Genomic DNA, 60,948 nt, shown 5'->3' on the forward strand with positions numbered 1-60,948 from the left:
GAGATGCGGGAGAGTTGAGCCAATTTTTGCTTTTGAGCCCATATTTCCGATTGTATGGTTGCTGGTCCAAATGTTGTGTGTTTATGTTGAAGTAGAACCAATTGGCTTCCAATCACTCTGATTAAATGTTAGTCAATATCAAACGTATTTTCAGAATTTAACTTTAAAAAAGTTTTGCTAAATGGCTCAACTCTCCTGCACCTACAGGAGAGTTGATCATAGGGTTAAGGAGAGTTGAACCGGATAAGGAGAGTTGATCCATGTAATGTAGAAGTTCAAAGTTAGAGTAGCAATGTTCTGCAAAAGCCTCATAAACCTTGAATATCACTGACCACTTTCCTGTAGCTGCTAAATTTACTTTAGACAATCACTCCAAGTCTGCTGAAGACACTCACATCCGGATACGTAGTATGAAGAATTTTAATGAAAACCAGTTTGTAAATGATGTTGCAAAATCGATTGATAACAGCATGACATTCAATATGACACCACAAGAAAAAGTAATAACCTTGGAACAGATTATTAATGATGAAACCAACAAGCATATGCCCTATACTAAACTTAGCAAAAAAGAGAGCCGGTTATATTTGAGGCCATGGTTGTCAAGGGGTATTCTATCCTCCATAAAAACGAGGAATAAAATGTACAAGCAACTATATAAATCTAACTTTAAGAGTAATGATTTATACACCAAGTACAAGAAATATAGAAATCTGCTTACTCATGTGAAAGAAAAATCGAAGTCTAATTATTATAAAACTTCAATAAACAAAGAAAGAAACAACTCTAGCAAAACATGGCAAATAATAAATGAAATTACTGGCCGTACAAACAAAAAACACAATAAACAATATGCAACCAACTTCTCATTAAGTAATGGTCATAAAGTTACAACCGACCCGGTGCAAATAAGTAATACATTTAACACATATTTTACTCAAGTGGGACCTTCACTTGCAGCCAAAGTTCCAAAAACCACTTCTAATCCATTGTCCCTGATGAGAGGCAGACTTCTCAATTCCCTGCACTTAGAAAATACTGATGAAATGGAAATTTTAAGCATTGTCAACAGCTTAGATAACAAAAAAGCAACTGGTCCAGATGGCATCACTATCAAAACAATAAAAAGATTGAAGTATGTCATAAGCCCAATCTTAGCTTCTATAATAAATGAATCTATGACAATTGGTAAATTCCCTGATAGCTATAAAATTGCAAGAGTGATACCCCTTCATAAAGGAGGACCAAAAAATAAAGTTGATCAATACAGGCCTATTTCCATCTTAACATGTTTCTCTAAAATCTTTGAAAAAATCATTCATAAAAGGTTAGTAAATTTTTTTGAAAAATTCAATGTTTTGTCCCAACAACAGTTTGGTTTCAGAGGTGGACATTCAACCACATTAGCTGCTACGGATATCTATGAACAACTACTACAAAATTGTGATGATGGTTTTGTTACATGTAGTATCTTTATTGATCTTGCTAAAGCATTTGACACTGTTGACCATGAAATCCTTTTAAAGAAACTAGATTATTATGGCATCAGAGGAAATGCTTATAATTTATTAAAGTCTTACTTAAATCACCGTTACCAGTTTGTGCAGTTTGGTACTACAAATTCTAAATATGAAGAAATCAAATGTGGTGTACCCCAAGGCTCAGTTCTTGGTCCACTGTTGTTCATTATCTACATTAATGACCTTAATCACGCTTCTGAATTTGAGACTCGTTTGTTTGCTGATGATACACTACTATGTATTAAGGATAAAAGCCCTACTAGATTGCAAGAAAAAGTGAATTCTAACCTCCTAATGATTCAAAACTGGATGCATACAAACAAGTTAACAATTAATGTAAGCAAAACCAAATACATGTTGTTTGGGTCAAAGTTTGTCCGAGAAAATTCAAATCTAGAAATAACTTTTCAAAATACCAGATTGCAACGCACAAACACCTACAAATACTTAGGAATAACATTTGATGAGTCGTTATCATGGAAACAGCACATCAATATAATCTCAACAAAACTTTCTCAAAGCTGTGGTGCTCTATATCGATTAAGAAAGTACGTAAATTCCCAGACATTAAGAGCAGTTTACTATGCTCTAGTTCACTCCCATCTAATGTATGGTATTATCTGTTGGGGTCGTGCGTCTAAAACGGAACTGTATCCTTTAAATCTAGTACACAATCGCATCATTCGCTGTTTAAACTTCACCAAGATTAAGGACAGAATTCCCACCAAATCTCTTTTCAATAAAAGCAACTTGCTACAAATCGAAGACATGTTTTTAATAGAAGTATGCAAGTTTGTTTATAAAAGCAATAAAGGACATCTACCAGCAATTTTTTTTTGAGTACTTTCGTCCTAGTAAGGAAACTCATAACTATAATACCAGAGGTGCTAAGAAAGATATGCTTTTCAAACCAAGAATGCGTACAAAGCTTGGTCAACGCTCAATTAAATTTCTTGGAACAAACACTTGGAACAAATTACCGGAACAGCTAAGAAAACTGCAAACAATTAGTATGTTTTCTAAAAAATTAAAACTGCACTTAATGTCTGAGTATAAGTAACTGATAGCCTATAGTACCATCAAACTGCTTCTACTTATTCTCACCGTATCTCGCTAATTACTGTATATTTGCTTTTGTCTTACCAGTATGCTGTGTTGTATGTATATTGTATATGCCATTTTGTATTTTTGCATCATTTCTAGTAGTTCTGTTTTTTTGTTGTTTTTTTTTTGTTGTTTTTTTTTGTTTTTTTGTATATTGCACTGTTAAATTTCGTATGTGTATTGTTTTTTTATGTTGTATATAATATATATATCTATCAATCAAATCAATCAATCATTATTTGCGTTCAACTTCGACACCGTTCCATTTTAAATAAGCCATGACACTACCACACGGGTGTGGCAGACTCGATGACCAGTTTGGTCCTTCTGTCACTCCCATCGTCATCAGCAAACAACCTAGCTCATATTGTAATCTTGTATTGTTTTGTTTTTTCGCATGTGCTGATGATGCAAAATAAAAGAACTTCTTCTTATAAAAAAAAAAAAAAAAAAAGAGTCATAATTTGTGCTTTCGACAAACAATCAGTGCAGTTAAGAATGACTTTTTCTGTTAAACAGTAAACTATCTGTAAGCCTAAAGTACTGTATATTTATGCACCACAGAATTTTATGAGTGCAGACCTTTTTAAAAGAAAACATCAAGCTTGTAAGCAGTATGCCATAAAATACACCCGGATTTCTACTCGTAGTAGCTCTGAAGAAGATCTCCAGCGTGCTGCTGAAGAAAATGAACGTGGCACCTGGATTCGATCAGCTGCAAACGAATTTGGGGTCAACAACAGGTCCAATTTAGAGCGATACATTAAGAAACGCAAAGAAAAACGTCATGACAATTTTGGATACAAGAAATGTAAAACAGCTAATATGATATTTACAATGGAAATGGAAACCGAGCTAGCCAATCACGTGAAAGACTTGGCCTCTACCTATTATGGCTGGTCAAAAGACAAATGTCGCATGCTTGCCTACAAATTTGCTGTGAGAAGTAACGTTGTTATTCCCGATAGCTGGAAAGAGAACAAGAAAGCAGGACAAAGCTTCTGGTTGGGATTCAAAGATTGCCAAAAGTTGTCGATACATAGCCTACTCCTGAAGCGACATGATTAGCAAGGGCAACAGCATTTAATAGATACACTGTTGGTACCTTCTTCGATAAACTTGCGACTGAATGGATTGCTATCATTTCCAGCCACAAGACATATAGACTACGGTACTGTATTTAGGAAAAACAAGTTTTACTCAATGTGTCCGCCATTTGCGTCGATAACAAGTCGGAGACGCTTCGAAAAGGACCTGCAAAAGTCACAAATAAATCTTTGAGGTATTTAGGTCCATTCTTTTTTCAGATTAGCCTTCAGCGCTTGCAAACTTTGATGGTTGTGTTTAGTCGAAACCTTGTTCTCCAGGTAAGACCAGATGCCAAAGTCCAGGAGGTTCAGGTCTGGGGATGAAGGAGGCCATTCTTCTTTGGAAATGAAGAACAGCACATTATAGCTGAAAGCCAGTTTTGCGTTCTCTTTGCTCCATGTGAAGGGACAGAATCTTGTTGGAATGACCAGTTAAGTTTTTTTGAAGTGTTTCTTTTCCCAAGGCAACAATGAACCTTCAAGAATATCATTTCAGTAGTTTTCTTGGTTCAATTTCACTCCTTGGTCCACAAAAATCAATGGACTCCTTCCTGCTGATTCGTTGGCTGCGGCCTACACCATCACTGCTTTTGCCGCCCCTTGTCTCCGAGTGACTACTTGGGGTTCCATGTAACCATTTCTTGACCAAACACGATCATTTTGACTGTTAAAATGATGCTAGACATCAAATTTCTTCTCATCGCTAAACACAATGTTTGGCAGCGTGCCTCCTTCAATGCGTGAGAGCAGAATTCTGGCTCTGGAAAGACGTTTCTCAATAGTATTGACATTTAGCAACTGTTTCTTCATGTATTTAAATGGGCTCATCTTCAAATCCTTCTTGAGAACTGTGAACATGGTTCCATAGGCCACGTTCGCCTTCTTTGCCAGTTTTTGAATTGAATCTCTTGTAACGTTAATTATTTATTGATGACCATTGTAATAGATAAGCCGTTAGGTTAGCTATTCAATTACAGTATAACAAATAACTCAGCAAAGATAGCTTGGGCTCTTTTGTAGAACTCACCACAATGCCTGAAATATTTGCATGATTGGCTAGACTGTTTTAACAAATAGGTTGAACCAAAAGTCCAGTTGCTTTGATATTTTTGCTTCAATAATTAACTGTTGCAAGCAAGTAGGCCTATAGACCTATCGTTTTTAAGCATAAAACAACAATTTAAACGCTAGAATTGTAAATTTGAAAAAAAAAAATTCATTAAATAAAAGGGAGAGTTGAGCCATGTGGTTCAACTCTCCTTGACGTGGTGGTTCAACTCTCCTAATCGTAGCCATTTTGAATTTAGCGTGGATTTCTTCAAAACGCTTTTAAGAAGCTGCATGGTAATTGTTGCATACAATCACCTTTTCCAAAGGTACCCTGCACTATATTTGTAATTTAAGTATCTTTTATAGATCTAGAGTTATTTAAGCAAATGCTGAAATTTGTCAAATCTACTTTTTGATACATTTTTTGCATTTTCAAAGATAACTTTCCGTGGCTATATCGTGAAGCCTTCTTGATAACAGTGAAGTTGTAACATTCTTTTTTCATACCACTAGTGACAGTAGAGTGCAATTATGTTAAACAGAATTTCTGCTAGAGGTGGTGGTTCAACTCTCCCTGTGCCTCAACTCTCCTGCATCTCCCCTACTTATCAAACCAGTAACATTACTTAATCCATGCTGCTTCAAATCCTACAGCCTGAAAGGATTGGACAGTTTACCATGCCATGTGCATCAAACTTCCACCTTTGAACAAAACTAGTTTTGATACCAAAAATATTGATATTATATTACAATATAATCATAGTCAATGTTTTTTCAGAAGATCATTACAAAGATAATCTTACTTCACAATGAAGCTGCTAGGCCTACTCAAATCACAAGCACTGAAGAAAAATGACTCCCAGATAATAGCTTCAAACTCAATCGTTGCCACAAAATACAGACCACATTACCAAAACATGACACAAAAATAGCATTGTTTACATTGCCTGATATATTAACGTCATGAATTGGATGACAAAACAACATAACATGTGTTTTTATATTTGATTGTTGTTGCTCTAATACTGTGTCATAGATAGTAAATAGCTGAGCATATCAACCCTGGGACTGGCAAAGACAAACAGCAGTTTATACAAAACAAATCAATACAGAAAACAGTTAAAATATAGCTCACAAAAACATGAAATTAAATCCAGGAAAATTCACAAGTTGTTTTCATTTAATATACTTTTTCACTTTGTACATAACTACAGTTAGTGGCCGGGATCAATGCTCACAAAAGTGGTGGTGTATACAGTATGTGGCCTCACAACTGTTGTTTATTAAAGTTTATAACAAATGCTTATTCTGTTTGACCACATCTAAAAATGATAAGCTATCTTTGTAGTATTTAAGTCAAGTTTTGCGAGCATAGCATAGGCCTAACTCATGGTAAAATTGACTTATCCAATAATTGGATATTTTTGCCCAAATATTTTTACAAACAACTACATTAGTGGGATATAGAGAAAAAACAAAAACTTCATAAGTTCACCAGAACCCAGCAAGGTTTCAAAATTCTACCAATGAAGGAATGTAGGCTAGTGTGATATTCTAATGAATATCTGTAATAAGCTTATCTCAGCTTGTCGAAGCATTATTTTGCATCTTTTTCGGCAAATACTGAATCGAAACTTATTCTGTCCAAATTTTAATACCAAATATAAAAGTTTTCAAATTGTCGATACTCTGTTTTACATTCAAAGCAAAATGTTTTTTATACCAAATGCAACACTATAAAGTTACTAAACTAGTAGAATATTGAAAACTTATGGTAAAAATTGATTTGTCCAAATAACTAGACATTTTTGCCCAAATGATTTTTATAATCAACTACATTAGTAGGATATTGAGAAAAACAAAAAACCTTGTAAAGTTACCAGTACACAGTAGCCTAGGCTTTTAAATCTTACCCATGAAGAAATGCAGCTTACAGCCTTACATGTTAGTGAATATCAGTAATAAGCTTACCTCTGTTTCCCAACTGTATTTTTACAGAGTGTTCTATTTTGCAGTTGTGGAATCGAAACTTATTCTGCCCAGATTGCAATACCACATGCAACAGTTTTCAAAGTCGGTGATAATACATTTACATTCATTGGATAATATTAATGTATCTCATAAATTTCAACAATTATGTAAAGTTTTTTAACTGGTGAGGCATCGAAACATTGTGATAAAATTGATTTGCCCAAATAACTTGACATTTTTTCCCAAATTTGCGACATTTTTTTTCAGCGGGGGAGCAACCGCCCCCACCCCCCTGCCCGCCCACCTCCTATGGCTATGATTTGCAAGTAGCTAGAAGTGATTAAGCTACCACAAAAAATATATATATTCGGAATTAAAGAGTGGGTGAAGAAAAATATTTCGTGTTTTTGAAAAAAAAATCGTTGTTAGGGAAATCACTATACCTGGAAGGGGGCCCGGTACTTTACCATCTGACGGCTGAAGTGGCTGTTTTAACCTCTGATGGCAATTCCTTTAGATCTGATTATATTAAGATCTTGATAATGTTTGAAGTTGCGGGGAATATTTTAAATCCGGGCCCCCTAAATATTCCGGGCCCGGATCCAAAAGTACCACCTAGACCCCCCTGTCAACGCCCCTGGTTGCAGTCGGCAGCAGTGGCCGAGTGGTTAGCGCGTTGGGCTCGCAGTCGAGAGCCTGCATGTTCGACTCCAGCCACTCGCACTTGCTGTTGTTTCTTTGGGCAAGAAACTTTACGATAATTGCCTCTACCCAGTGATCGATTTCGAGTAATGGGTACCGTAGTACTAAATTTAAGTCATAAGTTGAGTAGACAACCGGAAACAGACATTGCCGTCGGCTGCAGCGTGGGTCAGGTGTACGTCGGAAGGCGTAAACCGATGCATAGCGCTTAAGTCCGCTTTCCCGCAATGCAGGATAAAGATATGAAAAACAAAACAAACAAATGGTTGGAAATTGCAAAAAAGTCACATAACAATGAAATCCTGTTGAAAATATGAGCAAGAAAACTGAAGATGTAAAAAAAGAGGACATTTGAGCATTTTTGGGTGTTCTCGGAGGACAATTTATTTTTCTTCAAAAAAGAGGACAAATCCTCTTAAAGAGGACATACGGTAGCCCTACTTATATTGATGCACCTGGTTTATAGGCTACCTGTGTTACTGTCACATGGTAAAAACATGGGCGCTGTCCGGCTATAAAACTACTGTCGGTAGGCTACCAGTCACCACCCCTTCGTGGGCCGACCTTATTGCGCTTGCGGAAAGCTAAGCTTGTCTCCCTGGCCCGTTCCGCCATTCTAAATTTTGAGGTCGGGTCACATAAAATTTTTGATCCTCTTTTACTTCCACAGGCACCTATACTCCCCAGCATAGTGGCCCCCCACGACCTAAGCTTTGGGCTGTCCTTCCGGGTGCATTGCTACTCCAAAATTACACCGCTCCCCGCCATAGTGTTTTTCTCGCCGTGTCAATTATTTTGTACTCGTGCGTTGTTGATCAAAATAAAACAGTTCATCACCGTTCTGCATTTGTGATATGATCAGTGGGCTATATGAAATTCGGAGCATTTTACTATAAAACTACATTTTAGGTGCTTCAATGTTACGCCTAGTTTTCGTGATGAAGTGCCATATGTCTCACAACCATACTGGAGAATAGACCACATTGACACTTATGAAGTAGCACCTTCAGAGGAAATGAAGCTTGCAATCTAATAGAATATCAATATATATATAAACGTCTAATACAGTAGAATTCGCCTATTGTGACTTTGGCTATAGTGACACTTCGCCTATAGTGACACCTGTTGCAAAGTCCCGTTTGCATACGCAACAGTTGAGTAGAATTCGGCTATAGTGACACTTCGCTTATGGTGACACTTTTTTCGCGGTCCCTTCAGGTGTCACTATAGGAGAATTCTACTGTATATAAACAATCTAATATAAACGTCTTTAGCTTGGCTTATTTTTTTTCGTTGGGTATGACTTTCTGTGGTCTGGTATCCGCTGGTATGAAAGAACTAAGATACCGGTAGTTGAAAGAAGACACTTGTTCAATTGTGCTTTTTTTCTGGTAAAGTGGGGTTCAGTGAGTAAAGGCAGAACATTATAACTGTAAGCAAGCAAAGTGTACCAGTGAGTAAAGGCAGAACATTATAGTATGTGGTCACAGCGGTAAACCATAATATCTTCGTGGAAAAGTTATAACATAAAATTCTCGGATTCTTTCGTTTATATGCGATGACACCGAGAAAAAAATACTCTTCTGAAAACGTCTTTCAAGAATTGTATTTCAGCAAAGAATAGCCACAGGCTGTCGAAAATGAAATGCAACGCGATACACCACTAAAACTTGTCACCACAATACAAATTACTTGAATAAAAGAAGAAAATTTCGTCTAGTTGGTAAGCACAAACAAAACAGTTAAATATTCGACCAACTTTCCAACGACGATTCTAAAATGACGAAACTGACTTGAGATATTTCAAATGCACGTAACCAGCTTCTGTGACGTGACAGTGATAAACATTGTGAAGCAATTCTCAACAGGTGTTCAAAGAAATTGTGCAATGTTTTACAAGTCTTACGAAGTATGTTGCAATCTCGGCTCATTTTTTTTAGCAATTTCCAAGACGTAAAACACCAGGTTCAGTAGACCATAACGGTTTTATGTGACGTTTGATTTTAAGAACGATTGTTCGTAACAGTCTATGATATTTTCCCCAAAAAACTCATCTTTCATGTGCTCTTCTGCTACATCTAGGTAAATCTGAAATTGTGTTCACAGACTCTGTAAAATACCTGGGTGTATTAATTTTATTGAGAGTTCTCTCTCAGATGAAAATGATGTTTTAAGGCAGGTACGCTCTCAGTAGGCTACTGTGCTGCAAACAAGGCCAATGAGAGGGGGGTACAAAGGAAAAAAGCCCGGGTGTTTTTGGGTTTTTTAAAAACTATTTGAAAAATATTTGATAAAAACTATTTGACTTTGTTCACCTCTGTTAGGCATGTGGTGAATGCAAAAGTTAATAAAGAAAGGTTACTGGTCAGATGATTAATTTTATTATGTTTTAACAAGATGTTACGTTTGAGCCTTGGTAGAGAACATGGCTTGTACCAGATACATGTAACAATCAGTAACGGTAATAGATTTAACATTTTTTATTAAACACACAAAAAAAACATGTAAAAAAAAACTACTAAATCCAACGTTTTTGACACAACGTAGTGTCCTCATCAGGAATAATTATAGGCTACATTTAAGAGAAACAAATAAATGAATTTAAAAATTTTACATTAAAGCTGTACAAGCGACACCTCTCAACAGCACCATCAACAACAATACTGACACACGAACTCAATGCAGGATACACAAATTGGCGAGGGACAGACCACATGATATGCACAACACAAATCACTAAATATCCGTAGTAATTTTATTGCAGCCTGATAGGCCTACTATTATTGCGCACAGATGTCTAATTCTGCAGTAAAATGTTGTATGGTGTAAAATACGCCTAAGCAAACATCACGCGTTTTACCTAAGACAAAAGGGGCCCGCACTGAGAGGGGGCCCGGAATGACTCTTCGTACCCCTAGTGAAAATTTCTCTCAGAGGCCCTGGCTGCAAACAATGCAAAATCTCATTTTGCTAAATGCTCACCCGCTGTAAAAAGCATTGTATTTCGCTCTTATAGTATGCCCTTTTACGCATCCCAGTTGTGGAACAAGTTTGGATCTTCCAGTATAAAACGATTACGTGTTGCTTACAATGATTCTTTTAGAATATTGCACAGCTTGCCTCGTTATGTCAGTGCCCGTGAATATCAAGTAATGAATATTATAACAACGTTTGATGCTTTATTGAGGAAAAACTTGTTTTCGTTTATCAACCGTTGCATTCACTCCTCAAATCGCTTTATATCAGACCTGATGTAATCTGATTGTTTTTATCGTTCTGAATACCGGTACTTTCAATTCTTCTAACTTGTAACACTGCCGTACCAATACCATTGTATGTAAGCTTGTAGCCTAACAGTAGATAGCCTATTTGGTGAGATTTTAAACTGACGACATCCAAAATGGCTCTCTGTGACCTTTGTGCATTTGCAGTTTGTGTATTATTTCGTTGTTTTGTTTTGGGTATGGACAGCTTTGTTTGACGCAAATAAATGATGGGTCTAATAATTTTAACCAACCGATTTTTGCCACAGGGCTATCAATGTGGTGCCCACTGCTCGAGCCATGCCTGCCCTTCCCTAGGTACGCAACTGCTTGGTTGACAGCGCGAAAATAACATATTTATAAAGTATAATCTTAATTTTTTTTGTAATATTACGATTCAATACAAGAGCCACAAAATTTATGTTGTAGAGGCGCATGCAGCTCGCGAGCCGCAGTTTGCCCACCGTTGGACTCTAGACCAGGGGTGGGCAACCTTTTAAACACAAGGGCCAGTTAGGAAAGTGTAATGCTTACAGGAGGGCCGCACATCAAATAAACACTAATTCATATTTTCGAAATTGTGTAAATCGAGATGAAAATTCCTCATGCAATACTGCCACTCTTATAGTATAACCATCCAGGCTCGCATTACTGCCATCAATGACACCTTTTAAAATGGGAAAATGGTAAATTTTGTGTTCACGCAAGCTAAAAGAAATAGCTGGAAGGGGCGCACAAAAAATGGAAAAGAACCGCATCCGGCCCTCTGGCCGCACTTTGCCCACCCCTGGTCCAAGCTCTATCTTTTTAATATTCATTAGAGTAGTTGTGAGGTTATCATGTTTAGGTTAAATGCTCTGTAAAACAAATTAATCTACTTGAATATCAGATTTATAGATTTACACAAAACGTGACCTTTGTTTGTTTGTCTTATCTTTATCCTGCATTGCGGAAAAGCGGACTTGAGCGCTATGCATCGGTGTACGCCTTCCGACGTACACCTGACCCACGCTGCAGCCGACGGCAATGTCTGTTTCCGGTTATCTACTCTACTTAATATTAATGACTTAAATTTGACTTAAATATTAATGACTAACCCATTACTCGAAATCGATCACTGGGTAGAGGCAATTATCGTAAAGTTTCTTGCCCGGAGAAACAACAGCAAGTGCGGGTGGCTGGAGTCAAACATGCAGGCTCTCGACTGCGAGCCCAACGCACTAACCACTCGGCCACTGCTGCCGACTACAGAATTGCACTACTGCCGACTTCACTCGGCTACAGAATTGCTTTGAAGAAGCACCAAACGGTAAATCTTTTGTAGACTAATCGCCTACACATTGTTTTATTTTGCTATGTTGTATAACGCAATGACAGATCTTAAAGCCATATTATTACTTTTTAACTTCTTGCAAAGGCCTTAGGATAGGGGTTAAGGTATAGGGCTATAGGCTGTGCAAAAAATCATTAAATAAAATTTAACACGGCCTTGCATGCACTGCCAGATGATGGGAATTGTAGGCCTCAAGCTTCAAATCACTTGCTAGGCCTATTAGGTGCGTAAAAACGTTTAAGACCTATTTTGGCTCGCAATGGAGAAATTACGCTTATATCAACTAACCCTCAAAAACCATATGGCCGCTGTTATATGAATAGCCACAGGTTTGTTAATCGGTTCGAGTTCATTCCGCTTCGTGGTTCCAATGTCAGTTCAACTCTTATGCTAGACAAGGTACTGCTCTCTTGAATAAACAGTACATGATTGACAGTTATCTCTTTTTTTGTTTAATGGATTTGAACAAGCAGTTAGTTTTCACAGGAAATGGCTTTAGGCTACGGCTACTTGATAACACATAGTAGACTGTGTATCACGTGGGCTAAAATATGATGAAGTAGTAGGGAGGTTATCTACAGTGGTTTCACAAGATTTTGATTTATGATTATTTTTGATTTATTTATGTTATTTGATTTATTTATGTTATTTATTTATGTTTATATACTGTGTTGTGATTTTTCACCGAAAATATTTTGTTTGCCAGAATTAATGAAACGGAATTTGTTTTTAGGGATATGACGTTTTTGACATAAGTTCATTTTAACAAAAATTGTTGTATAAAGTCTTATTATTCGCCCAACAAATATATCAATGCAAAAAGGAAATAGTCTACTGAATTAAATTCAAGCAAGCAGCAGTTATGGTTGTAGGATAGAAATAGTCAGTCTAATATTCAGTTCCATAAAGACATACTTGACAGCAACATAATCGGATTGAATAACATTATTTAAAAAACAATAATGAAACAATAGCACACTCACCAGTATAAATATAAATGTTCTTTTCACAATGTAGATACTAACGACATGTATAAGCCTGAATAGTCATTCGTCATAGCACATGACTAGGAAACTGTGTTCCGAAAGCTGGTGCAAACCGGTAGCCTATTACCGCAGCAAACTCGCAGCATCCGGCTAAAACAGTTGGTTAGTAGGCTATCTATATTGTGAAGTAAGCAATCATCATGCTGTTAAAAGCGAAACTCATTCTGTTGCCTAAATGGTTTTCTTGACCAGGCACAGTGTAGATAAACCAAAAACGTTGGAATACGTTTTCGAATTTTTGTTTTAGGCAATTGGTTTCGTAGTCATTTGCATAATGTTATTCAACCTAATTACACTGTTGGCAACCATTTGTTTGTGGTTCAAGCAAACAGGTCAGCAATTAAAAACTAGCTGCGACACAAATTATTATTATCAATGTAGATATATCATGATAAAATGAAGTATTTGCTGTGGAACCCAGTGTAAACATTAAAGTTAAAGGAGCTCGCCACCAAAGAAAAGTAGGCTAAGTGATATGAAAAATTTCAGGCCTTTACAGAAGAAAATTTCATCAAAAAGATAGCCTCTCAGTGTATCGCGCTAAAGCTGGAAACCAAATCGAGTTATTCAGTGCGGTATGTTTGAAGTAGAATTTTCACACATAAATGTTTGGAGATTACTCGCGAAAGTGCACGGTTGCAGTAGCGTAGCCAGAAATTTTGGAAGGTTTGACGTTTTGAAAAGTTTGACAATTAAATTTTGACGGCAGGCGGACGAAGCCCGACGGCGTGCCCTCCAGAATATTTTGAAAAATTACTTTAAATTTGGTGCATTCTGAGAGCATTTTCGACAAAAATGTGGGTATGAATATTCTTGTAAATGGTGCTGTCCGGTGGCATAGCAAATGGATAAGGTCATGTTTTCTTCGGCATTTTTCGGAAATAAAGCTAAGCCTATATGTTTTTGTTGCTAATTTCTGGCGGAGATATTTGAATGTTTGGTATTGGAAAAACTCGCTTTTTTAATGCAGTTTCGTTTAAAATTAGGAAAACTTTGCTTTAGAGACATAGGTTGATTGCTTTTTTTGCAAGATTAATATAGTTTTATTTTATCAATTTTCTCCTTGGTTGATCCAAAAATCGATCTTATTCCGGTAAGTCACCAACTTTTATGCTAACTTCATAGACATCATGCATCTTGATGAGTGTCAGACAAAAAGCTTTGAGACAATGAAGTTACTTTATTTCTGATATAGTCAAGTTTTGTATAACGAATCACTGGAATCAACTATATAAAACGTCAGTGCAATTTTTCACAGCTGTGGATACTGCGGTGTTACCATGGACTGCACGAGTTAGCTGCAGACTATGGATACTGAACAGTTATAGAGCGGTCACACCCTGCTGTATGAAATCATTCGAATTATAAAGTATATGGCACACAAGTTCTTACTCGTTGTAAAAGATAAAGCACCAGAATTGCTTTAACATGTCGAATTAGTAGAATCATGCTTACAGCAAACAGCTGTGAAAAATTGATCAACACAAGCAATAAGAATGCAAAAAATCATTGATAGGCCTACTGATGAAATTAAGGGGAAAAAGAAAGTCGACGAAGCTTTTCACACATTCTGTTAATGACATCCTCAACAGTTGGGACCAATGTTCTATATAGATTAAGCAAAGCCAAGCCATTTAATCGGTTTTCAGAGGTTGAATTTCTTGAATAAGTTTTAAGTTTTCAAAGTGCAGAAAAATATCTTTCATTAGTGCAAGTTGTAATTGGAAGAGTAGACAGAATGCGGAGTAAAATATTAATTTTAATAATGTCTTTTCAGACATTACTTTTAAAGAAATAAAAAAGAGTTAAAAGGCATGTAAATTTCACTGTGTGTGGAGCTACATGTAGCCTACTTGAGAGGTTACAGTAACTGTTATTTTTTATCTACTTGTTAAAATATTAATGTTTGGAAACGTTGACTGCGGGCAAAATGGCAAGGCACTCACAGCACTTGTTGGTAAGCTGGTTTGGCAATAATTGGAAACACATCAATAGCCTACCACATACGCAGTTCGGATATAAAAGCAAGGGCGTGTATATACGGCAGATCTGCATAGTAAAATTCAAAGAGTGATTGAGTTTTCTCAATTTGTACTAGTGACGGACTTTGAGACGGATCATCAGGCAGCAGACATGAAAATCCACTGATTATGTTTCGATGTGTGAGAAATCTTGTTTTGTTTTTATCTGAGAAATAAATGAATCGAGAAAAGGAATGAATCTCGATATGCGATAGTAACTCTCCACTGATTCGGCTTGCACATTATTACGGTGTTTTTGAATCGTTGTAGTGCGAGGTGCTGAAGATCGATACCAAGTTTGTTAGCGATCTGAGAAGCGCGTGCAAATATCAAGTTAAATGCTGCTTCTGACTCCTCGCGTAATTTTTGCATTTCTTCCAAAAGACTTTGCACGGTTATAATAGCTCGACTTAGATCTATTTCACTTGACTGAAGAATCTTACACAAATTAATGCTATAAGAAAAAATGTTTTTCAAGCAAGCCAAAGAATTTAAAAAATCAGAATGCTGAATTGCTCTAAGAAGCATATTTGCTTGCGAGGAAGCTTCGTTGTGACTTCACACGCTTGACAAAGGGGGGTTGAAAGCCCCAACCCCACCCCATTGGCTATGCCACTGCACGGTTGTAACGTTAGACTCAACTGAAATCATGGAAGTAGGAAGTTACAAAAACCATATTTATCGTATAGTTCCCGTATCTTTTCAATTGAGTATAAACTTCGCAAATTTTATTGCTGAAAAGATAGTATTGAAAAGATTGTTGAAAAGATAGTCTTAACCAGCGATTTCTAACGTTTCTTAACTTTTAGTTAGGCATTTCTAGTTATTTTGAAAAAAAAAAGAAAAAAACCTGAAGTTATAGGCTATATTTGAAGTAGGCGAATAGAAATAATTAGGTTTTCAATAAAAAAATACAATTTTGTTGTCATGCTTGTTTGGGCAATCGCTCCTTTGCAGTTTATAACATCATCAATTTAGTAGTTGATGAAGCAAATAGAGTAGTTACTCAGTTAGCCTATCACTCTCCAACATAGCATCTCTTCACATATAAACTAGGTGAGCAATTGCCCACCTAGTCCCTACACTCGCCCCCCTAGCCCTTTCTTTGCCCCCCTAGTTTGAAACTAGGTAGGCAGTTGATAAGACTTAATTTTTGTTTAAGTTAGATCCAAGTTAAAGAATGAACAGTTAAATGGAAAGCTTCAGCATACATTTAGAACTTATGAGCCTACCTTTGACCTTACTTGTAATATCCTTAATGTACCATTTAAACAGATTAATTATGAATTTTTGTTGTGAATAGGCCTACCTCAAATTTTGTGTGAGATTCTAAATGTCTGAATTACCGAAGTTTGTTTGCTGATTTTCATCAAAATAAAATACCAGCTCTTTAGAATCATATACTGTAATTCTTCAAAGATTCAACTCATTATAATATCTTAGCAGTTGTGTTTCATATAGGCTATTATCATAGTTGTTTCTTTTTACTTTAGTACAAGAGACCTCTGCAACTAACTGTTGCTAGATTAACTTTTATTACATCATTATTTATAAAATATTGTGGGCAGGGATTAATATAGGAATCAATTATGGATTTCAAAAGTTTAGTCTAGTTATATGCCTTTTTACCCACAATTTGCCAGAGAAATCTGCAATTTTAAGCTTAGGCTACCGGTAGCCTACATGTTTTACGCTCAGGGCCGGATTTAGCAGTAGGCAGTTGTTAAGGGCGGCAAATTATTGGGGCGGCAAAATATACGAATATATTACATTGATAATACTCAGTGATGTACGCGCATACAAAAAATATTGACACTGTCAGCGTAAACGCAAACGTTCGAAAAACCATACGCCGTATGCGTCAACGCAACTTGTAAAAAAAAGTTGGCGGCGTCAGCGTCAGCGCATACACTAGCGTATACTCATTTTGTTTGCTAGGTGCCAAACATTCACACGGTATAAACTACTCGATCCAAACAAGTTTTATTTTGAATTTCCACGAAGAAACACAAGCATCTGAAAGTGTTCATCTGACATTTTGCTGCGTTTTGGTTTCATAACAATATGTCTTTTCCCATTGAAAACATTCTTTCAACTGCAGCTCTGGAAGGTATTGGCGTGTTGTAGCGAAAAAAAAGACATTAAAAAGTATGCGTTGACGCTATGCGCTAAAAAACCGCGAAAATTTTACGGCGTAGCCTCAAGCGACAAATATCCAAAAAAAATATGGCCGTAAGCGTTAGCATAAACAAAAGTCTACGCCGCAAGTCTACGGCGTAGAATTTGCGGCGTATACGTACATCTCTGATAATACTGTAGTACGTGAATATAATAATTCACAACAGATATATAGAAATTAATAGATATGTTATCACATCACACACATTTATAAGCAGTGCGGCAAGTCATATATGGCAAGTCATCGCCCCTAGAGTACTTCACGCTTGATTGGTTTTCAACAATATGTGCTGCTTAGCGCTGCTTTTATTTATCTGTCTCGCTTAGTAGGCTATGGAGAACTAGGGTTTGTCTGTGCAATTTTTATTAATCTTTGTTCGGTTTGTTTCACTGTTAGTAAATTTAAAGGAGCCTAGAAAAAATGTTTTTAGTCAATGTTAGGTTGATGGAAAAGTTGCAAGCTATTTTTTGTACTTGCCTTGATGCTTAAAGTATTTAAACAACGAATGATATCTTGAATGATCTCACATTTTTGAGGATTAACTCATCTTTACTTGTTTCTACAGACTTTGAAGAAATTATTGATTTCTTTGCGAGAGAAAAGGCCCGCCGGAAGCGATATTAAACAATTAGTTCAGTATACAATGACATTCAATAAACGATAAGTTTCTGGGCAGCCGATTGTAGCATCGAATAGACAGCGATAGACACGTGTTTTGCCCATGAGGCTGGGCTCATCAGTATCGCACCGTATTCTTGCCGAAACACGTGTCTATCGCTGTCTATTCGATGCTACAATCGGCTGCCCAGAAACTTATCGTTTATTGGAGGTCTTAATGGCTAGCGTGGAAGCTACACCGTTATGGTTAGCAAAGCGTTACTGCTGCTCGCTGTTCTAGCGAGTGATCAGCCTTGTGCTGATGGCCGGGAAGAACACCCCTTCATCACATACAATGACATTCATTGATGTATTCAAATAAACATTGCAAATAACTTTTTTGTAAGGAATTGAAAATATAAATCGTAGCGCACCATCGAAAATTTTTTTTTTGAGGGGCGGCACTTTTCGTATCTGCCTAAGGCAGCGCTTAAGTTAAATCCGACCCTGTTTACGCTCGAGAAAAAATGTCCTTTTTTCCATCATTTACGCACAAAAAGTGCCCTTTTTAACATTACTCTCGCGCTAAAAGTGCCCTTTATTGAAAATTCGCCCACCTAGTCCCAATTTGTGAAAAGATGCTATGCTCTCCAACCAGGAGTGAAACAAACCGTTAAGATTTCTTGTAGAGTATCGTAGGCCTAACTGTAATTGTCTTTATTTTCTCTGCTTCGCTTTTTGTTTGACTTTGAGTAGGCCTATTCTTGATGTACTGATAATAATATTTATCGTATAGTAGTTGATAAGTATAATATGATTCCAATCTTTAAAACCAGTCTAACGATTAGTTTCGGAGTCAATTAGGTTTTTAACTTTGAGCACATTGTCATCTCCAAAACAAGTTACATGCTGAACAAATGATTTGCAGGTTAATGACTTGATTGGTTGGTTTTGAATCTTTATCCTCTGACTGACAAAGCCTTTGATAAGTTATTCCTGGCAATTTGCATCTGCAGAGACTTTGAGCCAGTGACGCAAGGCCGGTTATCCAGATTGCCAGAGTGAAGTTCCCGATAGCTATATAGCCTAGCTATATAGATAGCTATACTGTAGTTGTTGGAGTGTTCTTGCCTCTGAATTATTTCATCCACTAGCAGGCTATACATGATTAATGAGAACAAATAAGCCAGGCACCATTCAACTATAAATTCTATTTAGGTTTTCAGTTGTTTTGCAACAATCGTCTTTCACTACAAACAGGTGTATTTACATATCAAGCACACATGAAAAGAATTAATGCATGGAGACTCTATGCTTGGTGTATAGGATTTTCTTTTTCAATTTTCTTTATCAATCTATTTATGCAGATGACAAGTGAGTAAATATATAGCCTATATTATAACAAAAATGTAGCCTATACTATTTGAGTTGCTTTATTTGAATACCGTATTTTGTTTTGTTTATTTTGAAGATTCTATTTGAATCAGGACCTTCTGATGATCTTCTAGTAAGGGCGAAACAGGCTGTAAAGGTTTTTGAAAGTAGCCTAGTAACTGTATTTGATATTTATTTATTTGAATCAGACCCAAGGTGGTCCATATTATATTATTATAATCCATAGCCGCAGGAGAGTAAAACAACTTTTGGGGAGGACAAAATTTGTCCAAAGTTTGTGTTAGCAAATATACTTTCAAGAATGCAACATTACTCACAATCTCCGAGGTGGTGTACTGTATAGTTTAATACAGTGGTCGGGAACTATAATGTTCTGCCTTTAGTAACTAGTAGGCTACGCTTTGCTTGCTTACAGTTTTTCTTAATAATTGTAAAATCCGTTATCAATATGAAAATATAAATGAAGGGACTCCTGAATACTCCTGTTTCCCACTCCTGTCTCTACACCGTCAGGCTGATGGAACGGGTGTCTGTGTCGGAGATAAACAAATGGAGTCTGGTGGTGCTTGACTTCGATTGCGAGTTTCATTTGTTGTCCACCAATCTAGCCGCTGAGATGTCTTGTTTATCAGCTTCGTTGATCAGGATTTGAGCGGCCGGCACGAATGGGTGTCTTGATTTCAATCGACTGATGTGCTCGTTTGGGAGAGCAGAGATCTTGTAATGGAGAAGATGATTGGGCTCCAATGCCCGTCGACCGAGAGAGAGAGTGACTTTTTCGCGACTTGGCTCAGCAGGTTGGACGCCAGAAAGCATGGGAAGATTGTCCAACGGCCCGGGACGCAGGCATGGCGAAGACATTACTGGGCTGCATTTCCACAAGAGGAAAGCTGAAGTAGAATGACTCGAGTTGGTCAACCCGTTTTCTAATCTACTATCTAGTTTTCCATACTTTTCCATCCTTTGTTATTATCTTTTTTTTTTGTTTCATGATGTCGTCGTCATCACGCTAAGACCAAAAAAAGTTTTTGATTTCTAGATACGTCTCCACATTACAACCACATTCGAGAGGTTGTTTCTTCTTCTATTCTTCACATCCACCAAGCACATATCAGTGAACAGGTTGAAGTGCCAAAGGTTAGGTTTGAAAGAATTACTGTTTTACAGTACAATACAGTGAACTGTAACTGTTTTGTAATTAACTTCCTACTGTAATCTCACTATTAGGATGCTCAACTAAAACAGAGATAACCAATAGTCTACAGGCCAAACTTTTGTTTTTTTAGGCTACGTTTTGTTTTCATGCTTCATTGTATTAGAAACTTGACGGGACTTTACTTTGTAGTGCCAAAAGCATAGAAATCCAAATATCACATCTGGATTTAACAAATTTATTTAAACATACAAAAATACTAATATGAACCTTTTTTCGACACCACTTTGTGTCCTCATCAAAACGGAGCAAAAGTAACAATTTAGCTACATCCACAGAATAACAATATGACAATTGGAGATTGAACTAAAAAAATATTCTCTATTAACTGTTCTTCTCCAAATTCTTCTTCTTCGTCCAGTTGTTTTACATTCGAGAAGTATATTTACTGAGATACTGGAGAAGACAAGTTCTAGTTTGATGAAACTACTGAGATTTATCATAAACGCCAATAAAAAATAGTACGAATGATAACTACACACGTTATAAAATGTAAAATTTGTTACCAAACATAGGTTTATTTTTGCTACAGCAAAGTCATTGTGTAGTTTTTATTGATAGCATTATACCACGTTTGTATTTCTAAAGAACGAAAGTATTGCCTTCTCTGCTGTTCATCAACCAGTTCGCATGAAGCATCATCCGGACTGGAAGACTAGAAATATCTTTTCCGGGGACAAGGCAACAAGAAGTGAAGGTCGGTGTTGGGACCTAGGAAACTTCTGTAGCCCACGTCTGTCCGGAAGCTGATTATTGTTGACAGTGCTTGCAAAGGCCTAGCAAAGGCTTGCAAAGGCTTGCAAAGACCAGCTAGTGAGTAATTTGGAATCATTAGTCTGTCTGCGCTGTGGCGGTAGATCTCCTGGAGGATAATGATGAGGGCCTTTTGTTTTTGAGCTATTCTCTGTACGACTTCGATTTTAGTTGTCTTAAGGTCTTCAACGTTGAGCTGTAGCATGTTGGGACTTCTGACTTCTTTCTTCGTTCTCTGGGGTCGAGAGTTTATCGTTTTTGAGGGATAAAAATTTGCATATATATATATATAAGTTGACTTGAGCCGATGAAAATAAAAGAAAAATCATATTAATTTTCGTATTTATTTTTTTAAAGATACCGCGTTCCAAACGTCATTCATTTCATTTGGTTCGGTTGTAAGCGTGAATTCAACTTCTATCATTTCATGAGTCTCATCACGACGAGAGCAAACATAGATCCTTGTGCAATCATCTATCATGTAGACTGCGAACCAGACAGCAGTTGGTGGAAAATCGCAGTAAAGCATGTTGACAGTTTATACTTGATCTACCATGAGCCGCCCACTACGGTAATAAAATTTTTGTTGTATTTTTAGTTGCGATGTTGTTTGTGACAACCTCATTGAATCAAAAATACTTCTTCGTGATTCTTTTTCAGATTTTTGGTGAAGAACTTTCTTTTGTCGAGCACAAATCTGACATAGCCCGAATGCATATTCTAATGAAATGGGGAGGAACGTATTTTGACGACACAGTTTTAGGAATTTCGTCTTTAGATCCATTACGAAACTACACCGCTTCAATGTCCATTGAGGTAAGCTACACAAAAGTCTTAGGCCAACTTTAACATACATTTAATTGTAGCCTAACCTCCGGTATGTATCCTAATGATGTAAATTAAAAATTATGATTTTATGCTAATTCCTTATTAATGTTATAAATGGCTGATGATGAATTTATCTTCTTTCATCCATTTCATCCATTCTTTCATACATTTTATCTATTCTTTCATACATTGCAATGTGTGTTAAAAATAAATGTGGTCATGTATTTTTAGGATCCCTCCCAAGAACTACTTACTAATTCTATCATTCTTGCGGAACCAAATTCGCCATACGTCGAAGCGTGGTACAATGGTTCTTACCACGACTACCAACCTAGAACTTTTAATTACAACTCTGGTTGCTATTCTTATCGGTTAGAAATTAAATGCAAAAATGTTGTTTTAGTTCACTATAGTTGTACATTAGTTTCTGCATTATTTAAAACTTAATTTTAAAACTTTACTCGTGAACCACTTTAAAGGTTTGCTTTTTTAAAATGGAGTGAACCGACGATAACTAGCTTGCTGAAGCTGGTTTGCACAAGTTTGTGAAATATTATTTAGGACTCATATTCATGTATAAGTCTATACTAATTTAGATTTTTCTTGTATAGAACAGTTACTTTAGAGGACAATGATTGCATACCTCGTGAATTAGAAAGTGTTGTTAGAAGTTATAGCGAAAAGATCACTCAAAGATTTGTAACTTTTGTTGTAAAGTTTGTGGAAACGTCAACCAGAGTTGGGACTCTACGTTGAAATGAAAAAGTTTCTTCCTAAATGGGACGATTGGAGGGAAGTATGGGAAGGAAATTATCCATGGAGGAACAACCATGCTATTCATTTTGTTGTTCATGAAATCACAAAGTTGCAAAGACAGAAAAAGTTAGTAAACAAAATACTATTCAGCAGAGCTGTAGAGTCGCGCGACAAATATATGACTCCTACCGCTCCTACTCCTCGGTTTGTTACTGGCCGACTCTGACTCCGACTTCAGTGTCGCCAGTTTTTTTTGTCCTTTTTCCTTTTTTTTTAATTTAACTTCGCTTAAATTGTGAGTGAAATTGAAACGGCAACTTTCACAAAAACTGACAAGAACAAACATTCTCCTTTCTAATAAAATTTAAGAGCGCAATACGGAGAACAAGAAACAGTATATAAAAAATAGCAAACAATAATTTTATTGCTAACCGTTTTGTATCAAGCTGGACTGCTGGAGTCGGCCTTTTTTTGAGGACTCCGACTCCGGGCACGCCAAAATCCCCCGACTTCACAGCTCTGCTTTTCAGAGAGCTAAGAATATAAAATCGATGTATTTTTATTCTTTTTGTTGCCTTTTTATTTCATATTTCATCAAGCTTTTGCTGCTAATGTCGGTTTATTGGATTTAAATGCAGCTAATCCCTGGTTGCCTAGATATAAACTGGCCTACTAGCCTATCGTGCACTATTTGTTTCAAGCTACGTTTTAACAATATCGATGATATTCTTTTCATTTAGAATGAAAATTCCAAACTATCCAGAAGATGTCTACAAGATGAACTCAGCATTTGGAGAAATTTCCAAATTAGCCCTGAAAAAGTTGAACGTTAACTTCAACACTGAACTTTAATTCGAGAAAACAAGCACACAACCGTTTTGCTTATATTCAGCATCTCAATCTTACTTTGTAGCCTACTAGAATCTGCTTCTTTTGGGAAGCACTGAAAGCAGCCCATATCTGTCAATTTAGGGTGTCCCAAAAAACCCGACCTTCTCTGAATGTGCTGTCAGTGATTCCAAATTTGCTTTTGGATGAAAAAATGACTCTTTAAAAATTTTTCTGAAGTCGTTTGACGCCCTAGAAGTGACGTCATATTTTTCAAAATTTAACGAAAGACAAAATTAGCTAAAAATTGCGTTTCTCGAAAAGTACTGAACATAGAGACCATGGCTACCTGGAGATGCGGCATGATTTGTCACATTTTGCAGATTTTGATTACAGCTACTGCTGGCTACTGCTAGTGTCTGACTGACATTTTCTGAGATTTTTTTTACTTTTTGCTGTTTTTTATGATATACAAGCTTTTTGTTGCCTTGGGGAAGCAGTAGCAAATGAGAAAAGTAAGTCGAAAAACGCTGAATCAGACTGTTATTGAAAAATTAACAGTCTGACTAAAATCTTCGAAATCAAATTGTCTTTATTTTTCAACATCTGATGATGTTACAACCTATTGTGTCATCTGGCGAAAACAGTAGGCCTACAGGCACAAAATTTAATTTTTAGAAAAATCTATTCAAGCAGTCACCAAAAATTGGGAAAATCAGGAAATGTCTGCAAAATGTGACAAATCAGGCCGTATCTCTAGGTAGCCATGTTATAGTTTACTGTGTTGTGATTTTTCTCCGAAAATATTTTGTTTGCCAGAATTAAATGAAACGGAAGTAGCCTAGTTTATAGGGATATGACGTTTTGACATAAGTTGATTTTAACAAAAACTGTTGTATAAAGCCTTATTATGCCTCCAACAAATATATCAATACAAAAAGGAAATAGTCTACTGTATTTAAATTCAAGCAAGCAGAAGTTATGGCTTTAGGATAGAAATAGTCTAATATTCAGTTTCATAAGCACATACTTGACAGCACTGCACCTGCTATGAGTCTTGAGGCTTTCAAATTATAAAACAACATACGACACTTCTGTTATCAAATGCACATGTAGTTCTTTCAATATCTTTTTCTAGGAAGTGCAATTCACAAACCTATGAAAATAAAGGTATGTAAATTTTACAGAGTGTTCAAAGGTAAGCTACGTATTCTTTTCAAGTTTTATGATAGATTGCTCTTCGAACCATGAATCTGAACGGGATCTGGTAACATGCTTTCAATGTCTGATCGTTTCACCGCATGAATATCATCAATTACTGGCTCGACAAATGAACGTGGAACTTTAGCATGCTGACGCAAAAATTTCACTGCAAAGTCTTCAGATTCATGTGGAGCAATCGCCATTATTAGTAATCACTTCTCGATTACCTAAATCTTCGCTTCCATCTTCTTCTGAATCATCAGACCCTGTGTCTGGAATAACTTAACCAACGTAATAAACAGCACTTTTCTTTGGAGGCGGAAAGCGAACAAGCACGTAACAGCCAATTCGTAGTTGGTTTTCGTAGATCTTTCAAGCTTTTTCACTTTCGGAACCATCATCATTATCGGTGTCCACTAGTTCCATTTGAACGCTTTCATCAGAACTACTCTCTGGCGCATTAAAAAGAGGAAGAGCATTTCGTCAGACTAATAAAATAATGGCGTAACTCATTTTTTCTTGTTTTGAGATAATCGAAAAAAACTGTCTACACGGTTGTTTTTATCATATTTATTGTACAGTTAAACGAAAATAGCATGTCGATGCAAGTACAATGAGCATGTATACTTTGATTTGTTTCATTTTGCATCCCATAATGGGCTGGCATGACTTAGGCCATTTTCTGAATACACTGACATGACTTAGGCCATTTGATATTTTGACTTTATCAATATGAGTTTTTTAACGGTGACATAATAACAGTGATAATACGACTAGAATTAACAGGAAAATCCTTAATAGCAACTCCAATCTAACGATAGGATTTATATTTCATGCTAGACGGCATATTTCGCCCAAAAACATTTCACAGTTGGCAAGACAAGCTGAATAAATTATCAGTAATGAGGCAAATTATCAAAAAAGGAGTGGTACAATGTAGGCATAACATGCTACATAGATTGGAGATCACTGTATTTCCTCAGTTTGATTGGAAGATGGCTTGAAAAAATAGGAATCCATGTAGTGTCGTCTAAGTTTGTTTGTGACCGCTGTGGCAGATCCTCCCATTGTGCAGCCTCACATAATGGGACCTTGTACAATGCCTTTCTACTGCTTTCATGATTTCGGCCTCTAAGATCATGAACCGTGGGATCTCCAGCTTTCTTTCCAGGCCTAATACTCAACAAGCATCATCCATCGATTTTCATAAAATCACTGTGTTGCATCCTCTGTACATTGTTGGGATGCGGTCTGATCCGGGATGGCATTCTGGATGATAATTTCGTAATCTCTCGTCGTAAAAATGTTGTTTACCAATTTTGGCTCGATAGGACTGTGCATGCTATCGCACTCCATTTGAGTGAGATCAGCCACGAGTTCCTTCTGAGTAATAGTGATGTCATGCTTCCATGCAAGGGCACAGTAGGCACTAGAGACATTAGAGTATCTATTTTGATATCCACACCCATCACTCCAAATAACTATCTCCTCCAGACCGGGGCTTCCACAAATTACCCATTCGAAATGATTAAACTGCAAGAAAGCGAATACTTCACAGCGAAAATCACTTTCTGTTTCATTCCAAATAGAGCAAAAAGCATCTTTTGATTCAAGATTGAATAGTGTAAAGTTGTGTACCTGCAGCTTGGTTTTATAGTAGGCTACATAGGCTACTGCTTGCCTTAGTTTTAGGACACAGAAGTACAGCCTGTAAATCCATTGTCCATACGGATTTTACTGTGCTAGCGGACTCTTTGTCTTCGTCTTCTCATCTCAAGCTTCATTCTTCAACTTGATCTGGTCATCGTATTGTTCCTTGGTAATAATACTGTACCGGTATTTGAATGAAACACACACGTCGCACTGATCCTTACGTGGTATGAACAGAGCACCCGGCAGCCCGTTGCAACCAGTTCCTCTGAAGCTGCACGTTTCGATGTTATTGGGCCGCAGTGGACATGGAGCTGGCCAAAAGTGTGTGCGTGGCCTTCGCATAGTTACGACCACCTTAAATAAACATACAAGCAAATGGCCTAAATTGTTTCAATTTGGACCTGGACCAAACAAAGCCCAATGGCGATGATATCACGAGTAACGGGGACAGGCTTGGTAGAGTTGGATGCCTCCAGCCTGGTTTCACATATTGGCGGCGGATCTATGATGATCGTCTCCCAGTGCCTTTTGCCCACGTCTTTTCCATCACAGACTGGGCCTCCAAAGCCACATACGACATCACCATCCAAACTCAATTTGAAGATCAACTAATGCTCGGACACGAGCTGGAGCCGACGATGAAAACGGAGAAGTTCTCATTATGAAATACTTCCCTAAAAAAGGCTGTGCTCAATGGTAGTATTCCTGATGATTCAGCAAGCTCTTTAGCTTGTGGATAAGAACTTCAGCTGCATGGAGACATGGGCCCAGGAATGGAACGAGCTGCCACATATCCCTCCCCAGTTTTCAGTTATACCAGCACTCTCCATTCCTCCTGGAACAGACCTCTCAAGAAAGGCATGGGTCACATTGAACAGGATCAGATGTGACGTTGGCTGCACTGGAGCTAATCTGCTTAGGTGGGGGTTGCATAATACGCCGATATGTGTCTGCGGAGCGGCAGAACAAACAATGCAACACATACTCCACGAATGTCCCATCTTACGGCCCCCAAGTGAAATCATTGGTATTCGACAACTGGACCCAACTACCGTATCATGGCTGCACGATGAGCCATTGCCAATCTAAGCTACTACACGTCAAACGAGAGAAGAAGAAGAAGAAGCAAGCTCTTTGTATTGCCGATGAAGTTGGGTTATGGCATAGTTCCAGGGTACAAGAATTTCTTCTTTCTGTACATTGTGACCTTTCTACAGTAATGGGAATCTACAGTAGGCAAGTCATTGAGAAGTTTCGCCAAAAAGTGATTTTCCTCTTTTCCCACTATGGCACATTTAAGCTACCTACACATAAATGTCAATTCAAACGTTTTAAAATCTATGTTTTCCTATGTTATCTTTCTCCCATCTGTGAAACTCAAGAATGATGGCGAAGAACTCAGCAACGAGCTTATGAAGTCGCTAAGTGTGATATTAAGCTGAGAATTAATTAGGTACCGTATCCAACAATGACTTGCTACAAAAACCTGCCATGGGTGCGAGAAGACTCCTAGAAACGGTGCATTGAGAAGATCTGACCTGTATCACAGTGTGAGGTGATAAGTCGCACTACCAGAGTGCTAGGAAAATGAAGCTTCTCAAAGGAACAGAGAGAAAACAGATTGATTTAAGTAGGGTGGTTACTTAAAAGTAGCCAAGATTACGATACATAGAATAGAAAAAACATAATTATTTTGTGCTAAATTACTCGTCTTGACTTGTGATAAAGTGGAAGCTCTATTTCTGTACAATTTAGATCGTCGTCTTCTGACCATCTGCTCTGTTGGAGGAAAGCTTTTTCTTCCAGCAAACGATTAAAAAGATTTGTAAAATGGCCTAAGTCATGCGTTTGAGTTAGGCCATTTGACAATTTTACGAAAATACCACTTTCCCGTTAACGTAGGTCTTAGAAAATTATGTGGCAGATGCGCTACATTTTAGGGACCTACAAAACACTAATATCTCAATTTCGTCAAAAAGTGAGTTACGCCATTATTTTATTAGTCTGACGATTTGCAACTTTTCTCTTTGCGTAACCGGACGGTTTTAAATTTGATTTCGTGCTTTGCAGTTGTTCTTTTTCAGAGGTATCGGTGACAATCATGCATCTACCCCTCTTTCGAGTATAGAGGTGTTTTGCCGGGGTGGAGCTTTTGGGTACCTCTACAATCTTTCTACTGGAAGTTGATGGCTCGCTTTGATCATTTGCATTGCTCTCGTTAGAAAACTATGTGCCACCTGTAGGGTCAGGGCACGTCAGGGCCATCGGTAACAATAGGGGAAGGGAAGGTGAGTTGATACGTAAGGTAATTTGATACACCCCCTTACAAAAATGTACAAAAAATATTAGTCGAAAATACTCTCATTAAGTGCAAGATCTGTGAAAATAATGCCTACAAAAATGACACCATGCAACAAACTCGTGCTTTTGTGGCATAAAATTGGAAAAGTGTGTTTTTTGAGCATTTTTGCAAACTTTTTAACTTATGATTATTTTCGTCTGGAAATTGAAGAAAAGTCCCAGAAAGATGAAACCAAACTCATTTGACATTTCATTGATAAGGCTTCTAGGGCATATTACATTTTTTTGCAATGTGCATCCTAGCATACAAAAATCAGAATTTTATAATTTTGTTTGAAAAAGGCAAATTGATACATGTGCAGAAGGTAAATTGATACAGTAGGCTCTATTAAATTCTCTTCTGTGACTGTAATAAATGCTGTCATTGATCTAGTTGATTTTAAAAAGTTATTCTTCTTTAACTAGACCTGCTACGTTTGGAAACAGCAATTATATAGGTTTTCGTAGGCCGTCAAAAATCTGCTGTCAAAAAAAACGAGAACAGCGTAAGGCCCGAACCTTGAATAAAAACTCCAGTCAATCATCCTTCTCATCATGTCCATCTTGCAGCAGAAGCTTTGTCGCACACTTGGGCCTCAACAGTCATCTTTGCACTCAAGCACGCCAACCACATAATAAATTTTCATTTATTGATTTGCTGTCAAAGGAGACTTTTGCATTAGTTTTACTGTATCAAATTACCTTCCGGGTGTATCAATTTACCTTCCACGGAATTTGAGTGACGTTTTTAAAATTTCTTTCTGGCTGAAACAATACCAACGTGAGTGATGGTTTCGCCGCGCTCTCTTGATGTAACTTGCCCAACCTGCTGATGACGTCCTTTTCTGCTCAACACTCGCTGCAGTTTTGGGACTGCAATTACTCCAGTCTGCAATAGAAAAATTGGAGAAATGTGGTCAGGGTGTTTTTATCGAAGGGATCCATGGAAACAATATAGGTCTAAAGAAAAAAATTGTTTAGAAATTGTGTTTGTCGCCATCTGAGTAATAAGTGTCATCCACAACCACTGCAAGGAATAGTTCAACGGCTGCTTCATAAAAGCAAACGAAATAAGCTATTAGCCTACTTACTTCGTCTAAGTTAAATATGTCCGACGATGCAAAACTGTGCTTCTGGTACACTGTCTCCAGCTTGTCTTGGAACTCTTTCACAGTTGTCCTGTTGAAACCGGATAGGCTATGCAAGCAAGGCTGGGAGCTTCAGGCGCTTTCAGCGCCGCGGTTAGGATTTTGCTACATGAAACCATAAAACCAATCACGGCCTGCCATTTCGTTATCAATCCAAGATTTGGGGACAGCTTTAGAATTTGCTCCAGCATACTCGAATGTCTTTTTTCTTGCTGCTTTTCTGGTGACGCCATAAAACATCCTACCCTGCATCAGGGATATCTAAAGAAGGGGATGCGAAGGCTCACAGCGATTGCCTTATTCTTATGACACTACCAGGGCGGTAGTTTGTAGTACGTAAAACATGCAGTTCTTTTCACAATTGCAGAAAGTTTTGTTGTGCAACTGGTACAGTCAGCTACAGATGACAGTTAGTAAATGTTACATAGAGCATATTTAAAGAATACTTGTTTGGAAAGACAGTTGAAAAGTTACAAGTTAGCTGCTTTTCTTAACAAAGTCTTTGCAGTAGGCCAGATTTAAAGCAAATAAACGGGTAGTTGAATTAACAAGTAACCATGAGCGTGCAGTGAGTATCCAGGCTTGATACTGATAGCGCAATGCAGGTTATCATAACAAGATTTATTAAACTACTAACAGTGCCGATTGTCAGTTTACGGTAAACAGAGATTATTTACGATAAACAGAAGCCCTTCTATTGTCAGACGTATTAAAAGCCTTCATATCCCCTTCTCTAGATATCCCTGCCCTGCATTGGATAAAGTATTCTGCCAGTAATTTTTCTTCATGTTCACTACGAGCACTTGAATTTTTCTGAAATTTGGTCGAAATTGATTTGTATCCATGCAAATGCCGCTTTTCTTGCAGCTTGTACGTAGTCTTAAAGTGTCGATCGTTTCAGACCAAACATACTGGTAGCATCACGAATCGCAATTTTATCATTTAGGCTACAAGTTTTTCCGTCGTAGATTTTATTGCATCTGTGCTGACGTTGACAACTTGCTTGTTACAAAGATATTTTCCCAATTTTATATCCAAAATTACTACAACAACAAAAAAATAGTAACTTTCTCTCAGTTACATAACATGCCATGTGTGGGAGACGTCGGACAGAAGTCCGAAGTCTCTCAAGTCTTGTCCGAAGTCTCACAAATAGCAGTCATTGCAAAAAAATTAACTGTGTCACGCAAATACTGAACATGTATTCCTAAAGACTCTATGGAACAAGAAGGGCTTGTAATAACATTTTAACCACTACACAAGACCCTTCGCTTCTTGGACCATGTTGTGAACTGCACCTTCCAACTCTACAAAGATTAATTTGACTTAAAAAAAAAAAAAATTTTCTTGATCTAGCTTCCCTGTCCTTGCTGGCAGCCAGATTTTCAAAATGGCTGTCGAAAAAAACCGTAAACAAGTTGTGATTTCATGATATTGTGCAATCTAAAAGTGGTGGGAAAGTCTTTGTCCGAGATCTTCTCCTGTGCGAGGGGTCACGACTTTCCCCTATACACGGAATACAATAGGTCAGTTCAATTGTTAACTGACCATGCGTTTATTCCGGAATATTATATAATTTTTTTAGTTTTGAGGGGCTCGTAAAAAATTCTACCATCAAACCCACTGTTGAGACCCTGTGTACAAAATACTACAGATCTGTTTAACAAATTAGGTTTGAGCGAGCGAGAAAATGTTGCATAAAAAGGTACATGTTTTTTTTCGATCGATTTTCAGGGAATACGTGACCAAGTGCCCCCTTTGGATTTGGTGCTGTCATATTGATAAAGTAAATTGAGGTAGCCCACGCAAATACAGATTTGTGCTGTTGCTCACTCAGGCCGAGTTAAGTTCAAACTAACTGTAATGTGATTGGGATCGATAATAAACTTGCCTTTTTCTTACTGCTGTTGGGAAACATAGAAATAAAAATGCCTTATCATTCATAGTCTCACTGTTAAGATTGAGGTTCTCAACATTTACAAATAACTATAAACTTTGCTTGTTTTCCAAAAGTTTCAGAGTAGGCTATGTAGCCGCAGTCACATTTTTAGGCTACACTCCAGAGAAGAGTGTAGGCAAAAGAGAAAGAAAAACTTAGAAACGTAGGATTTAATATGTTTCTTTCATAGATCATTTGAAAGTTCGTGTTTTTTTACTTGACGATTTAGCCAATCCAATATTTGATGGAGTGAAAGAACAACACAAGAAAGCTGAGAAAAATAGGTCATTAGGCTAAATAAATATATATACGATGCGGATCGAAGATTTTTGTAGGCTTACGAATTTTTTGTAGGCCTACAGGCTATATTTACGCTTTACTTGCAAGAATAATATTGGCCCACATGCGGCCAGCGAGATGATTGAAACATATTTTACATTACATTTCGTAAGAACAATTTTTTGCTTACTAATTCGATTTTAAATAGAGGTTACGAATTAACATTTTTAAATACAAAAAAGAAAAAGTTAGCTACGCTCCTTCAGCGGTTGCCTTTGGGACAAATAGTTTCATTTTTTTTCAATGTGAATAACATCTGTTATCCGATGATCGATTTATAGAAACGTTAACGTTACTATAATGTTTTACGTTACAATTAATGTTTATTCGCGGCCAGCAAAATATGGTTTTTCTTGTTGTGCCCTTATACCATTTTGAGTTGTGCAGGCCTGTTATAGCCACTACCAAGTGCTTTCGATGGGGAGGTTGCAGTATCGCAGTTAAAAAGCGATCAAAACAGGCCCACCTGGAAGAACTATGCCGGTAGGTTAGTGACCAAACGTTTGAAAAACATTACTGTGAGCAATCAGGATAAGATTTAAAGCTGTAAACTTTAAACTTAAATAATAGCAAGAATGTTTTCAACATCGAACCTATTTAAAAAGCTGTTTGAACCAATAAAGGGATAGCCTACTAATGCAGGCTGAAAAAAAATCGTTTTGTTTTCTAGTTAAAATTGGTGTGTTTAACAACTAAAAAAAAGTTTCTTAGCACTAGCAAAGAAAATAGCAAACGTTAACTTTTAATATTAAATGCTGTGAAGCTTAATAGTCTAAACCAGGGGTGTGCAACCTGCGGCCCGCGGGCCAAATGTGGCCCGCGAAGAAAAATTGTGTGGCCCGCGAAGATGTGCTAATTTTGAATTGTGTTCGGCCCGCAAAACGTGTTTATAATTTAGTTTACTCTGGCACGTGCAAACAATTCATTATAGAGTGGATTATTGTACATTTCGCACCTTCTCTTAACTATTTTAGAAATCTCCCACCGGCCACCGCTCATCCGATTGTATTTACTTATTTGGAACGTCAGTAGATCAGAGGCACAGCTTGCACAGAGAATAGCTGAACTATGAAACCGTATTCTGACTGTAATTTTGTGAAGCAGTGTCTTATCGATGTCGCAGAAGAAATGTGCCCTAAAATGAAAAGTGAGTTCGAGAAAATAAGTCTGTCACGGTGGACGATAGCGAGGTGTAGGCTATAGATGATTTTGCTTGTGATATTAGTGACACTCTCAGAGATAAGGTGAAGAACTTTGTTTCATGGAGTTTTGCGATCGATGAAAATACGGACCAGAAGGATAGCACAGTTGGCCATATTTGTAAAAGGAGTGGACAAAGACTTGAACGAAACGGAAGAGCTTCTGTCACTACAGTCAACGAAAGGCACGACAAGTTACTGGTGCTGACATTTTTACTGAAGTAATTGATGCTTTTGACAAGTTCGAACTGGACTTGTCCAGCTTATGCGGAATCGCAACTGATGGTGCTTGATCCATGTCCGGAACTAGCATTGGATTCATAGGTCTCTTGAAGTCTGCCTTGAGGGAGAGAAAAATCAATGATGACATAGCAATTTTTTATTGCAAGTTATCATTCACTAGAAAAACTTTTGAGCAAAATCCTTGAAGTTTAAACAAGTCTTGAGTCCGGTTATTACGGCAGTAATTTCATTCGAGCACGAGGGCTCAACCATCGTCAGTTTCAAAACTTTCTGGATGATCTCAACACGGCACATAAAGATCTACTGTACTTTTTCGAGGTGCGTTGGTTAAGCAAGGGTTGCAGCGATTTTATGAACTGCTGAAAGAAGTCGTGCATTTTTTGATTTTTACCGAAAACATCTCAACCAAGATGACTTTCCACATTTGAAAAAATTCATGACTTCAAAATGGCTCTTTTTGGCTCAACGTAGTCTATTTGTGCGAACAATTTTTTTCTAAAATTGGCGTCATAAAATATCCCTATCGATCGGTTCTGACAGGCGAACACCTGGAAAATGGACTTCGAATTGCGAGCACTTCCATTAAAGTAAATTTGAAAAAAGTCTTTGGGAAAAGAAACCAGCTGCAAATTTCTCACTGAACTCGTAGTCGGTGTGACAATAAATTTGAATAAGATAGCAGTTTTCTTCAGAAATTTATGCGTCTTATCTTATTATTTTTGCAGGGAATAACCTCTAATAATGCCATAAGAATAACATGAATAACAAACAAACTACTCTTTTGTGCCTGCAACTACTATACAGCACAATATGTTAAAATGTTAAATAAATGTGCGGCCCGCGGTTTCACCCAGATATTTATATATGGCCCTCCTGTAATAAAGGTTGCACACCCCTGGTCTAAACCGGTACCAGCAGCAGTCTACTTGTAGGCTATAAAGCAGCGTAGAGTTTGCCTGAGGTTCAGCATCAATCCTGCAATTTGTCTTGTTGTTCTAATGCAGAAAAGTTGACAAAAGGTGATTGTGATTGATTTTACTTTTTTGCAAAAGCCTCATACGGAAAATGGCTGGAAACCCAAAATTACAAGTATGACTAAAACCTTGCTTCTTGTTCTTTTTTTATTGTTGCCTTACAAAATTAAGTCTTTTAAGAACTTCGTTTCCAGTCTTTGTTTTAATGCTGTGATACTGAAGAGTACGATTTTTCGCTCATTTCCGATTTTTTTTTCAGTGCTATCTGTTTAAAAGTCTTGCTACTTACCAGAAACGAATCAAAGCTAGTCAAACGCAGTGACAGAAGAACAGAATTCTGTTCACTACAAAAACTACTAAAGTTTTTAAACTGCTACAGAACTACAGTTTATTAATTGCAGTTAGAAAACTTGTATTGTTTACTGACTCTTCTCACTTGAAAATAAAATCACAATGACTTTAGTGGTCAGTTATAAACCTCCCACATAACTGCATTCACAACATGAAGTCGATTTTCCAAAAGGTCATACCCATGAGGCAATGACTAAAATTGTATCGAAAGTATTGACTTCAGGCCCGTAGCCAGCCGGGGGCCAGGAGGGGCCTCGCCTCCCCCTGGCAAAATCCCAACAATCAAGAGCAACAGCTACAATTATAATGATTTTGCCCATTTAAATTTTTTCGGCCCCCCCCCCTAAAAAAAGTTGGCCCCCCTTGCTCTGCGGTCTGGCTACGGCCCTGATTGACTTTGTAAACAATGAGGACAAGTCGGACTATTCAAGAGCAAACGTCGTGAATACGGTCAAAAACCCACAGCCATGATATATGTGGCTAATAACAAATAAGTTATAGGCTAATAAGAACAAAAAAAAAAACGATCAGTAAAAATTTATAGGCTGTTGTCGAAAAAATAAATAAACCGCATAACAATTAATATGAGCAGGTATGGCGGATAGAGAAGTTTGAGATGGTGCCGGTGCCTAGGAAGCTTTACGGATATTTCTACAGTGGCGACTCATACATTGTAATGAATCAAACGAAGGATGCATATGGCAACACTGTTTACGACCTGCACATGTGGATAGGTTTGTTCAACGTTTAGGCTACTGATTAAATTTATTAAATTTAACAAACAGCCATACTTGCTTGTAATTACTTGGTACCGGACTTTGACCTACTTTGGTGGTGCCTAACTACTGTAGGTTATAAAGACTGAAGACTGAAAATCGTTGATCATTTCTTTACGATTGGCGTTTCTGTCTAATACGATGACACGTTCGGCATCTATAAGCCTACTTGGTGGAGTGGGGCCTGGGGTCATATAATCCATGAGTGCCAAAGTTCTATTTTGTTTGCATCTCACAATTTATTTTTTTTTCGTTTGTTATTAAAAGCTCACCAGTCACTGGTTTGTTCAATATGCATCACTGTTTCACATAAGCATGTAATCAAGCTAAAATTGAAGGGTAATGGGATTAGGAATCTTTATATTATTTTACTGAGACAGTGAGTCAGGAAAGGAATAACCAAAGCTGATGTAAATGTATAAACAGTACACGTTCTTTCCTTTGTTACATACAGTACAATATGTCCAATATTTAATGTATAATCATGACAGCTAGGGTAAACACAAATTCTGTCCATCAGACACAGTCAGGGCCGTTGAGAGGTTAACTTGGGCCCTTTACCAATGACATTCTTTGGTCTCCAAAACAATACTACTTATTTCATATCTGTATTTTTTCAATTTTGGCAAAGTAGGCCCATAAGGAATTGTCAATCTCATATTTTATTAGTCAATGAGTTTAAAAGTGGTTGTACGGACTTCTTGAAATGTCCTTACTTAGGGACCCCAGGGTCCGCGGGCCTCAGTTTGAGAACTCTTGCTATTTAAAGCGTTCAACAACGGAAGAATGATTCTGTCGATAAAACTAGTAGGCCAAACAGCTGTAAATCGACTAAATAAAGTTGAAGTCGTTGCCAGTAGCAATTAAAAGCTAACAAACACTGATCACTTTACAAATTTTGAAAAGTAAAGTGAAGGTATTTTTATTGCAGACACCTTCCCAAGAGACAATTTAAAAGCACGGTAGGCCTAAATGCAGTGTGTCACATAAGTACGTGGATAGAAAAGCAGATTGAGACTCTAAACCTCTAAAAGGTCTACTCATACGTGATGCGAAGTAGTTATACTTACATAGCAGCTTATAAACTACATTGTATCTTATAACGTATTGCTCCTTAAAACATAACGAAACCAATTAATGAGAATAATTTATTAGGAAACCAATCAATTAACACTCAAGTAATTTCTTTTTCCCACCATCCTACCACAAGGTTAGAAAAATGACGGTTTTGTTTAAAATTAAAGAGTGTTTTAAACTTTGAATTCCGTAACATTTTCAGCTCTATGATTTCAATGAGATATCAAAACTGTTACACCCGGCATGGGAAGTACGTAGGCCTACGGTCATTTGAGTATATTAGTCTGGCTGTCTGGTAACCTTTATATCTTGCAAGCGTTTCAAGCTTTCTCTTGGGAGGTGCTTTGAAACCGACAAGCTAAAGCATATTACCACTTATGGGTTTGAAAGAACAAATAGCAGAAACCAGAAGATGACGACACTTTACGACTTTTCAATGTGATAATTACAAAGAGGACTGTTAGAGTGGTTTGTCAAAATAATATTATTGGATGTTGATAGCTTGTGTGTCTTACTCATCCGATTTTTCTTTTTGCTTAAATAGCCTAATTTTTCTAAAAAGCTATTCCTGCAAGATCACTATGTCTTTGTTTTAACAAAGAATTAGTTTAATTTTGTATAATTTTCAATGTTGTTGAGGACTAAAAATTAAGTTCGGGAAATTTCCAGATTCTAAAAAGCTCAATTAATTGGGCAATACAACTTGCCTCAAAATAAGGACAACTTTTGTAGAAATCGCGATAAAGCTTTTTGTTCTGATTTCTGAAACGTACCAGTTTTTCGATCACAAAAATATGGTAGGCTATGCCTATACCTAAGTTACCTAACATATTCAACTGTTTGTGCTTAAAACTATGCAATAGATTGTGGAACCCTTTAGATTTCTTATGGGGTTCCGAGAGACCCAATTTGACTATCGCTGCTCTAGCTATAGAGTTTAAACACAAATTCTTAAACGGCTCTGGTCAGGGCCTCTGAGAGAAATGTTCACTAGGGGTACGAAGAGTCATTCCGGGCCCCCTCTCACTCCGAGCCCCCTTTGTCTTGGGCAAAAAGTGTGATGTGGTCTGATCTGTCCCTCGCCAATTTGTTTATCCTGCATTCAATTCGTGTGTCAGTTGTTGATGGTGCTGTTGAGTTACCACTATGTGGTGTCGAAAACGTTGGATTTAGTAGTTTTTTCATGTTTTTTTGTGTGTTTAATGTTAAATCCGTTAACGTTAGGCTACTGAGTGTTATATGTATCTGGTAGCCTACAAACCAAGCTCTCTTCCAAGGCTCAAACATAACATCTTGTTAAAACATTATCTAGTTAATCATCTGACCAATCCAAAATCCAACCTTTCTTCATTAACTTTTGCATTCACAACATGCGCAGCACTAGCAGAGGTGAACGAGAGAAGTCACTTTTTTTGACTGCGGCTCCGGTCCTGCTCCAAAAGTATTATCTGGCTCCTGCTCTAACTCCGAAATTCATTTTGAAGTGAAATAAGCGTGAAACTACCTTTGTCAAATAGTTTTTGTTTAAAAAACACAAAAAAACACCCGGGCTTTTTGTCCGGGTTTTTCTCAAACCTGCTTTTACTACTGTACACTATGCCCCTCTCCACTCCCCCTCGGACAAGAGAATAACTAACTTTTATGATTTAATTTAGGGTGCATTTAACAGAACATTTTTGCACGTAAAGCATTAAATTACCACTTTGGGCCCCTAATTTGCTCGCAAAGCACTCGATTACCTTTCTGGGCCCTTTTGCTAGATAACCGGCCCACCAAGACTAAAGAATAACAACTTTTATGCTTGAAATCAGTCGTTTATGATGGTTTTAACCAAACATTTTTGCACATAAACTACAAAATTACAATTTTGGGCCCCCCCAACAAACACAGGCCTGGGCCCTCAAGGGTACGCCGTACCCTCCGTACCCCCCTTTCATAGACCCTGGCTCTGGTCAAAGACTATACGCTTTCGCCACCAAACCCCTCTTTGTCATTTGGATCTGGCAACAGTGGATTGCCATCCCCCCGACGTACCAAATGTCACTTAACAGCACCAAGGAGTCAGGACCTAAAATTCACCTAAGGTGGCTCTGTTGTTTAACATGAATAACAACAACATTAGCAGAAACTGAATTCCAATCCCAATCGTATTGCTCCGTCTTTGTGTTTAAGACTTCTGTTCCGATAGCCTAGTTTAGTTTAGTAGATTAAACAATGGTGATGGTGAAATTACCCAGTGTCCGGTATGCATTGTTCATTGCTTGCTTTATTTTTAGGCCGAGATAGCAGTCAAGATGAGTATGGTGCTTGCGCAATACAAGCCACATTCTTAGATGACAAGTATGGCGGTCTACCAATCCAACACAGAGAGACCCAAAAGTATGAGTCCCCCTTGTTCATGGGTTACTTTCGACCAGCCATCAAATACTTGGTATGAACATGTTTTTTAGACTTGTAACTTTCATTAAAGCAAAGGTAGCCTACCAGCTAACCACCGCTCAATGCAATTTTTCTTTTCAAAAGAAATCCAACCTTCACTTATTGGCAAAAAATTACGGTTTGCTTAGGTTTATATTTCAAAATTAAAACTCGTTTCATTTGTCATTTTGATCACTTACGTTACCAAACAACTAACCAATGCGAAGAACAAAAAAGGAAAGTCAAATCAATCCGAAAAATGAAAATCTAAAGTAATCATTATCAGCTTTCTTTCACTGCACAGAAGAGATCCCTCATATCGAAACAGTTGGCCTCTGTCCGTAGTTTGTATTTTTGAATGCCTTGTTCGGCATTTTCTTTGAAATCATAAAAAAGAGTTTTAAAGTTATGTAATTTTCACTTCGTATGGAGCTACATGTGTTTGAGAAGTTGCTGACGCTTTTGTTTTAACTTCTTGATCAATCATCGTCATCGTCGGCCAGAGAATTTTTTTTCCCATGAACTTTCTGTCTCATTTCCATATTTCGGTAAGTGTAGCCACTATTGGTTACCGCGAACGGTAAATTTATTTGTCGGGTACTTCGCACAGAGTTTGTATTAATACCGTGTGACTGCAAACATTTTTTGTTGGCATGTCTAGTTCAGTGATTTCATCTTGAACATAAAACAATTAAACAAACGGAGTCTTACTTTGTTCACCCGAATACCTTCCTGTTTCTAGTGTCAGTTTAAATGGACAGAATTAAAGTCACCCACATTTCATGAAAAAAAAAATGATTTCTTTAGAAACATTTATTTGTAGTTTTAAGTTAAGTTACAATTAAAATTACAATGAAGAAAATGAAGAAAAACTCGGCATTTGAGAATTACATTTTTTTGTTCGAATCGCTATAGTAGATTACGTCAACCAGTAAAATAAACACAACAAAAATGAACCAATCCCAACCTTTATCTCCTATACCAGTCTAGCTCATATTATATGACCTGTGTCCACGAATATTCAGTCAAACATTAGGTCTCTGAAGCTACATCTGCTTCAGCCTGAGGTCCTAGAAAACAAGGACATGAGAAAGGCTACGCAGCCAAATATGACGATGCTTTCTAAAATAGCATTCGGTAGGCTATGTGTTTTTGCGTTATTTACTACTTATTTTTTTTACAAGTATAGGCTAGTCTAGATTCCGTTTCAAAATGCTCATGCCAAAAAACATTCAAGTTAATATTTTCGAGAGTAGAGGCTTCTACATGCACAATGTTTCCCCTGGTAGGCTAGTCTGCGCTATTGTATGGACAATAATAATTGGGTTGCTGGTTTTTACGGCTTACAATTTGTTCACTAAATTTTTCAACAATTTATATATTTGTAGGAAGGGGGCGTAGCCTCCGGATTTCACCACGTTGAAATCAATGACTTTAGCAGCATCAAGCGGCTTTTATGGGTTCGTGGAAGACGACAAGTGCGGGCTGACGTAGTGCCAATGAAATGGAGCAGTATTAACAAGTCCGATTGCTTTATATTTGACATGGGAGAGGTAAAGACGAATTTCAACTTTTAAAGTTACTTTCTTGATTTCAGAACAAACCGATTTTGTCTTGTGTTACAGAAAATCTTCACCTGGTCCGGTCCTAAAAGCAACAGATTTGAGAGCTTGCAAGCTACAGTTGTAGCCAAAGCTATCAACAATGATGAAAGAGCTGGAAAAGTTGAAGTTATCCAATTGTCTGGAAGAGCTACAGCGGTAAACATTTTCGTTGCTTAATTTTTTAGCACTATTCAGTGTTTTAACGCAATATAGCTATCCTGTAGTTTTGTTGCCGACGCTGAATAATGAACATTACAATTTTTATAGAATTGTTACTCCTTTACAATTTGTAAAGGTTTAAAAATTAAAACTGGTTGTCGTAAGTTTTGACATTTTTAGTTGGAAGAATTTCTTGGAAAGTCGACCGGACCGATAGCCGAAGGTGAACCAGAAGGAACTCGCGCATCCGCCTTCGCCAACGTCAAAGCAGCTGGAAAGAGCATTAAGGTATCGATTTCAGAAAAATTACATTGATACAGAGTTTCAGATATATAGTAGATTAGCCTACAGTAATACATCGGCCATAGATTCAATTCCATGATCCATGTATAGGCGTAGTGGCATATACAGTGATACAGTTGACACGACGCATCATCATCATCAGTCGTTATCTCCGCCTGCGGCAGATTGCGCATCAACATGGCTTATTTGCTTCCAAGAGTGGCGATTTTGAGCCAACTCGCCCAGTGTCGTCAAGTGGAGTCCGGTCCATGATTGAATGTTGTCTTGCCATCGTTTTGGTTGTCTGCCACGTTTTCTTTTTCCTTCTACTTTGCCTTCTGTGCAAACTTTGCTGATTCCGAATTGTGATCTTTTAGTGTGGCCAAACAGTTTTAAAACTTTTGATTTTATTATTGCTGCAATTGGATGTAGTTTTGTCATAGTTAGAAGATCTTCTATTTTTGTGTGATCAAGTAACCTTTTGTTGGTCATGCTTCTCATGATGTGATTTTGGAAGGACACGACGACGCAGTGATTCTTTATTTCTAATTGTTTTAAATCCTAATCAATTAACTAGAACAAAATTCTATTCCCTGGTACACTTGATTGATTGATTGTATCTTTATCCTTGGACTGGGAAAACTTCTTGTAAAGTTTAATCCTGGCAGTTTCGCATAGGCCTACTTGTAAAGGCTTTCAATTACTGACGCAGGTCCGGTCACCAAAATTGATAGAGTGAAGTTTCCGATTGTTGAAGTCTTGTTTCCAGAGGAGTATTCCATTCATTAGATGCCGCTGAATGGAAAGCAATCCTTAACGTGCGTTGCTCAAGCGCACACCCCGAGAGTCGAAGCAGCACCGCTTGATCTTTAAGCTTCTTCGTTCCGGAACTTGCTATATATGCAATTATCTTTTATTTGAATATACAAATATAATGCATTGTTTTTGTTATTGGGATATCAAATTGGCATGTACTTAACGCCCAAAGTTTAACTAAAACTAGTTCAAGATATAACTTATGCGCAATCTAAAAACTGTATACCAATGATTACAACAGCTATACAAAGTCTCTGACGATAGCGGAAAACTGGTGACCTCACTAGTGTCAGATAAGCCTCCGTTTAAACAAAGTCAAATGGAAAGTGGAAATGTGTATGTCATAAGTAATACTGACACGGCTCAAATCTATGTGTGGAAAGGTGGGTTGGAGTTTTTTTTAGCAGTTAGCCTACAGAAACATGCAATACAAAAAGATATAACTCTTAACACCTCTCCTCTTAACATCGTCAAAAAACAAAAAAACGGCCAAACGTGAGTCGTGTCTATGTAATTTTCTGCTGATGCCTAATTGATTGTGTATTCGTGAATTACAAGATACATAAATAGACTAAAGACTATAAGCATAAATCTAGTATTTATTAAGCCATAATTTAACACCCAGTTTCCTGGTCAGGTAAAGAAGCGTCTCCTGGTGAACGGAAAGGCGCAATGACGACGGCTACTTCCTTCATTGAAAAGGAAGGCTTACCAAAACATGCAAGAATTTCTGTCATGCCTCAATATGGAGAAACACCTTTGTTTAAAATTTTGTTTAAAGGTAACTTGCCAAGAGTTGGTCTACGTATAGAGTTGGTTAAAATAAATTAAGTTAAAAATGTGAATAACTAAAGTTAATAGTAACGAGTTTAAGAATGTGCATTGTGCAATGTGCAACTGTTGCTCTCCTAATAAACTACAAAATCTCTTTGAGAAGTTCGAATTGGACAAACATAACTCACCATAAGCAAAGCATTGCTTCAAGATTACTTCCTGCTATTTCTAACGCTATTATTTGGGAGAAAAAGCTTCCTCTATTCAACAATGTTAATGAAACTATCTGGTATACTGTATGTTAAACTCTTTTGTGTTTTTGAAGTGTTAAAACGATTTTATTCGATGGTATTTTTTTCGGTGTGGCAATGTCGCTTGCTTGCGATTATTGAATGTAGTGTATCTTTAATAACTTATGTCAGATTGGCTGGATGAAGACTCGCAGAAAGGGCTGGGAAAAGTTTGGTCTATTAACAAGATAGCCAAAGTTGAAAAAGTTGATTTCGACGCGAGCACACTTCACAAACAACCTGATCTGGCTGCTAAGTACCAGCTGCCCGACGACGGCTCTGGAGCAGTTAAGGTAAGATCCAATATTTAATATTGGAGCGCTTTTAACAAAAAATGTTTTTACAAAGAGAATAACTGAGCTATGACAATAAAATATTGCACTGGAATCTGTTTGCAGATATGGCGAGTGGAAGGCAGTAGGAAAAACCCTGTCGCTAAAAACACGTATGGGCAGTTCTATGGAGGAGATTGCTACATTATACTATATACGTACAAATCTCATGGTCGGAAAGAGCATCTGATTTATTACTGGATTGGATCGAAAGCCACTAAAGATGAAGTGACTGCTCTCCCTATTCTCACAATCAACACTGATGACGAGGAGTGTGCGGGAGGTGCAACGCAGGTAAGCTGTGTATTTTATAAGCTACCACTAACTAATAAGAAGTCTCTAAATTTTTACCCTTTACAAACTCAAGTTAAAAATAAGTACATAACCCTAGTAAGAAATAGAAGTTTGTAGCACTAAAACCTATACATCAGGGTAGATGGTCTAAAATACTTTTTTACATGATGCACGTTGCTAATACGCTCGCATTCAATATCGTACTCAGAATTATTTTAGGAAGAAAAAATAATAATGCCGTATTTTATTGAAAACTAAAATCTATTCAAAAACAGAAATAAATACGTTGAAAGTGAAAATACCTGTATTATCAGAAAGAACATAAATTATTTCAACATATGTTTTTATTTTAACTAAAAACTGAGAATACATAAGTTTACGGTCCAATTTCAAAATTTTCTATACCATTTCAAAAATTGGTCATGTCTGCCCAAATAAATTAAATTGGAATTTCTTATAGCCAACTCATTTGGCATTTGGCTCAACAGCATAGGCTAGTAGTAAGTTTGGCAGTTCTGGTAAAAATCATTACAACGTAGGCTATCAAGCTTATAGGTGAGTCATTGAGTCACGATTGTAACTTACAATATGTTTTTAGCACAATTTCAAAGTTTATGACTTTTGCTATCCAAATACCAGCTAAATATTTTGATTGAAATTTAATCCTTTAACAAAAATTTGGAAGAGGATAGCGATGACTCCCTTGTATATACCACTGCCTACATTACCAACAATTTATGCATAACTCTGGTCATTCAGGATTAATAATTGTAACTAGTTGCGTAACTAGAAATTTCTATCTGGAACTGGACAAAACTTTCTGACAACAGAAAATGTTTGATGTCGATATTATAATGACGCAATGCGTAAGTAAACTGACGCAACTTTAGTTTGCCGCAGTACATAGCATAGTACATTTTTAATTTGTGTTTGAGTCACGAAACACTATTACTTGTACAAATCCAGAAAAGTAACATAAACTAGACCAGTTTAAAAGCAGAAGAATGATTTGAAGAAAATGGAAGCATTCTTATAGTACAGTTTAAGTTCGAACTGACTTAATGAGAAAGTGATTCTGATATAGCCTGCCGGTATAAGAATAAAATGATTTATTGTGTTTCCAGATTCGGGTTACCCAAGGAAAGGAACCGCCTCACATGCTCATGCTCTTTGGAAACAAACCAATGATTGTCAATATGGGAGGAACCTCTCGCAAAGGAGGACAAACCGTTCCTGCAAAGATTCGGTTTGGTTGTTTTTTAGTGACGCATTGTTGCTTGTATTTTCTATAAAGTTTAAAGCATACAAATATAGACTAACATTATAGACTTTATTAATGATTAGATTACTTTAACTGCAACTCATCAATCGAAATCTACTAGCATAAATAGTCAGATTCAATTTAGCGACTTCTTGTTCTTACTTAGTAAATGTTATACTGTACAATTGATATAGGCCAGGGGTGTGCAACGTGCGGCCCGCGGGCCAAATGCGGCCCGCGAAGAAAAATTATGTGGCCAGCGAAGATGTGCCAATTTTGAATTGTGTGCGGCCCGCGAAACGTGTTTATAATTCAGTTTAGTCTGGTACGTGTGAACAATTCATTGTGGAGTGGATTATTGTAGATTTCGCACCTTCTGTTAACCATTTTAGAAGTCTCCCACCGGCCACCGCTAATCCATTGTATTTAATTATTTGGAACGTCAAAATGTATGGTCACATAAAAGGCATTATGAACAAAGTACGACTTTGGAAAGCTCACGTACAGACAGGAAATCTTTTCCACTTTCCAACTTTAAGAGACTATGGAATGCATCCTGAGAAGAAAACTGAATTTGCTGACCAACTTGAAAAATTGTTGTATGAATTTTTGGCTCGTTTCAAGGACTTCAAATCTCATGAACATTTGTTTGGTATATTGGCTTCGCCATTCAACACAGACATTAACAAAGCACCAGAAGATATAACTTGAACTGATTGATCTTCAAGAGAAAACGGATTTGAAAGCAAACTATTTAGAAATGAATCTTGGCGATTTTTACCGAAAACATTTCAACTAAGATGACTTTCCACATTTGAAAAATCCATGGCTTCAAAAATGGCACTTTTTGGCTCAACGTATTTGTGCAAACATTTTTTTCTAAAACGGGCGTCATGAAATCTCCCTATTGATCGGTACTGACAGACGAACACTTGGAAAATAGACTTCGAATTGCGATCACTTCCATTAAAGTAAATTTGGAAAAGCCGTCAGGAAAAGAAGCCAGCTGCAAACGTCTCACTGAGCTCGTTTAAAAACGGTGTGACAACAAATTTGAATAGCAGTTTTCTTCAGAAATTTATGCGTCCTAACTTATTATTTTTGGAAGGAGATAACCCCTAATATAAGAATAATATGAATAACAAAAAAATACTTTTTGTGCCTGCAACTACTAGAAATCGTATGTTAAATAAACGTGCGGCCCGCGGTTTCACCCAATTATTCATATCTGGCCCTCCTGTAACAAAGGTTGCACACCCCTGATATAGGCTAATACCGCTACTTTAGACGAATCAAATTGCATCTGTCTTGGTTCGAACGATGCTTTGACATTAAATGCAGCAAAAAGATTGTGTCATACAAACTTATTTTGAAATTCAGTATTGGCCTACTTTAAATAATCTTAGTAAAAATCAACACAAATCATATTTTCTGTTAATAACGTTCCCAAAGTCTAACTTTTTTCTTATGCATTGTTGCTCAGATTATTTCACGTTAAAAGTGGTTTCATGAAGCGGTGCAGAGCTGTGGAAGTTGAGGCTGAAGCTTCCAGATTGAACTCCAACGACGCATTTGTGCTAGCAACACCAAACGGAAATTACATATGGGCAGGACGAGGTAACTATTTGTTTCCCAGCAGTCGCTGCTCAAATGATGTGGATCTCACAAACTTCAATTAGGAACACTGCTGCTGAGACTTTCTGTCTCCTAAGCAAGAAGAAATAATTTTTCACACCGGTACTGATAAAAGCGAGATGGATATTTATTTTTGTTAGGAGCTTCTGACGCTGAAATAAAAGCTGCCGGACAGGTTGCTATGGAAATCGGCGCACGTAATCCAAGTAACATCCACGAAGGAAAAGAATCTGCTGCCTTTTGGAAAACTTTGGGAGGAAAAGCGGAATACTGCAAAGAACCTCGTCTTGAAGTCAGTTAAAAAGCCTTGAGCATAAAAATTTAATTTGTGTAGAAGAGAACATTGTACTTTTTTTGCATTTTCTTTTTTATGTTTACTTGATTGTGGATATTTTTATCCTTGGACTGAGAAAGCTTTTTTCTAGCACTTTTGCATACTTGTCACGCTTTAAACCATTGACACAGGCTCGGTCACCGAATTTAACAGAGTAAAGTTTCTGCTTGTTGTTGAAATGTCTATGAATTATTCGATTCATGAGGTGCAGTCAAATGGAGAGCTGTCTTTGAAATGTGTTGCTCAAGCGAGCATCCAGAGAGCGCTGCTTGTTCTTGCAGTTTATTCTTTCATAAAATCTTTCACTTATCTAATTGAGCTACGTATTGAGGAGAACATTTTATGTCATTGATCAGCAAATAGAAAAAAATGCTATTTATGCTTTACCTGCACAACGCAGAATGAAGTGAGACCTCAGCGCTTGTTTGAATGTTGCGACGCAACCGGAAACTTCATGGTGGAAGAAGTGGTTGGCGAGTGGACACAGGAAGATCTTGATCCAGATAATGTGATGCTTCTGGATGCATGGACTGCTATATATGTTTGGATTGGTAAATTTCTAGTATAATCTAATAGCGCTGGTTTAAATGGGTTGGCACTTTAACAAACAGATTTCTCATAAACCAAGAACCAATCAGAAGCTACGCTGTTCATGACGTCATCAAGGTTGCGTTAAGGAAGGACGCAAATTCTAGCTAAATTAAATCAATGTTTTGCCATCGGTTGACTTGGCGCATTGGGTTAGGGCGGTGGTAGTCATTACATTGACGTGGGTTTGATTCCCCCCTCTGCTATAGCTCTTTTTTCTTCTGAATCCTAATTACCAAACAAAGTTCAAAGTAATAATTAATTCTCTGGCTGAATGCTGGGCTGAAATGGTCACAATTAGACAGACAACGTAGCATCTGATTGATTCGTGGTTGGATTGGACAGAAGTCCATGAATTGGATATCTGCATGTTAAAGTGTCTTCCGTTTAAATGCACTTTGTTTCGTTTTCGTATCAAAATTGTACCGGTAGTCTTAAGGAATTTGAGTAGACGGTATAGCCTTTTAACTAGCACTTTTAACCATTTAAAACTAGTGTAATGCCAAGTTGTCAAATTTGAACATATAACATCACCAACCTTAAAGAATTGTGGACGTGATTTAGCTAAAATGGTGTGCAAGAGATAGCTTTTCACTTTGTAAGTCTCTACGGCACGAAATGTTCATGATCCCGGATCAACAATGATGATGATGACCAACCAGACTCATGTCGTCGTTTGTTCAGAGGCTTGTTTTTTACCATGATATGTCAATCAAAACTAAGGTTGTGCCTACATTGACTAACTTAAGTGTTTCTGTTGTCTAGTGGTTGCATTTAGCAGTTTAAAGAGGTGATACTTCAACAAAGTTTTTATCTAAACCACGACTGCAAACTCGATCGATTTTTAGTAAACTTCAAATTTTTAATTTTTTCTTCGTTCGAGTTCAATGAATTCTTCAAGTTTATGTTTGGCAAATCAATTGCTTTCATGCAATGTGCGTACGACAATGTGTCCGCCTAGAAAGACTCTTTTAGTGTCATATTCTACAAAGTTTAATTATTATATATGTCATGCAGGGCGAGATTCAACTGATCAAGAAAAGGCCAAAGGAATCGAGGCAGCAGGAGAATATTTGAACTCGGACCCAAGTGAAAGAGATAGCTCCACTCCAATCTACAAGATACAGCAAGGAAGAGAACCATTATCTTTCAAAGGGTTTTTCTTGGTAAGTTCTTAAAAATTTAGATCCTCGAAATATCTTTTTCACACTTTCTGATCGATTTTGATCTGAAATTCCATAAAACGTATTTGCTTTAAAAATTTTTTGGTAACAATTGAAATGATGGTTATGTAATTAGTATGTTTTATGTTTATACAGTATAAGTAATTATTAAGATTTTAAGTAATAATATTATATTATTTATAGTAATTGTTCAATCCAATAAAACATCCAAATACTTCATTGAAAGGGCTATTTTTAGTTTTTACGTAGGCCTATATGTATTAAAATGTAAAAACTTATAATGTGGTTGATAGAAAAAGGGCTGTAGGTTATTTGTTCTACATTGAAATTTTTCTTCTTGTAGGCTTGGAACCACACTCTTTGGATCTAAACAAGTTGAAGCTAAAGCATATTTTGTAAGGCTGTGCCAAACAAAAACATTTCCAAATACTTTATTTCGTTTTTCTTTTTGAATTTAGTTCTTGAAAAATATTTCGATAATTTTTCGAAATGAAAGTTTGCGCCTTTGCCTATACAGGCTACTTTGTTTCCAATTATTTTTCTCATAAAGTTTTCTTTCGTTTCATCTTGAACAGTTGTTCAGCGAGTAAATTTTCGTTTTAAAAACTTTAGTAGCCTGTTGATGGATATTGCACTGAAGCTGGGGTCTCAAGCACACAAACTTAAATACTTAACCCACCCAATACTTTTGCTTAGCCTACTCGAAATCTTGTTGCATGATTATTAATTATTGTTTTGATTGTTAACTCATTTATGTAAATTTATCAAATGAAAAAGTACAGAGCTTCAATGCATGTTTGAATTGTTTTCTTTCAGTATGTGCTGTTCACAAAATCAAGCGCTGTATATTAGGGTGTTTTTAATTTTCTCATATCGTAAGTTTGATTTGTACAGGGCACCAGGTTGTTACAATTGGTAAGAAAACAATGTCTTTCAAATTTCAAGAAATTATTTCAACATTTACAACTTGCGCAAAGAGGTTGAAAAATTCGCAAAATCAATAAAACAAGCAACTTTACAACACGCAACCAAATAACCAGCTTTATTCAGTGCTTTTAATATGCACGCATTTCAGGCACGTTTATAGGATAACAAAGCAAATATAGCAACAAAGCAACTATTCCTCTAACAACCTTTACACCGTGTTTCACCCATAACCGAGATGATCAGAAGCAGTGGCGTATTTAGAAAGCTTATTAGGGGGGGGGGGGGGGGGCAATACATTGTGTCAGTCAGCCGTGTAGCGGTCCAGAATCTAATAATAATGTGATGTTGACAGGCTAAATTCAAGAATTGTTTCTTGAGAGAAGCTTCGATCAAAACACAAACTCCGTTCTGCCAGCCAGTATTGACACTGGTTGTGTCGAAACACATTGCACGTACAAGATCCGCTATGCCCCAACTATATATTTCGGAGACCACTGTTTCAGCTTCGACGATTGATTTCCCGATTCTAGTTTTGGTACAGCCAGAAGTTTGGTAACGTCTTTGCCAGACACTAAAATTGGCAAACGGTCTACTTTGATGTGATTGTATTGCTCATAATCACCCATGATCTTCCCATCCCAATGTATGGTCAGTGGGGTGCAAGGGTCAAAAGCCTCCCTAATTTCGTCCGACAGCTTTTGGCGATAGATCTGGCGAGCTTTGTGAATTGAACTTGGGCTAATCATCAGATCACGGGTTGGATGGAGCAATTGCTTGGACACCGCCAGTGCATTTAAAATATGAACGGCCTTCCTCGAGGTAGAATTGGTCCTGTCCAATGCTGCTGCTATCTCGGGGGTTACTACAGCAATTTTACCTCGTCGGAATTTCGGCAGACAGCTTGCAGCACTGGACCCAGGCTGTTCGGAGCACGTCGATCCACCAGCTAATGGATGACGCCCATCTCCAGACTTGTCGAGATTATCTTCTTGCTGAGTATACATTTCTGAACCATTGGATTCCAGTATGGTTAAATTAGTAGATTCGGCAACACGAACTGCTTCCGCCTCAACTCGCTCTCTCTCCTTTAATGCTCTATTCCTCACTCGCTCGTCTCTCCTGCATAGAACCATATCAACGCCAACCATGGAACCTAGGCGTCCCTCTTCTCTCTGGGCAAGAAGGAACTGGCGATCTTCTTCTATGTTGCTCATTTCCAAAGCATTACTGTGTGCTATATCGAATAGGTGATCCAATGATTTCTTAAAGTCTGTCCGTTTGATTAACTCAAGCGCACTCTTACGATTGATAGATTTTTTCAAGTTTTGCCATTTCTGGTGTAATTTTTTCACCTGATTAATCACATGGTTTTGATGGCGTGTTGGAATTCGTGCTCGACTCCAAATAGGCAAAAGCAAACTGAAATAAATGCAACAGCACAACAGACTTGACAGTGTAATTTTTGTAGTTTTACGAGGTGTTGCAATTGTGACGTAACAATGCTTTATTTGTTCTGTGAAGTGACGTAGCCTACAAGTACCGGTAATTGCTTATATTCCGCTGCTAAATTATAGGCTAAACAACCTAAACTTTAGCTTCCTTGCGCAAGTAGTAAATGTCGACGGATTTCAACAAAAATTTGCCAAAAGGATTTTTTTACTGAAAGGAAATGAACACCACCCTGTACATTAATATTAACAATGGTTAGAATTTTGCGTATTACGCTAAAAACACCCTACTGTATATGTCTTGGACTGAATTGTTTTGTTCTTCATACAGATGACCTGCTGCATTTTGTTTCGTGTGTAACCTCTTGAAAGCAGAAATTTATCTATCAATCTAAACCAGTGGTTCCCAACCTTTTTGACCTTGCGGCACCCTATCAAAGAGATAAATAGTTTGCGGCACCCTGGCAAAAGTGGGTCAATTTTATGAGGTTTCTGTATTTCAAATAACTGTATGAAATGACACAGAATGAGTTGTACAGTAGCCTATAGTGTGCATAAATAAATGTATTTATTTAAAAGTCAGTGTGAAATTTGGGCTTGACTTCTTGCACAAAGTCCCTTAATATCTGGGGGCACATTCGATAAAGCCACCCGCATTTCTTCCTCGACTATAAGCAGCCGTTCTCGTTTTTTAGTTTTTATGTTTGTTAATACGGAAAATCCACTTTCACATAGGTATGACGTGGAAAACTGCAGCAAGCAAAAGCTTATAATAGCTTTCTTTTCAACGCAAGGATATTCATTTTGAATTTTTATCCAGAACTCGTCGAGAGGCATCTGCTTATGCATAAGCTTAAAATTTCCATTGTTACGAATGTCAATTAAGCTTAATTCTTCTTCTTCTTCTTCTTTAAGATTCAAAACAATATGAGAGTCCAATAAAAATGAATTTCTTGATTTCTTCGCAAAATAAAATCATGAATCCTGGCAATAATGATGAGTTTCAAACGGTTTTTATGGAAAGAACAGCAACGAGTCAAACTATCTTTCACGCTGTTTTTCCTGGGCGAGAAAATAAAGGCATACCGCAGATTATGGGCCGCAGTATTGCAATATCTCAATTATCTCGCGGCACCCTTGAGCATGGAAATTGGCACCCCAGGGTGCCGCGGCACCCTGGTTGGGAACCACTGATCTAAACAGACAAAACAGTGCATCCAGAACACTCCTACAATAGATCCAGACTTGTGCATATGTAATGTCGGCTACTGTAGTAAGTAATTTAATAAGCCTATACCCCAGTGCAGTATCACACCAATTAAGGACGTGCGAAACGTAAACGTATCTTAGACATAGAGAGTGAACAAATCAGTGTTTTTACATTGATTCGCTGTCCATTGAGGTAGGTTTTGAATGAAAAGGATAAAGTAATTTTCACAGGCGAATTAGAGAAAGATTTTTTTCTTCAAGCAGCAAGGTAGGTTAAATCCGCTCAAGTGGCGGCCAGCGTAAACATATATCACTTGGACTATTCGTTCTCTATTTCAACAAATGAACTTTGTTTCTGTCACGATGTGGAAATGTTCTTTTTACTTTACAAATTTTCTGTTTTACAGATAAATAGTAGTCTATCTTTTAATTGATGGTTCATGGAGATATCTTAAATCCTTTGTTTCACAGAGGAAACATATCGATGTCATGTCGTTTACAGCTAGTGCATTTTTCATGACACGTTGCTCAACAAGAATAAAGTTTTATATATGGCAGTACTTCGGAACGAAGATAGTAGATTACAAATCACTTCATCTGCCTGCCCTCCTCTGGCTAAATAGTCCGATGCGTGACTGGCAGTCGCGCCGCAACGATAACATGTGAAGCCTGCCACCGGTGATGATGGAGAATTGCTACGGCTTTGTCCATTGCGACGCGTTCCCTCATACTTGAAGACGGCATGCACAGTGAGCTTCCACAAATCTCTATCTTCAGAAAGGTTTAACCAAAAGACTTACATAATATCAGTGATTATTTTAGAAAGTCTTTGAAGTGCTTTTTGAGTGCACCATCATTGCGGTGGCCTGTGGAAAGCTCTGCGAATAAGATGATCTTGAGGAGTCTGTGATTGTCCATCCTGAAAACGTGTCCGCACAAACGTAGTTGTCTTTTTGACAGAAGTGATTCAATGTTAGAAATAGATGCCTGTTGAAGGACTTCAGTGTCTGGGACACGTTTGCTCCAGTGAATCTTCAGAATAAATCTAAGGCAACTCTGATGAAAACGTTCCAGGAAGCGTACATGCTGGCGACGTAGCACCTAGCATTCTGTTCTATAGAAAAAAGATGTTTCTTTTACAAATCAAGTATTTACAGTTTTACGCTTATAATGCCTAACATTATTTTCGTTCAAAAATTTAGAAAAACAGAAAGTAGTAGCCTACCACAATCTAAATGTATTTAAAATTTAGATGACACTGTCCAGTGCAACAATTCGGAAATTTTACAGCGTGGCCAAATGCTTTTCAGTGATTTTTTAAAGATTTCCAAAAACAGTCAAGCATACGATTGGATGTATTGCCAGTGCTGTGCAGGCCCGTAACTAGCTTGGAGCACCAGGGGGAGGGGGCAAAAAGTATTCCAGAGGGGGCCCAACTTTTACCTTCCGTATCATGTACGAAAATGACGTTTGTACACAATGTGGTATATCTACGCAAAAACATTAATCGTACTGCGTTTACATTAGCATAGATTATCATAGAAACAGCAGCGTAAACTGGCATTATAGAGTCAATTACATACTGTAGCTTAAGCAGTTATAATGACGACAGCATAAAAATTGAGAAACAAAATCCTTTTTAAAACATCCGATCCGGATCCGACCATCAACTAGCGATAAAATGGTTAAAAATAGGCATGGAAACCGCAGTGAAATAAAAATTTATGATTTTGTAGTTGACTCTTTTGTTAGTTAATCCTTTCATGAACTTCGAGTTCGTTTTAGTTTATTTGCATTTTCCTCTAATGCGCTGTATAAATCATACAAAATATACATAGAAAATAGGCGTTCAACTATGATCAAATAGGGCTGCAGCTGTCACTCATCGTTTTGTAAATAATTATAAAATGTGTAACCTACATTGCACCTCTTTTTCTCTAGTGCAGAATCAACAATCATCTCTTCAAGATCAATCTTTTAAGGATAATATTGAGAATGTATTTCACACCATCAGTGAAATACATCCTCGCCATAGACAGGTTAGGTCCTACCTTAACAGAAGGCGTTGGTGGACTTCACTGAGTCTGTTAACAAAAACGTCCAGGTCTATTTTCTCTGTCATTTCTTTTACAAACCCCAAGCGGACCAAGTTCGCCTGTCTCGTCTGGAACAAAGACCTGCGTGCAGGCTTGTCTATCTGAGATAAGACCGACAAGCCACTCTCACAAACCGCACAACTGGACCCAAATGATGCCAAAGTAGCAGCAAGTTTATATACATTCGGGAATGCCAGTCGTTGATTGTACAGTTCTTTCAGTAGGCTAATACATTGGAATTTTGCAACTTCCACACGGTCATGGAGGAACTGTTTTCCGACTTGCAATTCCGCCTCTGATGGAATATCTATCTTTAGTTGCGTATATAGGCCTAATGGAATGAGAGATTCACGGTCCAAGGTTTTTTATTTTTTCTTGAAAGGGCACGAACAGATGTGTAAAACCATAAATTGTCAGCAAATCTGAGTTTCATCTCCAAAACAATGTCGTCTATCACAGCATACATCAGTAACTTTCTCAGATCCCTTTCCTCTTCCATTCCTACAGCAACTAGTAGGTTAGGCTAACTCTTCCATCACCAGGAAATCACAAATCAGTAAGGCGTGTATTTGGCAGTCAACTTTCTGCACAGTATTTTGGAGACTGATCGGCTATCACACTGCTTTGCTCAGTTGGAAACTGGTGTACTCTGGATCTAACTAACATTAAATCTCGAGTCTGTCTAACACAACATTCGACCACACCATTAAACACACAATGTTTACCATTAAACAACACAAGAAAATCGGGTATAAAACTGAAAAGTCAGCGAACAGAGCTAATTAACATCATTTTTTCCAGGGGGTGCCAACATTTTTGTAGGGGGGGCTTCGCCCCCCCTGCGCCCCTCCTAGTTACGGGCCTGGTGCTGTGTAAGCATCATATCGACCCATTAAAATTTACAAGTAAGTCATCTACCGGTCAAATAGTGGGCCATCGGAACGCGGTTTAAGGCCTCAAACTTTTTGAATAAATGAGAATTAAAACTTTTCTGTCTTTATTTCAACAAAGAATAAACTTTTTCACATTCGGTTCTCTAGAAAAAGAAGTTAATATGCGGTTTTAATTTACTTTGAGTCTACTAAGAATGAATTGTTTTGCGACGGTGGTCAAACATCTATCGGTTTTATCAATGGTACATTAATGTGCATTATTGCTTTATAATTGTTTTGCATCATGCAAATTTTTTTGTGTTCTATACTATTTCACTATTGCGTATTGCTCTATTCCAAGACTATGACAAAAAAAGATCATTGTTATTATGAAGCTAAAATGACAACCACTATGGCGTCACACTTTATCGACCTTATAAGACATTTAGAATAAGAGCTTGAGAAACAGGGTACCGGTACTAAAAGTTCAAAAAACTTAAATAAATATTTTTTAAACGGCACTTGTGGAAAAAAAATTGCAAGAAGCATGTTTTAATCAGCAATATCTTTCAAAAATACTAAAAACTTGGCACAACTAATATTTTGTTTCATGGTGTTATTGATACTGATAGTTCAGTTTCAGTAGGTGAATGCTGTGCATGGAAAGAATTTTGCTCATTTTTTATGCCAAGGAAAGACCATAAGCCTCTTTTAAAGTTTCACACTAACTTCAAAATATATGAACTTTACTTTGGGGTGCCACAAAATATTTTTCTCTTTGAAAAGATGCGTAAGTCTAAAAAGGAAGGTACCACCGCTCTAAGAAAATAATGAACGGGAAAGCTTCTAGTTTTGGCAATTTGAAATACTATGTTATAGGCTACAAACAAAACTCCATTATGTGATGTAAGATTGTCTAGCTGCTGCAGCAGTATAAACATGAATTTTGCAAAGCCAAAAAACGGTGGAGACGCTAAACATTAAGTGGGCCCCTAACTACTGTGCCTCCGGCAGGGAGGCAGATAGGACGATTAACACTGACCAGTAGCGTTGACAAGGGGTCTATGAGGTACTTTTAGATCAGGACCGGAATAATTTTATGGGTTTGGAGCAGTGGCGTAGCTAGGGGGCGGACCGCCCCAGGCGGCACTTTCAGACTACGATTTTTGATTTTGATTATAATCTGATAAAAAAAACGCATTTCATTTTCACATGCTTTTTCTTGAAGGGGCGGAAAAATCTAAATCCGCCCCGAGCGGCACACTCTGGCACAATCCCTAGCTACGCCACTGGCCTGGAGCCTTTTCAAGGGGTTCGGGAATTTGAAGAAACCACAGCCTATTTTTTGGACTTTGTGCGTGTTTTTCTTAGAAGTGTCTTGATTTGGAGCCAGTGGCGTAGGAGCATATGCTGCCGCCCCTGGCTTTCGTTGAAAATGCCGCCCTAAGTAGACTGCAGCAAATTTTGAAATAGTTTCATGTTTAAGCAATCTTTTCAATAAATATCATTACAAATAATGTGACGCGTCTCAAAAGTTCTATATTGCTTGAGAAAGAAGCCTCACTGTCTCAGCGTTAAGGCCAAAAATAAAAGACATAAAATGGACAACAATGTATTAGGCAAATAAAAGATCAATAGCCGCCTCAAAATTGAACTTTACGAGCTTTCGCCGAAGCAAAATCAATGATAATATCTTCAAAATTAAGTTTTTGAACGTAGTCTCTTGCGATAGAAAGAATCGATAGAGCTGATAGCCGATCATCATTCATGGTAAAACGTAAATACGACTTTATCATTTTGAGCTTTGAGAAACTCCTTTCACAGCTCGCAATTGAAACACTAATGGTAAGATAAAGTTTCAGACACAAGCGTAAATATGGTGTGGAATCAAATAGGTGTGATTTAGCTAACCACTGTAAAACATCAAACGCTGTTGCATTACAATCAAACGTGGTTTCACTGCTTCGCACCAGCTTAAATCTGTCGATTTCCACGGCTAACTCCAAAAAGTCAACCTCGTCGCCATAAGTGCTTAAGCGTTAGTGAATCCATTGTGACTTTCGCTTTGCAGCTATCGAACATCACGCAAGAAGCACTCGAGCTTTTTAGCTGTTGTTCTATCCTTAAATTTTTTAAGGAGTGCTAGCTGTCTCTTTGTAAATCATTTTCTTGTTTTACTTTTTATTTATTTTTGCATTACTTCATTTTTCGTGCCGTGTGCACTGTGCAGCCTCATTTTTCCGCCCCCTTGCAGCCTGCCGCCGCTGGCGCAGAGCCAGAACTGCCAAGTGGCTGCTACGCCACTGTTTGGAGCCCGAGGATCTGATTGGTACGGGTCCCGAGATATTCTCTCAAAGGTCCCGACACTGACTGTGTATTAGGGTGGGCCGTTTTTGACTTTTTTCGAAATTCAAAAACGGCTAGTTATAAAAAGTGGCACATGCATGAAAAAATTACGTGTGCAAAATTTCATCACTTTGGGAGTGCATCTTCTGCCCCCGCAGGGGAGTCAAACTTTCAATTGTTTGAAAAAAAAGGAGAAATTTCACTTTCCGTTTTAACATAATTTTTTTTATAATTTTTCTACTGGCTAGTTATAAATTGTAAGTGGGATGTACCCAGAACTTTCCTATGTAAAGGCATGTTCGATGCTTAAGGTTTACTGCCCCCGCATCAACGACTAAAATGCTGAATTTTCACCAATTTGAGATGCAATTTTGTCATTGCTCAATAAACAAACTTGTCGCAAAAGGGCGAGATGGTGTTAACGCTGTACGCTCATTTATGTTCTGTCCATTAACTTTGCAGGATGATACGAATGAGGTACGAACATCAGTACATTATTTATGATAAAGAGTTACAGAAAAAAAAATGAATAACCTTGTGAAGTCAAATTCTAGATGTGGGCCTAAATTTCTGCAAAATTTGGACCAAATGAAAGAATCTGCAAAGCAAAAATATTTGAAATCGGTTTTTGTAGCCTAAGTGTTCCAATTTTCTGCAATGTACTTGCCCGAAGGAAAATCGTGTCCCTGTTACAGAACAACAGTTCCTTCTTGATCAAAGAACAACTCGCACAATGGTGATTGATAAACATGATAAATCGGCCACAAAATCTAATTTTAAACGTTTTCCGAGGAGATCAGAACAATTCCGTTTTTTACGTGAAGACCCAGGAGCAGGCACAAGTAGCGCTTTGGTTAAAACACCTTTAACTTCTTATTCACGCTCGAAACTTTGTCATCCAATAAAGAACGCTGCGAAAATTTTGATTATCAACCCAGTTTTGCCTCGGAAAACCCCAGAAAAAGCAAGGTTACTTCCAATTTAGTAGTAGCCTATTTGCTGAATCATGCGATCGTACTGGTATTTCAGATAGGTCTGCAGCACTTATTGCTTCATCATTTCTACAAGATGCGGGAGTTGTAACGGATAGCGAATCTCAATCAGTCATAGATAAAAGCAAAGCGAGAAGAGCGAGAAAAAGATGAGGTTTACAACTCAAATGGAAAGTAGGTCTATCATGTGCATAAATTTGCAAAGCATATATTTTGATGGCCGAAAAGATTAAACCATCAAACAAAATAAAATTGCCGGGCAACTTCGAAAACATTTCACAGTTGAAGAACACATTACTTTACTTGAGGAGCCAAGTTATCATTTCATTGGTCATTTTACTGCAACCAACTGATCTAATGTGTCAATAGTTACCGGGATTCTTGAATATCTTGGATCCAGTAAAATTAGCTACGATAATGTAATAGCAATTGGATGCGATGGAACCGCAATAAACATAGGTCAAAAAGGCGTCGTGATAAAGCTCCTGGAAGATCATTTCCAAAAGCCACTTCAATGGTTAATATGCCTACTCCATAGTAATGAATTGCCTCTTAGGCATCTTATAAAAGATATGGCAACACTAGCAGACCTGATAGCTTCACTGGGCCCACTATAAAGCATTAGCCACTCTCACACAACTAGATGTTGTAAAATATAAAGCAGTTCCGGCACCAGAGATTGAAATTGATGAAAATGAACTCAGCACTGACCAAAAATATCTTCTACACATGCACAGAACAGTGAAAAGTGGAGATATATCAATTCATTTCGCCTATAGGAGTCCAGGTATAAATATGATGAACCACTCAAGATGGTTGAACACAGCCAATAGAATTCTACGTTTATATGTTGCATCTAACGCGTCAGCTGTATTGGTGGAACGTGTGGACTATATTATGAATGTTTATATTCCAGTATGGTTTGCCATTATAAAGGAAAGCAATTTCACTAATGGCTAAAAACATTTCTTTAAAATTCTACACTCTGGTCAGAAGCTATCGAATAAAGCTCGCAATATCCTCAACAAAGTAATATAGAGGAATGCGTTTTATGCCCATCCTGAAAACATTTTGATTGCAATCATATGTTATACCAAACAGTATTATGTAAGGGAACTAGGATGGAGAAGAATTTTCAATTCAAGAATATTATCATCTCACAGCACTCGTCAGCAAAAATTCATCCTGTCAATATTGCAGTTCAGTTCCGAAGGTTACTTTGAGATGATAGACTGGCAAAATATTCTAGTTACGGAACCCCCAGCGATGCGTGGTGTTGACAACAATGTGATAAAAAAGCACATCAAAACAAAGATGCCTTCGCAACAGTTGTTTTCTACGTTTTCTCTGCCACACACAACAGATGCTCATCACATGTGGTGGACAGCGTTGAAAGAGATGGCTAGCCTACATTAAAGCAATATTACAATCAAGGAAAACAAATTCCTAGGTTCCAGTCGAAACAAGATTTTATGATTCATTAGACTTCAGCCAGAACTAAATTTGAGCAATAATCTGGGAATTGGATAAAAGACCTTGTTGTTTGTTGTGTTTTTGACACAATTTTTTTTTTTTTTTTTTTTTAACACAAGTTCTTTTTTATCGTTACATTGCTGTCAAACAAAGTTTACTCTTGTATGTGGTTCTGTAGTAGCCTATTAAGTGAACGTTTAATGGTTTGTAAATGACAAATTTGTGTAAACAACATCATGATAACAATTCACGTGGGACTGTACAGTGTACAGTACATTCCATTTACGGAACCTGCAGATCATATTGCTTTTATTCTGAAGTAAATTATAGGTTGCGTTTTATAGCTGCAACTGATCAAACGTAGGCTGGTAGGCAACTATTGCTTTTAATTTAAGCAAGACTACGTCTTATAGTTTGTCAGTTCGTATCATCCTGCAAAGTTAGTGGATAGAACATAAATGAGCGTACAGCGTTAACACCATCTCGCCCTTTTGCGACAAGTTTGTTTATTGAGCAATGACAAAATTGCATCTCAAATTGGTGAAAATTCAGCATTTTAGTCGTTGATGCGGGGGCAGTAAACCTTAAGCATCGAACATGCCTTTACATAGGAAAGTTCTGGGTACATCCCACTTACAATTTATAACTAGCCAGTAGAAAAATTATAAAAAAAATTATATTAAAACGGAAAGTGAAATTTCTCCTTTTTTTTCAAAAAATAGAAA

At 37.4% G+C, this 60,948-nt stretch overlaps 2 protein-coding genes across 2 annotated transcripts; both read left to right on the plus strand.

The window, feature by feature from the left end:
• The first annotated feature begins 20,686 nt into the window (after positions 1-20,686).
• On the plus strand, positions 20,687-23,687 carry LOC145776113 (uncharacterized). The gene is made up of 6 exons (XM_082587517.1): positions 20,687-20,736; positions 21,593-21,806; positions 21,896-22,051; positions 22,295-22,434; positions 22,781-22,945; positions 23,560-23,687. The coding sequence occupies exons 1-6, from the start codon at positions 20,687-20,689 to the stop codon at positions 23,669-23,671; spliced, it is 837 nt and encodes a 278-aa protein (XP_082443643.1). The 3' UTR covers positions 23,672-23,687.
• Positions 23,688-34,713: 11,026 nt separating this feature from the next.
• LOC145775746 (gelsolin-like) lies at positions 34,714-50,046 on the plus strand. Its single transcript, XM_082587107.1, has 16 exons — positions 34,714-34,800; positions 35,629-35,770; positions 39,166-39,320; positions 40,696-40,860; positions 40,933-41,067; positions 41,251-41,358; positions 42,410-42,551; positions 42,806-42,949; positions 43,365-43,525; positions 43,631-43,858; positions 44,983-45,104; positions 46,603-46,736; positions 46,895-47,046; positions 47,489-47,639; positions 48,694-48,842; positions 49,204-50,046. The coding sequence occupies exons 1-16, from the start codon at positions 34,777-34,779 to the stop codon at positions 49,228-49,230; spliced, it is 2,139 nt and encodes a 712-aa protein (XP_082443233.1). The 5' UTR covers positions 34,714-34,776; the 3' UTR covers positions 49,231-50,046.
• The last annotated feature ends 10,902 nt before the right edge of the window (positions 50,047-60,948 follow it).

Source organism: Aplidium turbinatum, chromosome 8 (assembly GCF_918807975.1).
Source record: "Aplidium turbinatum chromosome 8, kaAplTurb1.1, whole genome shotgun sequence".
In the NCBI taxonomy this organism is placed as follows: domain Eukaryota; kingdom Metazoa; phylum Chordata; class Ascidiacea; order Aplousobranchia; family Polyclinidae; genus Aplidium; species Aplidium turbinatum.

Bases quoted from the DNA above. Each gene is read 5' to 3' on its own strand.
- LOC145776113 (XM_082587517.1), top strand. From the start codon at position 20,687: ATGAACCTTTTTTCGACACCACTTTGTGTCCTCATCAAAACGGAGCAA. The intron at 21,807-21,895 runs GTAATAAAATTT...ATTCTTTTTCAG, and splicing joins ACCATGAGCCGCCCACTACG to ATTTTTGGTGAAGAACTTTC. The intron at 22,435-22,780 runs GTTAGAAATTAA...TTTGTTGTAAAG, and splicing joins TCTGGTTGCTATTCTTATCG to TTTGTGGAAACGTCAACCAG.
- LOC145775746 (XM_082587107.1), top strand. From the start codon at position 34,777: ATGGCTGGAAACCCAAAATTACAA. The intron at 43,526-43,630 runs GTAAGATCCAAT...ATCTGTTTGCAG, and splicing joins ACGGCTCTGGAGCAGTTAAG to ATATGGCGAGTGGAAGGCAG. The intron at 45,105-46,602 runs GTTTGGTTGTTT...ATTGTTGCTCAG, and splicing joins ACCGTTCCTGCAAAGATTCG to ATTATTTCACGTTAAAAGTG.